Source organism: Corvus hawaiiensis, chromosome 5, assembly GCF_020740725.1.
Source record: "Corvus hawaiiensis isolate bCorHaw1 chromosome 5, bCorHaw1.pri.cur, whole genome shotgun sequence".
Lineage (NCBI taxonomy): Eukaryota > Metazoa > Chordata > Aves > Passeriformes > Corvidae > Corvus > Corvus hawaiiensis.
In genome coordinates, this window is record NC_063217.1 from 15,948,406 (window position 1) to 16,002,268 (window position 53,863).

Below are 53,863 nucleotides of genomic sequence, written 5' to 3' on the forward strand. Positions count from 1 at the left end.
CTTGAGGGGAAATTCTGCTTGGCTGATGAACATCTGAAAGGCTTCAAAAGATTAATTAAATAGTCCTGTCAAAACCAGTTGTTTCTTAATGCTCCCATAATGGATAATACTACTTATGAATATACACTGTACTCAATGTGTGCTTTTGGAATTAATTTGGCAAGTGTGACTTCAGCTGAAAAATCACTGCTTGCCTAGATTTTATTTTTGGTGGGATTTATCAATTGAAGAACTTAATTTATTCATTATTTAACCTCTGATGCTCTTATATATATCACTGTTAAGACAGAAGGTATTTGAGAAAACCTGAATGAACAGCTGTATCTATGGATGAGAAATTTGGTGTTGCTGGTTTTATTTGTTTGGGGGTTTGTTGCCCCTCAGCCACCTATAGAGTTCTGAGAGGACCACCCAGGGTCAGAGAAGCAGCTCTGACCTTTCATTAAAGGTACACTGCTAGATATCCAAGGAATCCCTATAAATCATGAACAAAAAGATGACAATCAGAGAGCCTGCAGCAAGAGGAAAGAACGAAGTGTGATGCCCAGCTGGGCCCCACCAGCCTTTGGGAGTTTAAGGGGAAGTGCTGTGTTTGCAATGCCCTCCACAGCATTCTCACTCCTTGGCGTTACAGTGACCCGAGGGCAATGCAGTCGCACCTCCACAGCAGGCAGGGATGTACCAGCCACACCCCAAAGCCCAGCTGTACTGCTTTAGACCCAGGCACCACAGTTCAAGTGTCAAAACAAAGCCCCAGGAGGATTCAGGCCGGGACTCCTGCCCCAGTGCCGTGAGCCATTACCCTTCCACTGCCACCACTGTGTGCTCAGCGAGGGCTTTGCCTGTGCTGAGCCTGCATTCACAGCTGGCTTTGCTGTGTAGGTCCAAGTCCAGTTGTAGTAACTGACTACATAAATTACAACTCCCCTAAGACACAGTAGTTTTTCATTCACATGGTGTGCGCCCTTAAAAACCAAATTAATAATAGGTTTCCATCAATCTTCCGTCTTCCTACAAGTGGCAATAACCAACTGCTACAGAAATAGATCTGAAGCCATGGATAACCCAGTTCTTATGCTCATTTGTGTCCCACATTTGCAAAGATCCTACTCTATGGAAATCGGAATTTAATACATTAAATACTTTGCAAGATCACCAGCTCTGAATACTAAAAAAGAAATGTCGACGCTGTACTTTTCCTTTTTTAAACAAATATTACAAAATTGAATTTTATTGAGTTTCACACAAGATGCACTTATAAAATTGATACAGAATGTCATTCAACAGAAAAAAAATGAAAGCAATTTCAAGCTTTCTTTAGCAACTGCTAAATAATTATAAGATACACCAAATTGGCAGGTAATCTTAATTTCAACGTGTGAACATCTCCAATTAGTATAAAATACACCAAAAATTAAAGATTTTCAAATTTTTTCACAGCCCAAGTCCTTTTCTTTTTACTTTCATCCCTGAACATAACCACAGATTTCAGCCATTACACCCACTACTCTTATGGGAGAGGAGAGGCTGAATGACTGCGTCAAGGAGTTCCCAGCAGAGCAGAGCACCCTAAACTGTACAGTAGAGTTCTCTCATTATCCAGTCTGCTCAGATAAGTAACTGTCCAACTGCCTCCATCTGCTGTGTTACTGCAGTCCTGCAAGTTTCAGGGATTAGCAGATACATTAAACTTTCACACGTTCATACAGCAAATAAACTTTGGCTTTCCCATTCTGACGAATTATGAAATTAGCGAAGAGCAAATTGTCTTCATTTGTTCAGCACTGAAGTACTTTTATGATACCTTCCCTTGGAAAGTAAAACGGGTGCTTACTTGAATGTCTGAAAGGCATTTTGGAAGTTAATTCTGTGTTTTAACAACATATGAAGAGTTTATAATTACCTAAGGGATCTCTTTTGATACAACTCTCCAGCATATGTTTTGAGCTCAAATTTAATCCATTCTTGGTCTGAGGATTCCAAAACTTCTTCTGTCGACCCTCCCAACTCTGCATCTCACACCAGAAATTAAGATGCATTGTAATGCTTAAATGCTCTTTATAGATCTAGTCCATCTACTTGACTACGACCAATCAATTACATTAAATGGATAATTATGATTTGATTGTCAGTATGAGCTTTTATAGGCATGTTCTCAGGCAAGTTAATACACAGATGTAATTCTTCTAAGAGTTAAATGCAATATGCAGTGCAATGTTCTTTTCTGCTGTGTTAATGCCATACATACAGTTCCAACACAACCCTTGTTTGCTGCAATAACACTGCTGTTCCTTAACATTAGAAGTGCCCCTTTAATATTTTTTCCTACAGCAACAAAAAATCCTCAGCTTTTAAAAATAATTTTCTAAATAATTTGCCTTGCAGGACACACAACACATGAAATGAATATGCTTCATATTTGCCCAGTTAAGCAGAACCTTCATTATTGTGATCTTTCCCTGGCATTTAGTATTCAGATAAAATACTATGCAGTAAGTCTTTCACTTAAAGGCAAAATTTTATTCTGATTACAAGATTTTCAAGATACATCTTGAAAAGATTTTTGTTGACAGGAATAACTATCTTGACTTACTGTTTTATGTACCAATGCTTTATGCGTTTGTTGATATAAGCACAAGTTTTGAATTCTGCTTGCAGATGTTTAATAAAACACAGTAACTGGATAGGCAAGCTTCCGGTCAAGTCGCCACACATTTCCAGGAATATCCTTACACTGGAGGAACCTTCATGAGAAATAGTGTTCTGGAAGCATGGTTTCATAATGCAGAACAGGGTTATGCTTTTTTCCAGTCTGTTTTCCAGAAAATTGATACTGCAGCTCTGCCACCAGGCTAGAGACTCACGATCCACCACATTTTCCAAGAGGCAAGTTAAAGACCGCTTACTTGACCTGACCAGATACCAAGCCAAGTTACTTGTAGAAAGAAATTAATATTTTTTTGCCATTAATAATTTAAGTTTTTAAATAAATATTTATGTGCCTTTTGGCAACTGTCCATTCTGGTAGCATCTGCTGTCCCAACAGCTCAGTATCCTTAGCATATTGATTTAAAAAAAAATAAATTCTTAGTCAATTCTGTTTCCACAAATAGTAAACCTGTCTATCTCCAACAAGTCTTTCTTTGCAGACCTGTGTTTTAATTCTGAACTGTCTTGGCTTATATCTTTTTCTTCTCCATCAGGAGTTGTCAGAAATTGATCAGAATTGCTTGTTACAAGTAAAGATGGCATATTCTCCTTCTGATGCACCGGTTGACTGGTAACTGATGTAGAACCGTTTTCATCTGTGGAAATTCCTGTTGGAACAGAAGACAATTACAAAGGTAATAATGAGTTTAACACAGACATATTGATACAATGTGCAACATCCAGATTCATCCAAAGCTATCCTGAGAAAGTATGCTGCATGAAATCAGCAGAAGCAACAGAAAAATGCTTTCTGGAAGCCACTACCTCTTCTTAGCTTTACTGTAAGAGAGCTCCTTTTCTGATTTAGAAAACATATAGAAAAAAAATAGACAGAAAAAACAAATTCTCCAGAAGCTTAACTAATCAGCAGGAGCATAAGCAGCAGAAGTTAGGACATACATGCTCATTTTTGTTGGCTTAAGCAAAAAGATTTTTGACAGTCTTTGTGTGAATCACACAAATGTCTTCTACAGAAATGAACAAAAGGAATCTCCGTGGCAGGAACTAGATGTGCCTAATCCTCTACATAAGTACAATAAACCTGCCTTCTCCAGGGATAGCTAATAAATGACTCATGCACTGCTACGCACTTTAATAGCCCTGGGCCCTAAAGCAGTGCTATTAAAGATGTCTATTTTTATTCCTGTCTCTTACTTCAGTGGAACTGAACACTGGCTTCATTAACCTAGGATATTGGTAAGTAATATCCATGTGTTTTTTCCATATTTTGTTAAAACATTTAAAGAATTAAAATGCACAAGCAAATGACAAGGAGATAGTAAATAAGAAAAAAAATTATTTCCTCCTCAGTAATGATTGAGTTATTGTTTCTAAAGGAATCTGAAAAAATATTGACTGATGTGGAGAATACTGCAGACAGCCCAAGGAAATGTTATCTGTCAGAAATGTAGCACTATCCAAATTACTACAAACACTTGTTTCTGCAGAGCATCTGTCCACAGTATGCTATCTACTACTTGAAGGTACATGGGTTACCCTCTACCATCTATGCAAGTTAAAGGTACTGAACTTGCATTGAGAAAGGAGACAAGTAACTTTAATTCTAGAACTTGGTTACAAATGTAAGTATTTTCTAACCCAGCAGCTTCCAGATGTAGCTGGTCAGCCTGTAAATGATTACTGGTAATTAGAGCTTTCATCCCTCAAGAGCATGTTTAGAATTTTATTCTTCAAAATTTTAACTGTTTTTGTGGACAAAGGTGGAAACTCTTTAGAAAATTAACCGACAAACTATAAGCTGGCACAAAGGAGAACAGACTAATTAATTCCCTTACCCTCATCCTAATAAGGGTTGAGAGCCTCTATTGAAAAAAACTTGATAAATGGGGCACAGAGATTAACTAATATTGGGGAGCCCAGTAGTAATAATACAAAAGCTGAGGAAGGTAAAATCATTCTTTCACATAATCAAGATTTCTAGTAAATAAAGAGCTGTTAAAAAAAATACAAAACCCCAAAAAACTGTAAAATTGAGCTTTTTCCATCACCAATGGAAGCTAGCAATACTCTGAATAAAATCCACAAAAGCTTTTTGGTTGCTGCTTTTTGCTCAAAATCTTTCCATTTGAGAAAATAAGCATCCCTGCTACTTTAGCTCAAAAGAGTCTTCAGGATTTACACACTGTAAGTTTAAGGCTCAATATAAGTAAGTACAACTCACTAAGTCTCATATCCAAGTGTAGTAATAGAATGTTTAATTAAAACGTATCATCACGACAGTTCTCTAATGAAATGCAAAAGACATTCATACCACATTCTTTCATCATGAAAGTAACACAGTTGAATGAATTTAAAAGTGAAAGTCTGCACCAAGTTTCTGCCTGATGTGATTTGACACATGTGAGATGTAGAGGTTTATGACAAACACTGACAGATTCTTAACTCTCCCCTTGCTGGCGAGACACTCTGACGACTAACAAGCACCTTGCATTTCAAGCTGTTCAAGTTGCTGGCAAGCCATGGAGTGAACACAATAAAAGCCTCACTGTTAAGTTCTCTAAGGCTCTCATTGAGCTTTTCCCACAGGAAGATACAATCCAATTCAGTTGACGGGAACAATGAAGGTTTCTGTTTCCTTCTATAATGTGTCACACAAATACAATAATGCCATATTCCCATGATAAATGAACTGCTAATGCTGAGGACCTGTATGCGAAAATTGTGCTACGTAGACTTGAAATGGGGTAAAGACCCACTGAAATTCCTATCTGGATTTCATAAAGCTTTTCATTAATATGTTCATGACAACTACATTTAATTATACCTATGCATAAACCTACCATGTTTTACATTGATTTCCATGAGAAATACAAACTGCTTCCCTACTAAACTTAAGCACTGTCACAGATGATGTGTAAATATTCACTTATTTGTGCAGTGACATGGCAGAGGGGCTTGGACTAGATGGTCTTTAAAGGTTCCTTCCAACCCAAACCAAATCATTCTATGATTATGAATTTAAAACAAAACCATGCTTCTGTTCCAGTGTTTCTATCACCTCTACATATCAGAGTGGGATTTTGTCAGAGATACGAGTATTTATTACCAAAAGAAGATGCTTGAACTAAAAGCAATCAATTCTATTACATTTACAGACTTGTGTTCACAGCTGTGATATGGCACAATTAAGGTCCAGCAACAGGGTTTGTGCAGCAAACATTGTCATGCACCTGGTTTAATATTAAGTTTAGTCTGAAAAAACTTCACTGAAAACAAACCAAGGCAGTTAGCCTTACCTTGGGTAGATTTAAATGTGCTTTGCTGTTTGCCAGCTGGCTTCCCTGGGGTGGCAGTCAGGACAGGATTGAATAATTTCTCCTCCATTTTTGCTTCCTTTACATACTGACATGATTTCCCCAGCAATACAATGCTGTTAAGGACTTTGAGAGATATTAACCTGGAAAAAAAAAATTGTTTACATATTTGCATTAGCGTATTAAAATAATTGCATATTATTCATACTGCAATTATTAATATGAAAATAACTGCATATGGTTAGTGCTGTCTTAGAAAGATTAGCTAACAAATTAAATCCTTTCAATATCAAGATCAAAAGGTAGTTTCCTTTTCCTAACAAATTGTTTCAGATTCAATGCTTAATTTTCTTTTTCCTCCAGAAAGCATCTAGAGAAAAACATCAAGTTTTATTATTTAGCTAAAGGACTACAAGGACAGTTAAGCAGCCATTTAAGACATCAAATATTTAAATGAAGAATTAAAAAGGGCCCTCCACAGTGCAAGTTCAAAATAAATGCATCCAAATTAAGCGCGCCCAGCCAAGGATCTCTAGTAGACTTGGAACCACAGGACAGCAAATATAGAACCAGGGAATCATTAAGGTTGGAAAAGAGTTCCAGGATCATTGAGTCCAACCATTAATCCAGCAATGTCAAGTCCAATATCTAGCTTTTACAAACTACAGGCTAACCATAAGAAGTCCTTTTTCACATCACAGAAGAGAGTCCCTAAAACTCAACAAAACCAAAGAGGCAGCACTGTATTACCTTCATAGCACAGTTCAGTTGATGGCAGATTCTTTTTCTACTATGACTAAATCGCAGCACAAACTTCAGCAAATCACGAAATCCCTTTTACACCTGCCTCCTCATCTGAAGAAAAGGAAGGCCTCAACTACCATCAAGTGCTTTTTTACCATTCAAATGAGTTTTGCAAAATCTAATTTCCATTACTGGCACCACATGACTCACAGACCTTTGTCCACTCCAGGGAGCGAAGGCTCATTGCAGAATGACATGGAAAGAGTGATCTGTTCTCTGCAGGATGAATGAAATATTCTCTATGCAAATAAAGCTATGTAACAAGACTGAACCAAATGCAGACCCTGAATTCATTCTCCACTCTCTGGAAAGTCTGTTTATCGTGTACATCACTAAGAGACTCAAAAGACAACTTGAAGTGAACATTCACAGATCCACATAGTAAGTCTAACTGCTTAATCACGAAGTGATCCAAGCACACTCCAGCAGCAGCTCCCCTATCTCTCACTGTGTAAATGTAATCAGAACTTGTCACACAGAAAAACAAACTACACTGCATTTTTAAGGGAAAAAAATAATTTTATTTATTCCATTTCAACAGAGAAATGGAAGAATACGCAGAGCGCTTTCAGTACTCAGAAGAAAGTGACATTTTAGAATACAAGCAAACAAAGAAGATACCATTTTATACAGGTTGAAAGCTGTGCTTCTCTACAATTTTATTAGATTATTAGGACAGATTTTATTTCAGAGAGTTGAGCAGCTCTTCTTCATTTTTAATGTTTTAGAGGTGTTTTTCTTATGCTTCTTATGTAACATGTTTTCGTTCTGAGAGAGTAGGTTTCTACAGAATAGTTTGACTCTGATTTAATGAGATCAGAAGTTGAAAAGGCCATAAATCACCACGTCACTGTATCAGTTCCAGCTTCTCATGGAAAATTACGCAAGTATTTCTAGCAATTCTCCTTTATTCTTTTCTGCCAGCCTACCCGTTTTTGGCAAGACTCTAACTACAATTAAAGCTTAACTACAGTTGTTAATTATCAATACAAAATTAGTTCACCTGTAGTATAGACTCAATTCTTTGCCCAGTTAACGGTTTCAGATTTTATCATGTCATTTCTCACATATCTATGCTATTACGTATGTATTCTATAGATATTCTCACATCTGATAAAAAACTTGAAATTTATGTTCAGAACACAAATTACTTGAAAGATGCAAGAGGTGAACTAGCTCCAAGTCTGAGATCACAGCAGAAATGTGACAGACACAGAAGAAAAATCTGCTCTCACTTTTCAATAAGGACAAAATAGACCAAAATGTATTTACTTTTGTGACCTATGCCTTTAAAGAGCAGCATTTAATACTTCATGTTAATCACACTACTTTTTTCTGCCTTCCATTCTCCAAGCCACAGAGACAGTGAAAAATCCAGGGCTGGGGTGCAGCAGTGGAATGGTAGAGGTAGGAAAATATTACATATATTGGGAAAAAGGAAAAACCATTGAGCAGGATTAAAGTATGACCTTGGTATACCACAGCTTGAATGTGATGATCAGGGGATAGTGCTTTGAATTATACAAAGCTGGCTTTAGGAAGAACATGGGCACAGCATGTAGTATGCTGGGGAAGAAATCAAAGTATGGTGCAGAGGAATGTGGCTAACATTTTAGTATTTGGCCTATATGCAGTATCTCAAAGCCTCAGTTATCTGACACTAAACAGATGTGTCCCTACACTGATGTAGACAAAAACACATCTGATCAAGCTCTATTTTTTGCAGATTAGGGTCAGATTAGAGATAAGAGTCTACCTATTAATAAAGAATGTGTAGTAATCCTGTTCTTTTCATAAGCTATTGTAGAACAGTAGTCTCCTCTCTTCTTGCTGAACCACTGCCCCTGACTTAGAAGTCTTACGCTTCCCAAGCCTCGCTGCCTTCACTTAAAACACAGTGGTAGGGCACTGGAAGAGATACTCCCACAATACTGCAGGCAGGTTCTTTTTCTGTCAGCAACTTGAAATACTTAATTGTTTATGATCCATTTTGGGATGATTCCAAAATGAATCAGTACTGAAAGACAACAAACAATGACAGTGCAGTATACAGCTCTCGTAGAAAGTGGCCATCCCCAGATAGTACCCAGCAAGCGCCCCAAGACAGGCAAACTAAATTGGATGTAAAGTACAGTTATGCATGTCTCAGAAGTACCTATCAACTGGTGAGAAGTTAAAGGTAACACAAGCATGAACTGACTTGGCAGTGAAGGGATACTGAAGGGATACTTGCACATCACTGATTATGGAAAACAAATTGCCATAGAACATTGTATTTCTTAACTAAAATCACTTACTGACCACACCCTTTCCAGGAAAGGTGAGCCTTGCATTTACTTTTTTTTTAACAGCACTTTCCTAAAGCAAAGTAAACTTTGCATTTAACTATCTGAGAGAAAAATTCATGAGCTGCTCAGAGCACTTCAGCTGCTTATTTTTGTTGGCTTATTGAATCTTTTGGTCTTTTTACAGAAGACTTAATTCCTTAGAATTCAATTTCCCTTTTTACACAGAAGTATGGTGCTTGTCTCTCAGATTCTGTCTTTTTGCAATGAGTTATTTCCATTACTGAAGTTACTTATTGAGGGCTATAATCCCCCAATGTAGTCACAGTATTTAGGGACAAATCTACACTCTCAATTTCAGATTATGAGCATAAGGGTTTTACATTTATGTTCTTCTGAATATAAACTGTGTTTATACTTATATCTGGAAGTATCAACAGAAACTTCTTTCACATATGTAATCAAATAATGGTGAATACTTTTCAGTTGCACGGATTTACTTACCCACAGTAGAACAGCACAACGCAAACATAAGCTAAGACTCCTTGTACTTTTATTGAGCTTGTTACAACTCTGATGAGCTGTTTTAAGAATAAAAGTTAAAACTTAGCACACAATTATTAATAGAACATTGTAACAAGACATTTCTTATTTGGTAAATCCAAGAAAAAGTAGAAACATTTACATTAACAGAAATTTAGTCTAATATTCCCCTTGGTAGTACTAACTATTCCAGATTTTGATTTGAACAAATATTATACTAGCACTTAGTTGCAACTTTGCCAAAACCAGAGTCTGACAATGTTTCCTTAACACTGACTTTCAAGTAAAATAAGAAGTGGAAAAAACTTCCAAAACTCAAGGGCTAGAAAGAGAGTTAACAAATTTTGAGGAAAATGTCAAGAGATACAACACAAAACAGAATCAGTATTATACACTACGCTAATCTTATGATCACAAAATTTTTTTGTGGACAAGGCATATGACTCCCAAGTTTCACTAACAAATGGAACCTGAAATTTCAGTTTTACTTCACTAGTTTACGCAAATCCTGTGAATAGTATTTTTCCCCATCTTTATGGGAGAACATTACATTTAAGTTAATTCACACTGATGTGAAGAATTTTTCTTCCAGGAAAATTGTGAATTAGCATATTTGCTGACAAAGCAAGTACAGATTCCCAGCATTATGATAACTACTGCTTGTCTGCACATGTGTATGGGGAAAGTCAGAGCAGTTATTTAGAGAAAACATTCTGCAATAGTTAATTCAGGACAGCATCTGGACACAGTTCCATTAATTAATTAATTCATTTTATAGCAGCATGTATGTGTAACAAAGTCAACTATTTCAGAGTGATGTACTCAACAACAGCTCAGGAGCTCGTGCCCCATATAAAAGAATATTGAGTCATTAAGCGTGCCATTACAGGGACAGCCACAAGGACTCGTATGAAAAAGCTAAATAAACTGCTACACTACTGCTAACCTTCTGGCAACCAGCTGCTTTGACTATTCCAAATGAATGAATAGGATAACTGCCAAAAGGAATATGCTTAGTAAACACAGATGTAGTTTAATTCCACTGGTACAATTCAAGTTGTTACAAATTCTACAAAATTAATATATATTCAATTTTTTACGAAAGGCTGAGAAACAGTAATGCATTTGTGAAGTCACAAGTAGTATGTGATACAGGTTATACTGAGTGCTAGCTCAACCTTTCAGCATCATTTCAGTTACTTCAGATGATAACTTCATCCTCAAAACATCCAGCCAGCTATCTCAGAGGGACACATTCTCAAAGTGAGATCTTACTGACAGAAAACTGATAGGAAAGATACAACTTACTAAAACAGCCAGTGGAAGAGGAATGAAACCCATTCTTCTGGAAACTGAATCACTATAATCTGTATATGCCTAGAAGAAGAAGAGGAAGAAGAATGAACTACTTATGCAAAGAAATGAGCTTATTTCAGCTTGGCACACCCTCCAGATAAGAATAAAGCTCTGTTAACAAACACTGTACTGGTATGAAGTGTACCTATTCACATTTTGGAATTCAAATGGAGATAGCTGCACTCTCAGACAAAAATGTAATACTACCATGACCAGTAAGATTAGCTTCAATGCTCTAAATCAAGAGCAACTGGAGTATAATACAAATCTCTAAATCGAGAGCAATTAGGACACTGAATCCAAAGGCACTATGATATTTCGTCTGTACGTTATTACCAGCTTCGAGACCTTCTTGTATTAATTTGACTGATCCTCAAATACTCTACAGAAAAAACTGTTACAGGGATGAAAGAACAATTACCCACCACACTAGCAATTTTAAATCATTCTACAAACATCTATAATTAGCCTTAAGGTAACTTTGTTAAAATTATTTTGAAAATGTTTTTACATTTGAACTCAAACTCAAAACACAACTATTTTGCATGACAGTTTGTCTGCCGAATTGAAGATCACACCAAAGTTAGTCCCTAAATGATGCTCCTTTATTTCCCACAGAGGATCCTTAGGAAAAGTAATGGAGTTTTCAAAACTAATAAACTGGGGTTTTTATTATTAGAAATTATTATTAATTATTTGTAAGTGAAGGTGTCTAGCTTCTTTATGAGGTTTAACTACTGCATTCTTCACAACAGCCAAAGAAACACACCCAAGAAAACTACAGAAATCATTGTAATAAAGTTCATTTAATAGTTCAAGCACACATCTGAAGTACTGATGAGTGGAATGCTAACAAGCGAACCCTAATGAGTCCTCATCCATGAAAGGTGTGCTGTAAACAGCTTTCCAAAAAATGGTACTAATTAAAAACACAAGTGGTCTGTGTGTTCTATAAATACCTATGCCATGACAGTAACATGCATAGTGCAAACTCATCTATACATCTGTGCACCCTGTTTGTAAAGAAATATAAATTCCTAATGAATACTATGTTTTAAGCCAACACAGTTAAAATACCATGGAAAGAACAGTAATCTACAATTACCTTGTTAAGCTTACTAACTTCCCATGTATCTCAAAAATGTTACAACTATTCCCTTACTGTAAGGGTATTTGGAAGAGACTTCTCAGCAGTATATTAAATAAAGCTCAAACTGACCTGAAGAACTGGATCAAAAATAATATAAATCACAAAGACATATTCCTGTTCTCTCTTACTAAAAAAAGCAGAGTAGAGTTTCAGCACTGCAGGAGTGTAAAACCACTGTATGTATTTCTTTAAGCGTTTGTTCCAATATTCCCCCCATAACAATTGTGCTAGTTAATACAGGAAAGTGCATTTCATTTTCAGGCTTACATTTTTCTGTCGACTGCTAACAAGGTCAAATGCAAGACTGGCTCTGTATTCACTGTAGACCTGGAAAAAATCCAGCACATCAGATGTGTGAATAATTTGTTATTACACTTTAAAAAAGCAACATTTTATTTTATTCATAAAATATTTCCATAAAATATTATAAACTTATGCATTTTCTGAAAGAGTCAAAGACAGTTTTTCTGAGGTCTAACTGCACCTTTCAAGAGATGAGCCTCTATTTCTGCAATAAAGTAATTTGCATATATGTACAACAAACGAACAACACTATGCTATGTTTTAGGAATTGAATGTGAATTATTAAGTTACTGAATTTCAGGATCATCAGAAACACAAAATAACAGAAATCACATTAATCACATTTAGTTTTTTCCCCCCCAGTTCATAACTGGTTTTAAGCTACATGAAAGCTATCCCTGGGATCAAACTAAACAAATGAGGGAGCTTTCTTATATACTAAGCAAGTGATCCTATGAAAAAAGCAAATTGCATTTGAACATGAATATCAAGTTTTTCCTTCTCTTTAAAACAGTTCAGCATATTAAGAAAGAAAAGCATCTATTTTAAGGATAAGTGACAGGACAACCTGCTCTGCAGGTGTTAAAAATTCTGGGAAAACTCTGACATAGCAGCCATAAATCTTTAGAACTTCTTCATACACAAACCCCATAAAGTTTATTAAATAAACCTTGCAAAATTGTCAGTCACTACCTCCATCCTCCAGCTGTTTCAGCACTCTGAAGCATGCTACATTTTTGGCTACCATGACTTCATTACTGCTCTTTTCCACACTCTCTATGCAAAAGTAGGGCATGCATAAATGCCTCTGGCATAAGGGAGCTTATTAAGTGCATCTATTACACTTGTTTCTACACCACACAATGTAGTTACTTTAGAGATGCTGAAAAGGACAGCACTTCACAAGTTCTGATCTCATTTCCTGAAAAGTGGTTTTAATTGTGAAAAGACACTAACTCGTATCTTCACGAATCTATCAAGTGTGCTTGAATTCACACAGTGTGGAACACAAACGGCCAATGTATCATGCTGCAACACACAAGAAGCAACCTCATCTACTGCTTCAAAAAAGGAGGACTGGGTAATATATGCGACCCAAGAAATTTCAGGAGTGGAAACTAACATAACCTACTTCATATTAGTGCTCCAGGGACAGTGGGAAAAAACTTATCTGAGATTTCAGATTCCACTTTTAATACACATGCAAGAATAGAGTTAAAGCAGCCTAACAAGATGTTTTTCCAAAAGCCTGAACTTTAACCTACAATCCATTTTGTTAGGAAAGGGTACAAGCTCTGTCTTGACTGCAAAACAAGTAACCTTCTATCAATTTAACAAATGATCACTTCACAAAATGATCTGCCAGCAATGTGAATTTTAGCTATTCCATAAGCTGTTATACAACACTTGCAATAATTTATGGATCTGGAACTACTAATTTAGAAGCAGGTGTTAGTTCCACATTAAAAAGATCCTCAGAAGTACACTGTATCAGGAAATTAGCAAGCTTTCCCAAGTGATTTTGTATATATGAAAATAACAATTTTCACGTTTTCTGCACTGGAATAAATTTTAGTATTTAAAAAATATTAGCAAAATTAAATACAATTTAAAATAGCACCCAGCATTCCAAACAGGATACCTACATCTGCCGTGATGTCATTGAATTTTGTTATAAAGGCGTGTTTCACAATATCCACTGCAATTTCTGAAGCAACCACCATGCAAACATCCGGAAATAACACCCAAAGATGATCTGAAGGTTGTGAAGAAAAAAGGTAGGCCATTTAATTTAATGCCAGTATACAAAAAAAATTGTAACACTTCTGTTCAACAGTGAAAAATCCTCACGAGTCTGAAGAATCTGTAAGTTTACATCATCACTGAGCATACGAGTGTGTTAGTTTTTCCATTGCTGTCCTAAAAATTTATCAGTTCTGTACAATCAGACCACAGTTGGGATCAGGTTCTTAACTCTTCACTTTGTAAACCTTTACCTCTGGTAGGAAGACAACTGCTGCAAGTACTGCATACTACGTGTTCAGGATGTGTAAGACATAGACAAAGCATCTGCAGTTTTAGATGCTTAAGGTAAAATTTAGGCAGAGTGGTAAGATTCAGGCAAAATACATCACACAGATCAGGGGTCAAAATTATTAAAACAATGTTTTAATAAAATTGGTATTTTACACAGTATTTATTAAACATGTCATTAAAATCTTACGTATAATCAATATTAGATTAAGAATTGTATTTTTAACATAATCTTTATCACACTCCAATCTCGCTAGCCTCCCAAAATAATATTTTCTAGGGGATCCTTCATTCACAGTGTACTTCAAGGAAAGGAAAGGGCTGGGAAGAACACTGATTGAAATTCCAGACACTGCTTGAAATATAACTATACATGTTTATAGCATAACAATATGTATTTCTAGCAGAAAGGACACAGTCATTCTTAAAAGAATACCAGAAATAGAAAAATGAGAATCTAAGGTATTTGACAAAATTAAGATTTTTTAATTAAATGTCTTGATTACCCTTATCTTTCAGATTGAGGGAAGAAGCAAGAGATACAGCTCTTAATAGCACAGGAACTTTCTTTTAGTTTACTGACCTGGATTCCATGAGAACTGTTCCATATTTCTCAGACATACAATTAGTAGCAGCACGTAATTGGTGAACCTCTCCTTTATATCTGGATTAAAAAAACCAGAACCTGTCAGCTCCAAAGAAACATTTATTTGCATACACAATTCTTGGATTAGGTAACATTTTCCACAAACTATTTAACTGGATTTAAGGGGTGGGGGAAATGCTGAGAACCCACCATGGACTGGATTTCTGCAGTAGGTTGTGACCTGGGTCTGACCGATGCTGCCTCAGCTTGGGGTTCCCAGCAGCAGAAGGGACTTAAGTTGTGACTTACTATCACCTCTTCTAATACATTAATAAAATAATCATCCTTCTTGATAAAGTCTGTGCATTCCTTCTGTGAGTCACAAAGAACCAGCCCCTCCTGTTACTAAAATGTTGAGTATATACCTATCTGTCCTTTCAAGCTATTAACAAGGTAAATTTCATTTTCTACAGATCATGGATATCCAAATTGCTGTATACTGGGTTCAGCAGAAGGAAGAAAAAATGTTTGAAGACAACTGTTACACCTTAGCTAGAAGGTTCCTACCAGTCATTCACACTGCCTCCTTAAAAGGGAACAGCAGGATGTGTCAGCACAGTTATCAAAACTGTAAGCACTGTAACACAAAAGCAGTCTGATCAGGGACAAAGTCCTATGACTTGCCTCCCAGACAACGCAGTCTTTTTTTCTACTTTGGTGTCCTGTCTCCAGGAATGATACATACAGCTTACTTCAGGAAGCATCACATTTTTTAGCTTATTAAAAAAACCCTTCCTGAAACTGTATTATTGAAAAACAGGGTAAAGCCTAAAAGATAATGTCATCACAATTTAGGAAGTCCAAAGAAGTCTTTTTAGAAGATAGGGCTATTAAGAAAATCTGTGTAGACACCGTTTTTGCTTGTTACACCTGTCAGTAACCACAAAAATAATTTCTTTGTGGGCCCTCCAAATCCAAAGGGTTCATTTTCTTAAACAGCTCCAATATTGTGTGGGATTCTACCTACTGGTTTTGGGAAACAAGAAATAGAAATGTTCAGAAGTACACACAAGGATTAAGCTGGCTAAAATAATATTTGACTTTGTGTCAATAGTTTCCATCATCTCTGACTGACTACAGGCCAACAAGGCTTGTGACTGCAGTTACTACAGTACAATATCTGTCATTTTAGAACAGCAGTTTGGAAATGCTGGCAAGTCTGAAAAAATGGAGCAAAAAGAAAAGAAGAAATCCTCCAGGAGAAGGAAAGAAAAACAGGATTCAAGAAGAATGAGATTTCATGCACAATATAAAAAGGCACATCTTGGGCTACATAAATTCATCTGTCAGTATGGGCTGGGGATGGCACAGAGGAAGCACAAGCTTTCAAAACAGAACGAATGGCATATATATTGGGGGGGGAGAAAAAGGAAATCTTTTAGTACAATAAATTTAAAGCAGAAAAAAGGACATAAGTAAAACCTAACCATAATTTCTTGATTTCCTGCTAATAACACTCCAACAAGTGAAGTACATCCTTCTATGCTTCTGAATTCATAAAATACTGCTCAAATGACCAGAACACAGTATTGTCTGAAAATACAAGATATCACTTGATGCTGTCAGAAATGAATGAAAATGCAGTAAAGCACTCAATGATTTATATTCTTTATCATGCCCATTAGAGACTTGGAAATAATCACTGAGTTTTCAGACTTTTGCCTAGAATCTCAAAATGGTTTTATCTTCTATTTCCCACATCACATACTTCCACACTGCTATGATACATCATTGGTCAGCAATGCAGAAGAAACACAGATCTCATCTTCAGTTCTTCAGGCCCCAGGGAGGCCTGTACAGATAGATATTTTCAAGTGGGAAGTAAGGACCTTAATTCAGGCCTAACATTAAAGCATGTCTCAAGCTAATCCTCCAAACATTTATTACCAGCTTGGTGTATGTTAGCTCACCAGTCGACAGGATTAAATTGGGAAGGCACATTTTGGGCTTTAAATTTCCTCTTACAATGCTGTAATAATACCAATTTTTTCTTCCACTTATTTCTGAGACTGGGTGACAGGCTGAAACCTGTTTTTCCCCTCTGCTTATTTTCCCTGTTCTCAGTGGCCTCCCTTCTAATCTGTTATCTCTGCTGCCACAGCTGTTCAAGGCTGTTAGGAGTGAGAGGAGTAACTGTGGCTGCTGCTCTTCATCCTCATCCCTCCCATCAACTGTCAGAGATGCAAGCAAGGGAGACAGGGTACTTTACAGGAGCTTCAACAGGAAACTCAAACAATGCAAAAATTCATTTCATTTCTCACCCTCATGGACAAGGACAAAAAAGGCTTCAGGATATCCAAAACAACCACTGGTAATCAGTCCTAAATACGAATTAAAATTTCAGAATACAAAATATGTACCTATAATGTTTCATCATTTATTACGAACTTATCTGATGTTGTATATGTACATTTGTTTTTTTTAAACCGGTGAGGGGAGTTTCCTGTACCATGCCACTTCTTAGATGATGTGGTGAGCTACAGAACAAGCAAAGCTACATCCCTGGATTCACAGTTGCTCATGCTCTTAAGAACAACAAAGGCAAAGTATATCACTGTATTTGGGAATTTGGCAGAACAGTTTTGACAAACCACCAGTGTTAGTGTTCAGTTGCAGAGAGCACAGGTACTAGCAGGAGGAAATCATTCTAAGCTGCTTCAGCATAACGAAGAGTAAAGTGGAAAGAAAGTGATCTCTTTTCTTTCTCCATTGTGACAATCCTTAATAACACTGATATAAGCCATTTCAACTCAGCTTTATGTGTATTCCACCAAGTACAGATGATAAGCACATCACTGTTTTTCTGTTAGGATACAATAAAGCTTCAATAACCCTTGCCATTATAAGACAGGTTTAAATGAGAGCCAAAATGACAGACCAATGACATTTTAAATGGTCTTCAGCTACCTCCACAAGCATGTGATTAAGAAGCTTACTTTCTCAGTGTTTATGATCTTAAGTGTTAAAAACCTGACGTATAGCACTAATTCAGATATATTTATTCCCTTGACCAGTCTCTTGTCAGCACATACCATGCATAGTGCTGATGACATATTGTGCGTGAAGTCTGGATAGACATCAGTGACAGGTGCTACCCCTCAGGGGGTCCATACTGGGACCAGTGTTATTTGATATCGTCATTAATGACATAGATGAAGGAATTGAGTGCACCCTCAGCAAATTTGCAGATGACTGAGTGCTGAGGCTGCCACACCAGAAGGGTGACATGTCATCCAGAAGGACCTGGACAAGCTCAAGAAGCAGACCCATGGGAAGCTCAAGAGGTGTAATAAGACCAAGTACAAGGTGCTTCACCTGCGTTGGGGCAACCCCAGGTATCCACACAGGCTGGGGATGAACGGATCAAAAGCAGCCCTGTTGAGAAGGACTTGGGGATTCAGCGCGATGAGAGGCTGGGCAAGAGCCGGCAACGTGCGCTCACAGCCCAGAAGGCCAAAGGTGTCCTGGGCTGCATCCAGCGCACTGCGGGCACCAGGGCGAGGGAGCGCATTCTGCCGCTCTGCTCCGCTCCGCTGGGACCCCGCCCGCAGTGCTGCATCCAGCTCTGGGCTCCCAGCACAGGAAGGACAGGGGCCTGCTGGGGTGAGCCCAGAGGAGGCCACCAAGATGATCAGAAGGATGGAACACCTTTCCTATAAGAAAAGGCTGAGAGAATTGGGATGACCTAATTGTCGACTTCCAGTATCTGAAGGGAGCCTACAGAAAAGATGGAGAGGGGCTTTTTACAAGGACATGTAGTAACAGGACAAGGGGGACAAGCTTCGAACAGGACAGGACAAGCTTCAAACTGAAAGAGAGTAGGTTTAGATTAGATATTAGGAAAAAATTCTTTACTGTGAGGGAGGCTGCCCAGAAAAGCTGTGGATGCCCCATCCCTGGAAGTGTTCAAGGCCGGGCTGGATAGAGCTCTGAGCAACCTGGTCTAGCGAAAGGTCACTTCTGGCCACGGCAGAAGTGTTGGAACTGTAGATGAATTTTCAGGTCCCTTCCAACCCAGGCCATCCTATGACTGAAACACTGCATTCTCATGCCATGCTGAAGCTGCACTCGAACCAGGGCTGGCCCTGAAGCCTGCCACACATCGTAGTACATACTGCCCATACACAGTTCAATTATTTTGAAAGATGACACTGTATTTGCTTGTGCTTCTATGCATCCTCTAGTGGTGCAAGTAACTAGATGTGATTAAATCTTTTCAACTGCCTTTAAGTATGTATTTCAGTATTTTGAGAAGGGGAAAGGAAGAATCAGACATTCCAAGACCTAGTACATCAGATCTTAGTGGTCACAAGTCAAAAAAACCCCACAATACACCCTTTTCCATTAAGGTAAGTCACATGTGCCTATAAGGGTTGCCATATGAATAGAAGTGGTAAACATTTATTTCAAAGACATGTGATGCACATATTGCCATAAATGCAATAAAGGGAAAAAACCCAAGATATACCTTTCTTCCTCTAAGTTGTATAAAATAAAGCCCAAAAAAGGATTGCACATAGCCAAATCAGATTTTAAATACTTTTGCTCCACTTGCATGAACTCTGCCATTCCAATTTTAATAGAATTCTATCCCCATATTAATAACACATTCTGCCCTTCCATAAATCCTCCTGAAAAATAGCAACACATACCCAGCAATTAATTTCCAGTGTGTCAGAGGGTATCATTGCTTTTAGAAAGCATGTAAAAGACATGAAACAAATGTTACTGGAAATAAAGATTCCTGGCACAGCACTGCATCTAGTATGGACTAATGTAATTAATTAGCCAATATCTCAAACTACCAACTACTGAACCCTGAAGATCTTGGGTACTTTTGCAGTGGTAACTAAAAGAGGCAGTGAGATCACAGGGAACAGATCCAGAGGTGGGGTAAATAGTCTTTTAGTGCTAGCTATTTCCTTCCAGATTCCCTGACACATTATGTAGAAATCCTGAATCAGGAAAGAAAAAAAAAAATTTTATCATGTTAATCCCACTGTTTATACATTTAGATCAAAAGCTAATTATAAATCATAGCATGTAAGAAGTGAAACAAGATCTTTTAGTTTACATCTCACCAACTCCTAAACAGCTGTAGTGCCAACTACCTCTTAACAACTGACCAGAGCACAAGAAAGGATCAAAGACTGAACAAGGAATTACCAAGGATGCACCAATTTTAAACACCGTCCTGCCCCTAAATCCCTCATCCTTAAAATGATTAGAATAATGGTATTAAAAAAACCTAAAGTCACATGAGAAAGCAGGTTGAATTTCAAAGACCAAAGGTAACAATAAAGTCTATTCAATATTGTGATCAAAGAGACTGATAAATTTGGAACCAAGAAGAAAGAACAGAGAAGCAAAAAAGTACGTATCTATAAAGAAGAAAACTGAAGTTTGTCAAAGTTCAGAATAAGTACGTTAAATTTTTGAGACAAGAGATCTAAAAAACAAGGAAGAGTCACGCCTAACATCCAACTGAAGGAAATAACCTAATGCACTACATCTAATGTACTTCTCTGTATGAGGTAAAATTGAATTTCGTGAAAAAACTTAATTTAGACCACAGCTTGAAATTAAAATAAGACATTTAAAAGCATAAAGGAAGGCAGCATGCTGGGCTTTCAGCAGTGATGGAAGAGCTTCTCTTCATAATTTGGTCCCCTTGTTCTCTAATCCTGACCCTAAAAAATTAGTTTACAGATAACTATTTCAAAAAGAGAATATACTATTTAAATTTAGGGAAATATTTCTTCCTGAAACAACAAATAAAAGGTTTTCTTGCCTTCTGTAGAGAAGTGTTTTCAAATGGCCACAGTGTTTAGATTGCCTGGGTGTACATAAATTTCCTTGTAAAAGTCAGGGTGACAATGCAAAAGTAGTTTTGCTGCAGCTGAAAAATCAAAGCTGCGGGAGCAGCAAGGCTGAAATCACAGACTCTGTAGCTGCAGTCTCAAGCAGCTATACAAGCCCCAAGGTCTTTGCTGACCTGCCCCTAAAAGATAACAGGTTTAGTTTCATTAGGTAGCAATTAACCAATGTATATGTCATGTCCTATTCAATTAATTTTTATGTAGATGATTCACAGTTATTTTAGTCTTGAAGGTTTACTGAATTGGCTGTTGAAGCAGAATTTTAAACAGTCATACCAAGGTGAGAAAGATCACTGACTCCATCGACACTAAGTCCAGAAATGTAAACACTGGGAAAAATAGTACAGCCACACATCAGCTTGCTATCCACCGACTGGGGCTGAGCACGATGCCAAGTAAAAATGATTTCACAATTTCCAGATCTAAACTGGTAGCTCGGTGGCTCTTCCTATCCTGATGTCTTCCTACATAAAAGCTTGAGCCAGGCAGGGCTCAGCAAGGTATTCCAACGTGTGATACAGGACGTGTCTTAGAAAGTACTGGACAGTTCATTTCTGTTTTCACACACAACTTGCTTTTGAATTCTAGTTGTAGTAACTTCCCTTGAACACAGTATCTACTCTTGTGGTCATTGCTTATCTTTTCTCCTACATCATATTTTTCTTTTGATTAACTTGTTAAATGAGAAGGGAGTTTCACCTGCTCATGGGAAATTCCTCAGATGCCCCTGTGAGATTCGTATTGTTCCCCTCAAGAATAACTATATTTAGCTACTGTGTATTAATCAGTACCTTTACATTGAATTGAAAACACATTTGACAACAGTAATATTTTGAGCTGAGTCCCAGAAAACGTGGGGCACGGAATCCATTCACTGTGTCCAAGCTTAATCAGCTACTGCTGCCATCACTGCCCTACAGCCAACTGCAGACCTCAGAAAACTACTAGAAGAAGCAGAGAAAGGTGGGAAATATATGGGAGTGCTTAGATTTAGTGTTTCCTTTCAGAAGTTTAGTTCAGTCCAGGCATGCAGTTTAACCACACTGTGTTCTAGGACACACAAGACACTCCAAAGGGTAACTGGAAGCTCAGCTGACAGGACCATAGCCTCAGTTCCAGGGTAGGATAAAGTATTGGTATAGCATGCCAACACAAGATGCACCATCATTTCAGCTGCATCAAATGAAACATTTAAAGGATACCAAAGTGATCAGAATACATGAATTGAAACAATATTGTTCTATCCTTACTGAAGCTGTGATGCAGTAAACCTGTTCAAGTTCAAAAGAGGTGAAAATTTCTACTAAAAACCTGCCTGTTATTTATCTCTGTGAAGAAAAACACTGCTATTTATAACCATACTGAAAAGTGTTTCAGGAAAAGTTATCTGCTTGAAAGGAATAAATTAGCTTGTTTTGTGCACTCTTCTATGTATGTACTCACTGCTTCCATCCCCACACTGCCTAATGAATGGCAATACTTCTATCAACTGATAAAGGGCGACCTGATACTGCTATTATGGGCCTTCAATACTAATGTCCAGCAATAAAATATTGATATCCTTTTCTTTTTATGGAGGAAAATTACTAACAATTTCTAATATCAGTCCTTTCTTTATTTCAACATAAAAGAGGCCTCACCTTTAGGTAGGAGAGCTAGATCCATAGCTGTAACTACTTCCTGCATTAATAAGAAACCTTATCTAGGTTTTCTGTCAATACTTAAGTAAATTTCACTTTTAGCATTCTCACTGTAAAGTTAAATACCTCTGATTTGAAAAATGCAAGTAATTAAATCTTGGAACCAAAAATAATACTATTATCACAGAATAAACAGATTATCAACACAGCCAGGAAGATCTTTTTGGTGGGGTTTAACAGCATCTATGAGGTAGCTTAAAATTTCTGTTCTATAATTTCTGTGATATATTTAAGGTTTTATGTAAATAGCCTTTCATCCAAAGAACTACAAAACATTTGCAATGTAATATTGCAGTTTGCAGATGAATTAAGACAAAAGTCACATCAATATTCAGAACTCAACACCTGATGTAAGCCTGTTGAAAATTTAACTCATGATACAAAAATATGAATCACCTGTTTTTAAGTAAGTAGCTATTTTTTTTTAACCTATTGCACATTTGAGTTATCTGGTTTAAAATCTGTAAGCTGGAATGAAAAAAAAATATTCTATTTTCTTTGCTCATATGTATAAATGAAAGTGGGGAAATTCAAATCAGATATATTGAAGAAATTCTTCAATGTGAGGGTGGTGAGGCACTGGAACAGGCTGCCCAGAGAAACTGTGGATGCCCCATCCCTGGAATGCTCAAGGCCAGGGTGGATGGGAGCCTGAGCAACCTGGTCTAGCAGAAGGCGTCCCTGCCCATGGCAGGGGGAGGTTGGAACGAGATGATCTTTGAGGTCGCTTCCAGTTCAGGCCATTCTAAGATTCTACAAAACTACTACAAGCAAAGAAGCTCTAGCACAACATTAAAGTGCAATCGCTCCTACTGGCTTTGAAATCACAAATTCAATAAATATTTCAAATGGCTGATACCAGTATGACAAAGAATCTCCATCAAAGGGTACCTGAACAGCTTTTCCTCATGAGACACACTGAGTACGAGTTCCCAGTGCCAGAAGCATGTTTCCTAAGTACCCTCTACTATTACCTTGAGAGCATATTAAAAAATTAGACTAATCTCTGGTATTTCCATCACATGCCAGCTACTTTGTTACATTGGTTTTTGTTTGGTTGGGGTTTTATTTGATTGGGATTTTTTTTTTGCTTGTTTGTTTAGGGTTAGGTGAGAGGTATTTCAAGATCCACCCTCACAGCCACGCAACAACATGCATTCTGAGATCACTGTCAATATAGCACACTATGAAGTTAACTTTTCGAAAACAGAAGACTTGATCACTTGGAAGCATGGGTACTTCAGCACAAAGCCACTAGGCTGTTTTAGCACCTCAAATAAAAACTTGCCATAAAAGGAGCAACAGTGTTCCTTGAAGTGGATCTCCGTTTCATCCCACTGAACCAAAGAGTAAAAGGGGTGATGAGGAATGCAAGTCAGAACATTCAAATTCATCAAGGTAAAGTAATTATAGTAAGAATAATATTAAACACATTGAATACATTAAATACATTAATGAATTAAATAAACAGCTTTTCTTTACATTTTCTCCTGATCAGCACTGCTATACATACCACTATTTGACATTTGAAAAAGATTGTTCTTCTCAAACTTCTTGAAAACACTTCCTTTTATTTCGACAAACTGCAATTTTTAGAAACAGTTAATTAGTTTTTACTGATAAAAAACTGATATAAACAAATAATGTTATCAAAAATATGTTAAAATATTAATATTTAAGACATTTGATACACAAAGACAAGGGATTCTGAAACAAATTAGGGTAGCTATATAATAAAGCTACACACTTACATTATTGGACATCATGATGGTAAGCAGTGATTTATTGTGGGAGTTGAAGGCCACATTAAGGGTTGTTGCTTGAACCATTATAAGAATAGCATGCAGGACTGCATAGCAGGGTTAAGGAAGCATATTTGAAATAATTTTTCTGCACAACAGTACTGAAGAGCATTGAACCTCAAATTTCCTATTTTGCTTTCAAAGTTTAACAGGAAAGTTTCCATATCCCTGTAAACCAGACTTACAGCAAGACAATGCTTACATGTATGTAATATACCCACAGTGTTTTGTAGCATGTAATAATGATGCTAATTTTTCTTGTTCTAAAAGAACCCAATGACATAAGTCATGAGAAACATCAATACAACCTGAAGAAAAAAATCTGAGATAAAGATACAGAATTAGCCTAAAGATTTCAGAGAAAATAGGGAAAAATTGTAAGAATTCCAAATTCATCACCAAAACTATTGGACTACGGTATCTCTTTAGATTCATCAATTCATTGTAAGGTTACTTCATACTAAGAACATTTGCATCCCACATATGTATGAGTTTATCCCTTCAAGAAAATATGTTCAAGCTAGATGCATTTAACATTCCACTAAATAACAAAATCCCACTATCTTCAGGGCCCTGTGGCCCAAAATACTCAAATACAAATCAGAAACAAAAAATTTTCCATGAACTACCCAATTATGGTTTGTCATTTTACTATAGGTACACCATTCACCATTCTGAAGGGATTTTTTTTAAAGCAGGTGGTACTGGCAGTCTTACTTTTCAAGTAAAGGAACACTGATTTAGGAATACTATCAATTTTTCAAATGTATTAAAGTAAAATAATGCAGAGCAATTACTCAGTAATTTAGCTTAGGAAAATTTTGTGATTTATCAAAGAAAAAGGATACAGACATATAGCACTGCCATGAAGAAGTGAGGAATCACACCTATGTGAGCTCTTTTTCTTTCCTTAGGTTCTGTAGCTGTCCAATAAAGAGCATCCAAAATATCTTGTCCAAATGAAGAAATCAGACGATCAGCCACCTAAACAAGAACAACTTTACTGCCTTTTACTGCCTACCTTTCTCTCCAACACTTGAGTATGCGCAGTTCAAGAACAATTCAATCTAGAAGTACAGCTCAATCTAAAAAAAGTTTCACATATCTATCACTTTTGATTTCTTACTTATTCCATTTTCACTCTGGATTTCACAGCAACCCTGTTCCTTTTGTATATTCATCAGTTTACTTTCCCTTTCAAACTTACTATTCCCTTTGCAACAGTATTTGTAATAAATAATCATAATATTGTTATCTTAGATGCTTTCTTGAAAGACATTCAAGTACAGTTCAAACCTCAGCCTTTGATCAAGCAGTATGTATCTTGTGTTAAACTACCTTAAATGTTTTTCCCCATCCCTCTGGGCTTAATAGGAAAAAACCCCCAACAATGAAAAGTGAATTCCAGATGACAGGTAACATTTGCTTACAGGTACAAAAAAGACTGAATTAGACTTGGCTCAACTGCTTTCTATATACTGAAGTATATACTTAATGTAAATGTCCGCATAAAGCAGAACTCAAAACTAAAAGTACTATAACACAAAAACAAGCGATTAAGAGGGACTTGAAAGTCTGCCAAAAAGGGAAAATACGTTGAAAAAACAGACACCTGAAGCGTAATCCAAAGAACATAGGCACAAATAGAAAAAAGACCCTCTGGCAGTAATTCTAAATATAGAAAACATATGGACAGCATTTTGAACTTGTAATTTAATACCACAGCAAGAAAGGTCACAGGGAGCTCCACCAGTTCCCAACATTTCATCAGCAGCAAACATATGAAACTAAAAATCATTACATGGAAGAACGTTTTTTCTGCCTATACACTGCATTTCAGTCATTTTAAAACCAAGCTGCACAGGCCAACAAAACCAGAACTTCAAAAATTAAACTTGGTATATGTCTGGCTTAAAAAAAGAGCTATCTCTCACTGCTCACTAATTCAACCAAATGGAAACAGTTATAGATGAAAAACTGATTATCTCTACTTAAGAAAGGCAAGTAGTATTTTCTCTTAGTGTCTTTCTGTAAAACAACAATTTTGGAAATGTTAAGTCAACGTAGCAGCAATGCAGAACCAGGTGCACAATGTACCTGCAGATATTGATCCTACTAAATAGAAAGTAAGTTCCTGGGACAACACAAATAAACCTAGACTTAGGATCATTTCCTGACTTTTTAAATTAAGTGCTCTCAAGGTAAAGATACTGAAGTGAGAGAAGTCATATTTATTCAAGACACTACTACTGAATGAAGTTTCCTAAAATATTAAAATTGAATTAAAACGAAATTTTACAGGATGCCTCAAGTAAATATACAATGTGCTGCACTCTAGTAATCACCTATGAAATAAAATGAACAAAACCATGAGCTGATGAATTATCATAAATCTGAATCCCAACCCCATCAGTTTGAGAGATATTTACAGTGGCACTGTTTTCGGCTTTTAGATTTTGTAAATTGAGATTGTCTGCATTATTTGCTTCCTGCTCATTGTGATGACCCATTGAGTAATTACAGCTGGTGTAGTAACATCAGCTACAGAATGCTTAAGAGTTTGGTAAGTTTTTGTTCACAATATTGTGAGGGTTTTAATAGATAAAATAGTGGCTTTGCTTTCCTTTCTATTTAAGCAGTCCTTGGTTCTTTGCTGAAAGGATAGAAAATATTAAAACCCACCACACAATATTGTTGCTTGCTTTTCCAAATATGACTTACCTAAACCCTACATGCCGGCTCCAGACTCCAGCAGAATTCCATGGTGAGTGCTGTCACCAGCATAACGCACACTGGGGCTTCACAAGGAGCAGGAGCCGGTGGGTCTGAATCTAAAAAAGAAAAGTGTCATTTAAGCCAAATGTGCTGAATGCTCCCCTTAGCCTGTCAGTTGGGAGCATTTAGCACATAATTTGAAGATTTTGCATTCCTCATATCTCTCCAGGACACTACTCCCTGGACTTGCCGACAGCCGAAAACATTAGGACATTGTAAACATCTCTGCTGCTCAGTGATTTAATTAAACTAAAAAGATCTTCCTTATTTTGAAAACTTGTGAAAAAATGTAAAGTGCATTGCTTAAAAAAAAGCATATTAACAGTTCCTTAAAAAGCACTGCTTGCATCACTAGCAAAGACTTTTAATAAAAATCACCAGAGTAGTCTAAGCAAGCCAATAGTCAAACTGTTGAAAGCTGACTATCAACCAAGTCTTTCAGTGGGATCCCACGAACATTTTCTGATAATATTGCTGCAACCCGTCATGGTAAAAAAAGCCCCTTAAAAACATGCACTCTGCTTGGCATGTTGGGTTTCATGAGACACCATGGAAGTTAAATACTGTTTCCAAATTCAAAGACTAATATCATTTTTCTAATAACCATGAGTAGTAACAGACTTCCCCCTTTCCTAAAAGGAACAAACTCATGCAGCACTTTCTTTAGTCAAAACACACGATTTCTGTTCTGCCAAACACCGCAAAGTAATTCAATTCCTCATTCCAGAATGGCACATGGCTTCCAATTCATAGGAAACACTGCAGTATTGCTTCAAATTATGTAGTAAGCACATAAAGCTGAGAAAGTACAAGCATGATTTGAAGTAGTCTTGAAATAGAGAGAAATTACTATTTTGAGCACATGGATTTATTTAGTAAGTGATAATCTCTCATCAATTATGAAACTATATATGGATATTTCCCCACACAACTAAAATCCAGATAGTAACTCAGTGCCAATTTATATTTGTACATGTTTTCCAGCAAATGTAAAATCAAAGACAACAAAAAACCTATGAATAAACAACAGAGGTGGCTTGTAAGATATTTATTTCACTTAGTATAACAAAGTGTGTTCCTTATGCAATATTTTCACATTTTATGAGGAAAGAACAAATGCCTTCTGACAAAATATTCATATTTTGCAGAGTGTAACCCTGTTTCAGCAGTCTTCAAACAAACGTACAACAGATGTTCAAACAAAGATTAATATGTCATTCAGAAATCCCGGAATCCTAGTAGAGTAACTTTTGTGTACAAAGCTCTGATTGAGTCCTTTTAAGAGGTTGTATTCCTACTATGTCCTATATTTACAGGATGGAGGTAAGATTGCAGCTATGTAAACATTTACTTTGTGAACCATTGATCATAGAAATACAATAAAAATCTTATACTTTACATAAACAGCAAAACAGAAACTGGGGTTTTTTTTGCCAGAATTTCTCGTATCTCCCAAAACAGAATTTCCTTCTCTTGTGTCACTACATTCATTCACCGTATTGCTTACATACTCAGGTTTTCGTCTGCTAGCCAGGACTGAGGTTAAGCAGTAATAGGTGTCCTTGCATACAATGAAAGCTGTATTTCCATAATGATGAATTAAAACCCAAATTCCATGTTTTCTATTATCCTCCTTCTTTGCTCTCTCTTGGGATCTTATAATTATTTCAAATCAACAGTTTCTACTTTTCTTGGCAAGTTCAAAATCTCATTCACTCCCTGACATTTCATAAGACACTTCTTCTGTTTCCATTTCTCAAGTTTCTTGCTATGAAATTACTAAGCTCCATAAATCAGGCATTATGAAGCAGTATCTAAAAACTTATTGTTCACAAACCTGACTGTTTCATGGCATCTAGGCTTATTATCATAGGTGTGTGCAGATTTGTGAGAATACCACCTGTGCCACATGCTAAGTACAACTACTGTAATACAAAATATTTTAGATAGTCTGAAAAAAGCATGCTTCATATTCTGATGCCAACATTCTTACCTCAAGCATGTTATAGATGATGTAGAGCTTTATGACAGACTGTCCCCTTATCAGATGATACATCATAGAGTAGTCAACATAGTGCATCATGAAGTAGCAGATGACCAGTATAACTCCTTTGAGAATGTCACATACCTGAGCAGGTTGTAGCAAACGTCTGTCACTGAAATACAAAGGGCAAAAAGCTCCACTAAATGTCATATACCCACAAAATACAGATGTTACTAAGTCGATATGAATTCACAGAAGCTGTTCATCATGGATATATTTTAATGTCATTTATTATGCCCCTTCCCCTGCCCTTCACTCCAACACCATGACCATGATACACATTTATAGATCACACTCATGAACAGGATCACAGTCTCTTACTCACCACATCCCTGTAATTAAAACACTGTATTTGTTGAGAGCTCCCACTTATTAATAACCTTCTGCATGCGTGCCCTTTGGTTTCTAATTGACCTTCCCTCTTCCAGCCAATTCTATGATTTTGACTTTCTCAGGTACAGAAATTGTATTCACTATGATCAAAAAGAAATGAAGCCGTCATCTTCAATTTCAGTATAATGAACCAGATGCTGAGGAACAGGTAGTAAATTCTGTATCTTCATTTAGCTCTAAGCTCTGCAGCAGTAAACGCAAACAATTTGACATCAGAGCTTGAGGCTGATTGTGAACCAAATGCAGAACTTTTCTATCTATAGACCTATGAGTAACCCAGGAGACTAAAGGAATCATTACACAATTTCTTCCTATAAAGTAAAACTACAGGAAGAAAATAGCTTTATCTCAATTCCCACAACAGTAGCCATAAGCATAAAAAAATTGCAAGGCAGTATTCACTTGTCTATTTATTTAGTTTAGTATTAATAGGATGCAAAGCAGTTAAAAAGCCTTTGAATTACATCAAAAGGTTGAGAATCAAACACAAAAAGAAGGAGGAATAATTTCTATTACATATACTACTTTTTAAATACATTGAAATGCTTTTACAGAAATTAATGTTTCAAAGAAGTTGGAAGCAATTAGCAGAACTTAAGATATTAATTTTCAATTTCTGTATTCTTAAATCAGTAGGCCATCCAGTGGTTAGGCAATATTCCCATGAACTGATAACACATTTAGAAAAAATTAAGAGTTATCTTGTAAAAAAAAAATCCAAACAGTTACTTATGACCTCTGGAGTCATTCTACAGACCTGCAGAGAAGTCAAAAATCCCTGCTACCTCACTCATTCTATTTAAGCCACAGCTGGAGTGCTGTACTTTGGGTTTCTTTGTTGTTTTCCATTTGAAAGAAAAACGCCCTGAAAACGGCATTCATGCATTATATCACTCCTGGAACCACACAGTGACATTCCAGGCAAATAGGTTGTGCTCTTGCTGGGAGTATGAGCAAGAAAGTTTCCAGAACTCCCCGATTTACAGTATTCCGCTTTCTACAGAGAGCAACTGCTACTTTTATTATATACTTTTTACTTCATTAACTGCATTAAAATTAATTACATTCTGAATAAAAGAATTCAACCTAGTCCAGCATACCAGAACTGCTTACAGTGGTTTCCTCTCCCCTAAGAGATATTTTCTTGCTTTCAGAAGTCATCCAGTAACAAACAATATCCACACTACATCTTATTTCAGCCTAAGTTCTCGACAAAATGCCTCAGTGAATTTGCTTCCTTTCTTCAGCCCACAAACTGAGTTTTAACTGCAAACACCAATAAAAAAAATTAAACTGAACACGCACCTTTTGCCCACTGCTTAAGAAGCCTATGACTGTCTTTGCATGACACAGAAAAAAATGCACCCTCCCCAACCTGCAAAATCACACTTTGAAAGTTTACTGCCTTATTTAACTACATCTGACTTAAATGATTATACTTATTAAAATATAATAGTATATACTGAAATGTTCACAGGACTTAAACAAGCCCATGATTATGATTACTGCTCATATGCTGAGTAACAGCATATTCTTTTTTCTCCAATGTGCTTCCATTTTGGAATATATTCAGTCATTTCTGTACAAGTCTCCCAGCCAACACAAACTCTGACATACAGACAGGGATACAGTGGTAAAGGACGTGCTATTATTCCACAATAGTAATGCCAGGCCTTAGCACGTGAAAAAGAGAATCAGAATTCATTACTCAGAAAATTAGCATCTTCATTCTTCCAGCCAACAACTACTTTACGATTAGAGAAGTAGTGAGTACCTGGCAGACAAAACCTGATGAACAAAACAGACACCTGCTTCAAAAGTTTGTCTTTTAAAAGTTTGGTAAGGTACCAATTTTAACGACAGAATGGTCTCTTACTGATATGCACTAGTGAGTAGAATCTGTTTATGAAGCTTCTGAAGCAGTCAAGAAAGATTCTCACAGGAAAATGCTTTGATGTCCACAAATCAATACAGACTGAAAATATCACGTCAAAGGTTTTCTGGCTTACAAGTAACATCAAAGATGCTCAACCACCAGTACAGTCACAAGTTGCAGATGTTCTGAGCTGTTAACTCTATCACTCTTCTGCTTGTGCTGATTTTCATCCATATGACTACACTCAAGTAGAACCAACTCAGGAGAAGCCAACATAAATGCAGACAGCAACCATCACAGGGGAATACAAAAACTCTGAGAAGAGGCTACATACAATCAGGAGCACAACTGTTCTTCTAAAGGTGGTGTCAACTCTGAAAACTATCTCAGGAGACTAACACTGTGTGAAGTTGCATACAAACTTGCACACAGTATCCTATACACTGGAAAGATTAAAAGATTTTCAGAATGTGCTGTGTACAGAACAAACTTGATTATCACTGTGATTCAATTCAAAAGCTGCCTTAAAGAGTCAGATCAACTGCTCTTGATTGCTGTGCTTTACAGGAATTAAACTTTTACAGAACAGATCCCATTCAAATAATGTTTTTAGAGAATTTTAGAATCATTTAGGTTGGAAAAGACCTTTCAGATAATCGAGTCCACCTGTTAACCTATCACAGCCAAGTCCATTACTAAACCACAGTCTATGCATCTTTTAAATAACTCCAGAGATGGTGACTCCACCACTCCCTGAGCAGCAGCCTGTTCCACTGCTTTACAATCATTTTAGCGAAGAAATTTTTCCTAATATCCCATCTAAACCTCCCCTGGCACAACTTGAAGTCCTCTTGCCCTACTTCTCAAGGTGACTTGGATTTAGCTTCTCAGTAATCTGTCTGTATGTCTAGGAAAAAAAAACTGCAATAAACAATATTTTTTCTGACATTTTAATTAAAAATACAATATATTAATGTTCTATTCGAAGTTCTACATAACTCCTTATCCACATGAGAAGCAGAAAACAGCAGTAATGCTGTGACAACTGCAGAACAAGAGTTCTGGTTTGGGCTGGGACAGAGTGCCTTGTCTTTTTAGTAGCTGGGTTTTTTTGGATTTAGTATGAGAGTGCGTATAACAGACTGAATGGTTTGGTTGTTGCTAAGAAATGTTTACCATGAGTCAAGGGTTTTTCAGTGTCTCATGCTCTGCTACTGAGGAGCTTCACAGAAAGCTGGCACAGAGTGTACCCAGGACAGGATGTCCCAAACTGGCCAAAGGGATATTCCACACCACAGAGCATCACACACAGTATATAAACTGGGGGAGTTACCCAGAACAGGGTCTATCACTATTTAGGGACTGGCTGGGTACCAGGCAGTGGCTGATGAGCAACTCTGTCACTTGTTTCTCTTGGGTTCTGTTAGACTCTCTCCTTCTGCTTATCATTATTATTATTAGCATATTTAATATTATTATTATTAGCGTATTTTGTTTCAATTATTAAATTGTTCTTATTTCAGCCCATGAGGTTTACCTTAACTTTCCAATTCTGTTCCCCATGGGTGGGAGATGGAGGGAGTGAGTGGCTGCATGGTACTTAGTTGCTGCCTGAGATTAAACCACAACATCTTAGTCACAAAAATATCCCCACGGTTTCAATTCCTCAGTTTGATGACAGCAGAGCTGCCAGCATCTCAACCCCCTACTCAGTAAAAGGGATTACTGCAAAGATTAACTACAGAAAACTACTTTCCAGAACGTAAGAAGAGTAAGATGATCCCGGCATTTAAAATATATTCCAGTTTTCTTTCATTGTACACTTAGGAAAGACCCCTTCATATTGACTAAACAAGTAATCTACAGCGTACCACTAACATGTTTCCAATTGAGAGAGATTAACCATGCCTACTGCATAAATCCATAGAAGCATTTTTATTGTAGCAGAATCATCTTCCGCTCTGGTTAATAACATTTACAAAAGGATTTTGAGGTGTGGTTCTGAATATAAAATGGAAAAGGGACAATTATTTCCTACAAAGACAAGGAAATCAAATAAATGGATTAAGTCTAATGCTTTGTCACCTCTTGGCAAATACACAGAACTGACTGCAAAGCCTGCAGTAATGGAAGGATGTAGTCAGGGTTCAGTGAGAGCTGACCATTGCAGTTTTAGTGTATGATCAGGCTCACACTGGTTCAAGCTGTATTTATCAGAAATCATTCCTATCCCTTGCATTAAGCTGTTTAATACATATAAACACACACAGGCCGATGTGATTTCATGCCTGTCATAGCATCCTAGCATTCTGCATTCATTTTTCTCAATGCATGTTTTTACTTATTGTCTCCAGTAACTACTCAATGCCAACACTAAAAAGTACTGTCAGGACATCATCTTAAGCACTAACTAATCAGACCTCGTGATTAATGTCCCATACAAACTCATACTGCTGTAGTCATGCACATCATGAGTACTACAGAATCTCAAAGAAACAAATAAAAAAGCTCATATTGTCCAAGCTATGACAACTACAAAAAGGTCAAGAAGCAAACAAGGAAAACATAGCTTAGTGCTGGTAATCTCAATACCTCACTTGAAAGTAGGGACCCAAGTTTTAAGAAGTAACATTACTGAGCCGATGTGATAACTCAGAGTGTGATATTGTACAACTTTAGAAACCATTGAACAGAGGTATGAGAAGCTGAAACAGCTTAACTCACTTCCAAACAACTCCCATTTTTACAGCTGTGTATGAAGTATGACACAGAGAGAAAGATTTCACATGAAAATTACATATGGGTCTTTTTTCCTCATGAGTGACAAAATGAGAACAATAATTAAAGAACACTACAACTACACAACTTTAATCATTCTGGTAGCAAGGTAACCAAACAGTGAGCAGTAGAATCGCTCTGCAGATAGCAGTTAGTCTTTTCCTTCAAAGCTATCCCAGGCATACAGTGATGCTGCACAACTGAGTGAAATATTAACACTTGCCTGGCTTTAATGAACTCTGCTCTTAGAAGATAGTATCATGAGAGCCTTTGTCCAAGATGTAGTTCCTCTAATATCCTACTAGATTCCAGAAATAATGTTACATGGTTTCAAAATTTGGCTGAATATAATTTACATTACAATTTTCACACCTCAAACCAGTAAATAAAAGGATTCAGGGCATCCGGACTGTCCTTTAAATGAACCTTATTACAATACATGATTTATATCTTTTCACCTTATTATTTTCTGCCATTATTTGAGCAACCTGGCTTAGTGGAAGGTATCCCTCCCCATGTCAGGGAACTGATAATCCTTAAGGTCCCTTCAAACTCAAACCATTCAATGATTCTATGATTATTCCATTACTACTTCAAAGACTTACTGCTTTAAGTCATACTCTTTAAGATGCTCTTTACCGAATTTTAAAAGTGGTTTCATTATGCTAAGTCTCAAGTTCCCACATCAGCTGTACAGCCTAGACTATCAAGGAATCAAATTTTAAAACTTCTTCAAACAGCAAAGTACTTTTAAACTAAAGAGTAAGGCTTATCCATTCTTTCTACTATCCACTATGTACAATCTTATCTTGCTTTACTAACACTGAATACACCAAAATGTTTAAACATGAGATGATCCTTCAATCTGCATGAATTCAGTGAAAATCCAAGCATTCCTCTACAGAGACTCTCTCGAACTGTAATGTTAACCAGCAAATTTTGACAATACAGAAAAAAACCACACAGAGACTTCAACATTCTACAGCATGTACTTAACAAGATGTTCAACCTCCTCAGCCTTTGGGTGTACTTATCATTACATCTACAAATTGACAGAAAATCTCCACTGAAACAAAGCCTTACTTCTCAAAATAATATAAACACAGAAATGCATACTTAAGGGGATATACAAGCTTATTATTAATTTTAACATAAAGTGATGTGCAAGCCATACTACTATACCTTCCTATTCCACACCATGCTTCTGCTTCAGCCCAGTCAATTGTTAAGAAAGGAAGCATGCCAAGCTCAATGCTTATCCCACAGTATTTAAAACAGCTGAAAGTCAAACTATGGCATAATTTCTACAATGCACTGACTGAAATAACCAAGAACTAGGAACTGGGCATATCAGTCTGTTACAGAAAAAACCAACTTTTTACAACACAATAAAAATCTAGGTTTAATACTCGTGCTTCAAACTTTCCAATTTATGGTTTGTCCATCATGAGACAAACTTAGAAAGTATAAATACAAATCTTTCCTCTGTTTAGAAAACCACTGGATCTGTGTATGCCTTCTCCCTTCGGAAAGCTAAAAGCAAACAGCTTTGATGAATTTTAGGAAAAACAACAACAACAATTTTTTTTTCCCAAGATTACTTGTAACACTTGCAAAAAAATCCCATGTTACAAAATCGTGTTACATTACAATCCAAAAAAAGAAGAAAAATCTAGTGTGGAAAACCAGTGCTCATCATAAGCAAACTCCTTAAGTAAGTGAAAGTTTAAGGAACTAGTTACCCGTCTGTAATTTTCAAGGTATTCCTATTTAACATCATACTCAAAATGCCATGATCCACATTTTATACTGTAATAAGAATTCTGTCTCCATCTACTGGTTGAAAAGCATTAGTTTTAATCATCCATACAGGCCATGACTACACAGATGGTCATTCTACTGATCCTTAATGTTTGCTACTCAACAGCATGATGGATTTCATAGTATTTTCCCTTTAGTTGATTGAAGAAGCAAACCAGCTCAAGGCTTTCCAAGTATTGGTATCTACACCACCAAACTCTTCAGCTGTACAACTGAAGTTACTCAGCATCAAGCAGAGCGCTATTAAAAATAAATCACAGTTTACCTACATTACTCTTTAATACGATCAAAATCACAAGTAGCTAATGCTTAAGCAAGTAATTTCCAAAAAAAACACCAAGACTGTGTGTTAGGTATTTTAATAAGCCTTGCTTATTGAATTTAAAGTCATTAAACTATTTGGAACATGAAATGCAACCTGGACAAAAAGAAATTTGTTCTTGCTGTATAAAAAAGTCTAAAAAAAGTCTCACTACAGCTGTTTCTGGTATGTTTTTCAGCAACTGTCACTACAAAATGAACAGTGCTTTCACTACATTGTGTAACCTGCAGACAAGTACACTTGTACTTAGTTACTTTGGCATCCAACCCATATGCACTCTGAATATATTATTTTAAACTTAACTGCACAGACTGTCATATGATTTCTTTATTTTTGTCTTCCAGGCCTCCTGGTGCTCCTCAGTTCTTCACTAGTCTGATTACATATGGTTTTCCAGTCACCTTTTAGAGTTGTTTGGGTTTTGATTGTTTTGCTAGTTTTTTAAAAATCAACAGGCATTCAAGATTTTTTTCTTGTTTATCTATACAATTTCTGCATTTTAATTGGTTCCTTTAGTTTAGACTATTTAGCCTCATCCAAATAATTCAGATTACTCTAAACAATTACTCCTTTGAAGTCAACACATATAAAATTTCCAATACTGATGTCATATATACATTAAAGATATGAATACACTATCACTGCAAAAATGTTTTAGACTGATATTTTCATCTTAATAACATACATACATATAAAATTTAAAGCTTTTGTAAGAGTAATGTTTCTATAAATGTAGACACTTAAAAACCCTTTTTATATAGGTTTATTGTTCAGCTAATAATGCACTGAAAAAGTCTTCCGGCATGTTACAAGTTTAACCATGTATTTTACAGCAAACCCTTCCTAACTACATTATTCAATTGTAACACTTTCAAACAGTTAGGCAGCCATTGAGGTTTACAATATATTTCAGTTATTGATATGATGGTCTAGTTAAAGTTTTGCTTAGGTATCTTTTCTTTCTCCATTTTACATCACAGACACTTGCACAGAAACTGAACAACAGGGTTTTGTTATGCATGTAGTCTTTATCAAACTGTCAATTCTTCAATGTATCCTTCCTTAATGAACTGTGGTGTCGCAAATCTCTAATCTTACATAAAGGACTAACAAAAATTATTACATTAACACATAAGGGGATGTTTTCCTGTTAGCATAAGTAAAGATGTCAGGGAAAATAAAATCCAAGCAAGGCTGCCTGAAGGATACACTTGCCCACATAACTACACACTAAAATTTTTTTAAATGGACAATGTGATCTATTGGAAATATTTTCCTACAATTATGCTCAAGTTTGGCTTCAGGAAAAAAGCTATTTTGATCAAATCCAATTTCCAGTTTGAGATTTTTAAAAAGAGGTGCACCTTATAATATGCAGGACTTCACTGTTTTAAAATTGTGATTATAAGAAAAATATGTCCCAAATGAAGAATTCTAAGAAACTGAGAGCTGAGCTTGCCAAGATTAGGTGGCATTGCATTTCTCACACAATAAAAAGCCTCTACATGCACACAATATAGCACGAGACCATGCTAAGAATGAAATGAAACCAACCTTGCTGTTAGGCCCCGATGAGAGCTGTCTCAAAAAAAAAATAAAAACAAAACGAGGTTTCAAATAAGTGACAACTAGAATAAGCTTTCATTAAGCTTTTATTTTTTAAATAACAGAATCAAATATAACTCAAGTCAGTAAACAAACATATGCTAAAGTGCTATATTTTATTATGCAGGGAAACACCTGTAAGTCTAATACTAAGATGAACTTTCAGAACTCCCTGAGATTTAGCTTAAGCATTACAAAAAACCTGCTTTAAGTACACACAGAAATATAGCTATGAACCTGACTGAAGCAGTACTTAGAAGACATGTCAAAAAGCTTAAGGCACTATAAACTGAAGTACAGCAGGGGCTATAGTTTTTCCAAGATACCCTTTTTTAAACTGGGCCAAATTGGTCCTCAGGCAGTCTATGTGAAAAATGCTTTAAATCTAAGATCACAAATTAGATCCTATTTCCACAATGATCTAAAGTTACATAAGAAAATATACCTACCACAAATAGCACTGAATCAGTTTCCTGTGTTCATTATTAAAACTCTTCGTTTCTCCTTTGAGGTATGTTTGTTAATTTAGCTATACTATTCATTTGTAACCAGTCTTTTTACTGATTACATGTAGATGTGTGAATTTGGCTGACAGCACAGAAGGAAAAAGAAAATCAGGACTTACTCACCAAGGAGGAATCCCTGTGACACCACATTCCATCCTATAAAGGAAGTGAAAGTGCTCTTCCCTTCGGTCTGATTTACAAGAAAGAAAGAAAGAGAAGGTTGTAATGTTGCTACACTATGCACTGTTATGGAAAGGAGAAAGGAGTACTTGATCTGAGAGTATACTACAAAAAATAATGAATGCATCTTCCTTTTTTTGGTTGGTAGAAAGCTAACATTTTGGTGGGCAGATGCACAACTTCCTCAATGAACTTCAGATGACAATAGGAAGTTTATGGATTTCATAGCTAAATTCCTTAGCAAAAAAAAAAAAAATTAGGCTTGGGAATAAGTGTGCAACAGAGGTTCAAATTTATTTGCTAGCCTGATATTATGAACAAAAAAATAATGTCCATAAGAATGCCAGTGTACTTGTTTGTTTTATTCTTCCTGATACGCTTTCTTCCTACAGTTTCTTTCTTGAATTAATGATGTTCTATTTATTTCCTACTGAAAAACATGAACCTGAATTCACAGGAAGTCAATGGGAATTTTAAGAGGTACATAGAATACAGCTGAAGTTATTGATGTTATTGCTGACAGGACCTAAATTTACTTATTTCAGAGAACAGAGTAAAATAAAAATGCAGAACATGTATTTATAACCTATATCTACTTCCACATGAAAGAATTCACAGATTCACAGAATATTCAGAGTTGGAAGGGACCCACAAGGATTGTGAAGTCCAACTCTTAAGTAAATGGCCTGCACAGGGATTGAACCCACAAACTTGGTGTCATCAGCACCATGTTCTAGTTCCCGGTGGGATTCAGCACCAGTGTGAGGCACTGGAGGTGCTGGGGCATGTGCTCACACAAAGCAGGATCTTGTTTGGCTTCCACCATCCTTGTGCTGCCCTCATCTCTTGGGAAGAGCCCAAAGGGTCCTGGACCACTCCCAGCAGTGTGGGGTGGGGAACCCCCCAAGATGAGGTGTGGGGGGTGTGTGTGGGGGGGTCCTCTGGTAAAGGTTTTGTCAATCAATCTTTATGTATAAGAAAATTCATAATCTTCTACTGTATTTTCTTGAGAAAACTAGAATTTGGAGGAAAAAAAAAATTCACTTTCCATAACAAATCCTTTCTTGCTTGTGGAGATGATGTAAAATGCCTTTAAACATAATTAAACTGGGAGTCCCATCAGAGTTTCACTAACATAGAATTTTAGCTTTCATGTCATGGTGTTTTACAAATAATACAAAAGAGCTTTTCCACATTCCCACATCACCTTTTATTGGTATGCAACATATTTTCAAGAAAAATAATAAGTTAGCTCTATGAAAGAGTTTCAAAACATGCAGCAATATTAATCTACTCAGAATCTCTTGGTCTGAGGTATTGATAAAAAAATTGTCTGAATTGTAAAATGAAACTGTACTTTTCAACCACAAATAGAGGCAGTTTTAGGAACCTGTCACCAAGGACTGTAATTCCAAGCAGAACTGACTCTACCAGGTCTACTTCTCTGTCTACCTTGGCACATACTTTGCTGGAACAACAAACCTTTTATGCTGTCAAAGAAAATTTTAATAAAGTGAGAGTAGCCTACAAGATCCAGAGAGAATAATTTAGGAAAGTTCTTTTCTTGACTCAAAAGAAAATACAGTAGAGCTGACTTTTCGCAATTTCAGAGGATGTAATCTAATTTTGTGAAGTTTGTTAATTTTTTTTTAAAAGCAACCTGCCACTTACAGAGCACAGAAGTAATGAAGTTGCACCTGCCAAAACTACCACGTGTTGATTCAGCTTTTGTCAGTTTGATCACAGTAATTAAACCAGCAGTTTAGTTCACTCAGTGATAGAACCTTGGATTCTTCTGACTGAAGTTCTTGAAGTTTAAAAAAAAATTGCTTTGTGAGCACCAATATAGCTCTGACAAAAACACAGAACTATATTTGCTCAAAATGAAAGATCAAGTGATGAGGAAGGATGAATTAGAAGTCAAACTGAAGTGTTTACACTGTCTAGGCAGAAAAAGGAAACTATTTTCTTTAAGATACATTACTCTTTGTTTCCTTCTAGAACTCTGTAAAATGAAATATTACAACATGTGGAAGAGGCTTTAAACCACTTCCCCTATATTTAAGCACTTCACATAATATACCATAGATAGTAATTAGCCCATTTATATAGAATGTGGTTTTACTGTTTTAAAGAAATAATGGGTAATATAATCTTTCTCTACACTGAAAAGAGAAGACAGAATTATGAGGAAATAAATAAACTAAAGAGTAACCTGGAAGGGAAACAGAACACTCACTGCTCAATTACTTCACTGAGATGTTAAGAAAAAAGTCAAGATGAAGGGAGGAGCACTTTTATTTACTACACAGAATGGAATATGATGTGGCAGGTTCAAATAACAACTAGTCAACACTTATTTGATATCTGCAAGGAAGAGCAAGCTAAAAGATAAACAGCCACCTGCTTTGTAAGTACCTTTTGTAATTACAAATGCGCTTTACCTATTCAACTCTATTTTGTTACAAACACATAAAAATGTATTTCCTGAGCTGGAAGAAAATCACAAATATCTTTTGCTGTAAAAAATAAAATCAGCATAACTACAAAAAACAACAAGAAAACCCCTATTCAGGCTCCAAATATTTGGAAATAAGAATCATTTAGATCTGAAGAAGTTCCATTACATACTATAGACATAAAACATGAATGAATTAGACAAAGCCTCAGATACTGAACAAGAAGAGACTCTAGCAAACTAAATTCCAAACACATTGGAGGGAACTGTGACGAAAGAAATTGCTTTAGGAGTTGTTACAAAAACAAAGCCTTCTTCACTCAAGATAATCTCAGCTTCACTGCATCTTATTTGGTAACAGTTTAAAGTTAACACAATCATGTTCAATAGATGAAACCAGCTTCTATTGTGCCCTACACACAAAATACTCTCAAGCAAGCAGACTAAATATTAGCATTGCAGGTGCATGTATGTATATATACACATATCACATACATGTGAGTGCATATGGTGTTTCAAATGTCACTTTCTTCAGCATATAACAACATATAACAATATATTGAACAATAACCAAAACCAGCAACTGGTCTTTGAAATCTTTAATTGTAACTTCAGAAGAGCAGAAAATTTCTTTGCCAAAAGCAAAGCTGAGTTTATAAACCAGGAAGAACACTCTTAAACAGAACAGCAGTAACACTGAAATGATACTTTGAAATCCATTACATTTACCTGAATTTAGTAACAGCATATATATAGATGTCTACAAATAGGCACATAATTTGCCTTGACATTAGTCTAAAACCAAATAGCTGTCATTTTTATACAGCTAAGAAAACTCTCTCGACCTAATAAAAGTCTGAGGTTCAGTTCAAAAATAACAGCACAATAAAACATTAGGCTGCCATCTAGCGCCTATGTTAAACATCACCAAATACAAACATTTCAACTTTAGCTTGTATTTTAAAATATTACTTTTTTTGCAACTAGCCTAGCACTTGCTGTAATCAGAACATACATTTCTAAACTATGCATCTAAAAGACCTTCACATACACAAGACAATACTGATAATGCAAATACAAGCAACTTGATTAAGAAAAACAACTTAAAAAAAAAATCAGTAACCATAAATCAACTTCAAGTTTTAGAAAATACAGAAAAAAATCCCCAAAACATGAATACAAATGCTCCTTTTATTTTAGGCTACACTTAAGGCTTACGCAATCATCTTTACTGTGAAGTAGCAAATTTTATGAAAGAAATTAATTCTATCCAATTTTTGAAGTCTGTGCCAGAAAGGTAAACTAAAAATTTTATGTATTAGCAACTTCTTAGTATTGATGTGACCAGAAAAGCAAGGCTGAGAAGCAAGATGTAAAATTTCTTAATATTCTGGTTGGTTTTCCTCTCCATGTTTTACTCCCTAAGATTCTTCAGAGGAAAGAAAAGAACACACTTTATTCAGGGATCTTTTCAGCAAAGTTTTCCATGAAAATAAGGAAAACTTTTATTGTTAAAAAACAAACAACTTCTGTTTCAATATCAAAGAGCCTATCAAAAGACATAAGCCAAATCCAAAATTTTAAAACAATGTTCAAGTAGATGTTAGATAAAAGAACACAACTATAAGGTAAGGTTACATCTCTGTCCTTTACTAACCTGAATATGCCTAAGTGGTGCTGTTATCAAACTGTTGTGTCTGAAGGAAGCAACAATGACAGTTAGTGACTGCTGGTAAAGCTTAAAGGTCCTACACACACCTTTACTTTGGCTAGTTTAGATAGAGACTTCTATTTTACAGTGGAAGAAGTCATTAGTAGTTCAAACAGCACTGAAAGGCCATAAAATGAAGCACACACATAAACGGTAAAACATTATTTAAGGGTATCAACACCTTTCTCTTGAATCGACTTACCGTAAGCCATAGCAAGGCAAAGTGATGAACCGGAACATTGCCAGAAAAACTCTCAAAGGAAGCAGGGTGAACACATACAGAAAAGCATCCAGGCACAAAAAGATTCCAAAAAACATCAACTAAATTACAAAAATAAAACAGAAGTATGTTAGTAGTTTGTAAAATTTACAAAAAGTTTATAAAGAATTGTTACGAAAAATACATTTACATAAGACTAATTAACCAAATAAGCAAAATATTCTCACTTGTTCAATAGCTGAACTGTAGAAAAATTAACATGCTATGCATTTGAAGACTATTCAGCACAAATTCTGCACAAGGTCCAAGCAGGGAAGGCTTCTGTAGACTTTCACAGCTCACTGAACTTAGTCTATTTAATATATAAACTGCACTTGAACGTAACTGTAGCTCATTTTCCAGTAGTGATTTTTGTCTACAGTTACAAAAGTTCATGTTTTAACCTTAGGGGGAAAAATCCACAGAGCTGTGTGTAAATGTGCAAAGCCATTTTCTGCCTACCTCCTTTTTCAATCTTATTTCCTCCCCCTAAAAATTTTTCTATTACCTTGTAAATTTTCTATTGCACAACTCATTACAGCTGTGGTAAATCTCCTTCAGAGAATAACCACCTTTTTCATACAAAGAATATAAAATATGAAGAGGTAAACTTCCAGTTGCCCTCAGTTTGAATGTTTTATCCTTAATTTACAGAAACATTAAAGCCATTCATTATGGCTACAAGCTAAGCAACTTTATGATAATTTAACTAGACGTAAACTCTACAGTTCAAAAGCTCCTACATAGCAGACTCTCGCCACATGACATTTCTTCTTTATCTGCTCTTTAAATGATTCTGTGGTTCTACCTGAATGCAAGTCTAGACATATGCTCTTATGCTTCTGTCAGACCATGAGCTAGTATTTTTTTCTCCAAGGATAATCCCATAGAAGCCATCTTAACTGCCTACACAACTAAGACTAGCAACATCTAAGCAGACCTAGATATCCATGACGGATATGCATTTACATATGAAAGTTGTATGTACTGCTGATGGGAAAGGAAGATACTGGGGTGGGGGTGTAAACCAAAGTACAAGTAAATTACTTTTATCTCTTAACAATCCCTTTGCCTTTCAAAGTACCTTCTTTGTTAGCTTGTGCAATGGCCAGTTCCATGTCCCTTGAACACTCTTACACCTCATGCATCCTTGTAAGTTTGAAAGCAATCCTACAGACTGCACTCCAGAACATCAATCCACAAGCCACATAAGATGACTGATTCAGGCACAACAGCACTGCCATCATCCCTGAGTTTTTACTTTCCCTTATAATATTATTTCAACCAATTCTGCAGTGGTAGAATACTTCAATACCATCATGATGTTAAGGTCTCTCTCATGATATTCGCTCATTCATCTCTAGTACAATTTCCTAAAATTTAAGCATTTTGAGTTGTTATTCAAAATTATTAGGAGCAGTGGTTACATGAACTGTGGATAAATTTCTGCACCGCATTAATATGCCATTAAGCTACCTATTTCTTTTAAAATAACTTTTGAACTAGCTGTCGAATATTCAAGCACTGAAGATGACTGGAACTGAACACTTACTATTTTTAAACTCCTTAACCCAAACAAAACAGAAAGCCTGTCATTTTGCATGTGTTCTTTGAGGACATCTTTACAATCTCGAAAACAACACTACTTTTTCTTTTAGATTTAGACGGACTTCTCTGTCTGAGTGTAATGAAGTTTTTTCACATTCTATAAGCTTGCACTAGTATTTGCAATTATTGTTTAGTGTACTCATTTTCCCAATGTTTTTACGACATGCACACAATGAAATATAATCAGCGCTGAACCTTCTACTCCTTTCTGTAAACATTGTTTTTGCTGCTCCATTCCAGATATTGAGGAACTAACAGAAAAGCCTACAGTGCTTTTCCATCATCATAACTATAATTTAACAAAGGAGCACAAAGTTTAATTTTGAGATCAACTGGAAAGTGTTACCTTAAGATGGCAGGAATAGAGACCACCTTCTCATTTAGTGTAAGTAACCTACTACAACAAAAAGTTTCCACTGAAAAAGCATAAAATGCTTGAGTGGAAGTAGCGCTTACATTGTAAATTATCTAGTTTCTCTAAATAAAAAAGGAGTACTCAGAACAACAACAACAAAAATACTACCCTTTGAACATTACATCCCTCTCTAAAATTATGGATGTTAAATAAGTGCCTATTCAGTAATACCTCCCGAGATTAGGCTTTGATAAATTTACTCCAATTTATTCTCACTCTACCTGATTATAGTTTTCATTCTTATTCTGCAATTGATCCTATTAGGCAGTGAACAAAACAAGCCATTAAGAAAATTCTTCCCTTCCTTTACTAGTGTCTCACATGCTTTATTTCAAGTAAGCAGATTTTTGTATCACGTAGCCAAGTGGTTTCTGCAACAGGTGATGATCTGTACAGTATTTAGTAGATTTCTAGGTGCTCAATTTGATATAGTTAGTATATATACTAACATGGACTAAGCCAATGCAAAGAACTAAAAAATTATTTCATAATCTCACAGTAAAAAGATAACCATCGCTTTTTAAATCTCTTTATTATTCAGTGTCATAATATTTCATATTCAAAGTACAAACTGAAGTTCGATTTACATGTATAACCCATCAATTGCACCATTTACAGCATTAGTCTTATTTATAAAAGACTGGTGGATATTACATGTTCTTACACACTGAAAGTTTTATTGAAAAGCTGTGGTGATGATCCCTCAGAATAATTTCTGTGCCTAGGAGACAGCACACAATAATCTACATAATTAAAATGGAGATGATGTAAAAATGCTGTATCATTCAACTGAGTCTCTACCATAAGTAGAATAATCTATCATAAACTGGAATGGGTAAATACTGAGGATGTGAAGACACCATCCCTGGACACATTCAAAGCCTCCCATCCTGAACAACCTGTTGTAGCTGACAGAGCTTTAAGCAAGGGCATGGACTACGGCATCTCCATGGATCCATCCCAATCTCATTCATTCTGTGATTTTCTGCAGTAACTGACTGGCAATTTAATTTGGTAAAGCCAGGCCTCATCATGGCTGAAGGATGAATTTAATGATACTGAAGGGGGAAGATGAGTGCTACTGACCAAGGGAATCCTACCCACCCTTCCTCCCTCCTCCACTGCTCTTTCATCTATAGTTATAAAGCTCCCCTTCTGTCCTTGTGTAGACTCTGCATTCTCAAGAATATTGGCTGAACAAGCCAGCTCACTATCCTACCACTCAGAGTAAAAGTGAAAACACTCACTGCCGAATTAGGAGCTGATTTAAGTCCTGGAATGGTCCAACAAGCAGCACAGCTCATGCAAAACAGGCAGTATACATAAAGCAGGAGACTATAGTGGGAGAAGAGTGAAACAAGCTTCTTCCTTCAGTGTAAGTTAAATTGATTTAGCCCTACGTAACTTCATCCCTAGAGATTTTGGGAATTTTAGCAGTATTAATTTTAATGTTGTCATTACACTGCAGGCTAGCCAAACCTTATTACCAATGTTGCCTTACTCATTATCCTTGAGCATACTGCTGCTGCTGCCACCTCCCAAATCAACATGGTTAAGCCAGAATAAAATTGGCTCACTGCAGGGCCAAAATGAGATCGAAGCTGACATAAAGGAGGTAACAAGAATCCCTCATGAAGGGCCATAACACTGGGACAGAGAGGGAAGATGTGGTAAACAGTGGCAAGAAGCAAAATAAAAGACTATGAAAACCTTAGAAAAACTCATCTGTCACCATATTTTTATACGACTGGAACTTTCCCACCCTCAGAGAATTTTACGCTGGAAAAAAATCTTTGGAACAATTTTTTTTGATGTAAAATTACATTTTGCTGTAAAAACGTTTCTTTTGACTATTCCTTTAAGTATCAGTGACATCTTTATATTTGAATTAATTTGTCATCATCTGCACTTGTTTGTCTCTGCTAATAACATGAGCTGCCAGTAGCAACAGGTAAACAGGCAAAAAAACCCTGAAACAAAAATGTTTAAGTTAGTAACGTTGAAAAATAATCATTATACAGGTTTACATCTTGTTTTTGTAGCAAAAATGTTTTAAAAATAAATAGTTCTTTAAATAATTCAACAGATTTCATCTCTAAATTGAATCAAATGTTAAAGCATACTTCACCTTTTCCAGTTCTTTTGGTATCCGCATGCAAGTGTACACTCTCTCTCTCCGCTCTGTGTATTTTGCTTCATTGTGTTCAAGGAAATAACCTCTTGTCAGCTCAGCACTGATGAATCTCAGCAATGAAAGATCTATTCAGAAAAACACACAGGAAGAAAACACTTCAGGCATGACCTCCAGAGGGTGAGAAGCTGCTATACTTCTGTTTCTTATTACTTTCTACATGTTTCACTTATATGGCCTCTAACACAAAAGGTTTCTGCTGATGTTTAAACAACTTTGTATGGAAGGAGTTATAGGAGATGCAAGTCCGGTGCTCTCCCATTCATTTCCCTGCTGCCTCCCAACAAACAAGCTACTTTTCCCAGGCAGACATCCCACTTATACAAAACATTACTCAAAGTCGCTATACAAAATGCAATATGCTGAGTGAATCTAATCCTCAATGCATTAACAGTCCTCCTAAATTTACTAAACTCTTATTTTTGACCTCTTATAAGCTATTTTCTCTCCTAGTAACATTAGCAACTTGTTCTTTATTTTAAAGAACAGCTTTCTGCAAGAGCAAAACGCTCACAGATACCTGATCCCAAGCGATTCAGTGCACAAACAGTACAAGCACACTGAACCTTTGGGGATCAGGTCTTTCACAACCAAAAAGCCATCAAGCACGTACAGGTCTCCTGGGTTTTAACGGCTGTAGGTAAATAACCTGAAGGCTGACTGACCTGTGTTTAAGCTGCTCATATGGCTTCTGAAAAAGACTTTGTACAGAGTAGTCTTGCAAAATTAATAACATATGAAATTATAATTAGGAAATTCAGGCTGTCAGCACAGGAAGGTTGAACTTAAGTTTCAACATTCACTGACAAGGTCTGACATTACCACCTCCTTGTAACACTTAAGTGACAGAATACTACAATGAAGTCCAACATCTCTGGTAATTGGCATTTAAAAACAGAAACTTTTCAGTGCTCACACAACACCTAGAAGATGAAAATCACTCATCTAGACAAACAGATGAAAAGCTACAGACACTTACTGTGATACAAGCACATGTTAGAAATAATAAATTCCAATTTTAGCCAAAGTCTTAGGGACTAGAGGAGGGGGAAGTAACCTTGCATGGTAGAATGCTCTACATTTTTCAGGACAGGAAGAGGCTGTATATCCTTAGTAAAACGGCTTAGGTAACAGCTGTTAAAAGGGGAATGCAAGTACTGACACTGTGTGAAGAATTCACCCAAAACTGTCTGAGGCAATGCCTTCTCAATATCCACCATGTCGAAGATGAAGACTTTAACAGTAGCCAGAATATTAGGAAGAATTTTAAGGCAAAGAAGGAATCAGCTCAAGCAGAAGTATAAAAGAAGCAAAAGAGGGTGTGTTTACAACTTTCATTGCCTTGGGTAGGGGGTATGATTAGAACTCGGGAGGATTACAGGCACTTTGTTGTTTGTGGGGGTGCATTAATATTCTCTGTATGTCCAGAATTGTCATTTATCATGTTGCTGATACTGATCACAGCTCTATAACTCATTAACTACCCGTTAATTATGTATTGTTAATAAATCATGATTTCCTTTAAACTATGAGAACTGAACCATTTTCCCATGTATGAGCTTGTCACTGGATAGTGATTTTGACTGATCCACTTCTACTAAGTATGCCAAAACCACTTGAAGCCTTAAAGGCATTTATTTTAAAACAACGAAAACAACATGTTGCTTAACGAGTAGTAAAAAACTAATATTTATGTATAAAGTTTCAATCAAAGTTCATTCCCTGAAATAATTGCTCAGACCTCTAGCAAACTTGTTTTCTGGAATCTTCCTTTGTAACACTATCAGTTGTAACTTTTTTGGTTATGACAATTCTTCCTTGTTTAAAAACTTGAAAGTAAAAAGAGATATGTATAAGCACACCAAGTAACTACTCTTAACTGCCCAGGTGTATTTTCTTCCACCTCAAATAAACAACCTTCTCTAGCTTAGAGATAAAGCAATCTCAAACAACTGAAGTTTCCTGCACAGTAAATACATGCATATGGGCGACCGCCATGGAGTAACTTATGGGTCCCTGCCAACTTCAGATATTCTAAGATTTTAGCTAATGAGCTATTTGTTCCCACCCCTTCTTACCTCACACAAACTATTTTACAGGGCTGTAGCTGAAAACCAAATGATTTTAAGTTTTCAACACCTTAGGCTTTCATGTCCTAGATATTGAGGGATAATCAATCCTCATGACTGAGGCTGATCAATACACAGGCTCCAGACTGTGACTGCAAAATCATCTCTCCAGTGACAGAGGATGCACTGGAGAGGGCAGTCATTCAGCCACCTCCCTTCTGAGCACTTAATGCCACCCAGCACCAGCCTCAGCTCTGCCAGCTGTGAAACAGATTAGTGGCTGACCCTGTAGGAAAAACACAGTAACCAAAAGAACAGCATGAGACATCAAGGCAGAACAAAGTAATAAATCATTTCAAAAACAGCTTAATTCTACTATCAAAGCATCAAGCAACATTTTCTTTTAAAAGTAAACTCTACCTCCCACTTCAAATTCCTTCCCTACTTCAAATACCCCTCTTTTGCAGTCAGAAAGTTTTAGACTGTGGCCCAACCTTAATCTGTTCAAATAGCATACTCTTAATGCTTACAGCATGCTCATTTATCTCCACACCTCAGGACAGGAAAGCATAAGCATCTTCGAAAAACATAAAAGGACAAAAATTCCTTCAAGGTAAGAAGATAATGATTTAACTAAGTTATAGTTCAATGCATAGCTGCATGAAGGATAACCATTAACCAGAAAGGAGAGGAAAAGTTGTGGAAACATGAAATGCAATGCACTTCAGTAAGTTTCTATGATAAAATCATAAATTTAATCCTAAACACAACAATTCCAGGCACTCACTTCACTCCTGTCAATCCTAAATACATCCTTCTTCCACAAGCACGCCAATCAATCAATCAAGAAAATATATCTTTAAAAAAGTATTCTCTTCTCCTCTAATCAACTTCTCTTTACAGTACCAGTCCTGCTTCATCAATGTGAAGAAAACCCTACTTCTATTATTTAATACATTGCTACCCTTAGGTGAGTTAGAATTTTTAGTTACTCAGTCAAGAAGCCCATTCTTATGTTTTCTTGCCATGAAGTGTCAGAGAGCACCAAAGATTTTTAACTATTTAGAAATTTCAAATCAACTACATGAACATAGTTAAGTATTCTCCACCATCTCCAATAACAATCCCCTTTTCATAAAGTTATTTGTTCAGTTGTTTTTCAGGCACATCAGTATGTAACTTGATCATTCTTTTTTTTCACCTCAAAGTAATTCATACTACTACAATCAGGCCAATTCCTTTATAACTATGGAAATTACATCAACTTTATGTTCTGCAGTGTTCATCAACACCCCAGAACTTCAATCAATGATAATGCATGTCCGACGAGGTAACACATAAGAAACAGATAGCGCACCCATCAAACTCAGAAGGAAAGCATTCAATTGTTGGCACATAATTAAAGTTAAATCCTAATTCCCTTTTTCTTTTTTTTTTTTTGATAAAGACTTGGGTTATCACATTCAAGCGAAGACTGAGGGAGAAAGCCTTGAAAGTTTAACACTTCAGGCACTTTCCAAATTTTCAGCGAGCTAATCAATTAAGAATACAGTGCTAATAAAATTATTTATAACCTTACCAACATTAAATCAGTCCTGACAGACTGACAGTTTTTACAAAAATGGCAGGGCTATTTACAAAAATTACTTGGTAGATATCTGAAATAACCAGTTGAAGTGTGAATGGAAACATAGCTGCAGATTGATAGCAAAGGCATGACATTTTCCCTTATTTTTCCTTATAAATACCCAATTGGTAAGTTTCATTTACCTTAAATGACTTTTAATAACCCGCATACAACTTCAAAGCTCTAACGGCACCGTTACTACCAGCAGCAGAGACAAAGCCCCCTGTACTCACAGCTGTGAGCGTGTAGCAAGAACTGCTAAGACGATGAAACATTTCTAGCACTTCAGTAAGAAAGGTGAGCGAACCCGCAGCCTCCCGGCCCGCGAGGCTCGGGAAACGCGGCCCCTCTCCACTCCTGTCACCCAGCGCGCCCGCTGGAACCGGGCAGGTATCGAGCCAGACAGCCCGAGTCCCCCTCCAGGGCACAACACACCTCCACGGATGATGCCCGTGCTGCTTACAAACCTCCTGACCAGCAGGAGTTGACAAACTGCGTGACAGGGCACGGGGACCCGTCCGCCCGCGCTCCCGTTCCCCAGCCGACTCGTGCGGAGAGCCGGGACACAGCCGGCCACGCCGAAGGGCTCCACCGCACCGACCCTGCCACTGCACGGACCAAACCCACGGGCAGGGGGTGAGGGAAGGCTCCCTGCAGGCCGCCCGGCGCTCCCGGGGCCCGCTCGGTCCCGGCGCACTTTCTGAAGTCGCTCGTCCAAGTTCGCACGGGCGGGCGGTGGCGCTGCCAAGAGCCGCCCGCCCCGGGCAACACCGCCACGGCCACCCCGGTCCCCCGTGGGGGCCACCCTATCCCGGGGCCCCTGCTGCCGCGAGGAGGAGGCCGCTCGCCCCTCACCCGGGAGGCTCCGCTTCTTCTTCCTGCCCCGGTCGCTCTCGTAGAAGCCCAACGTCTCCGTTCGCTGATGCGGGGACGGCTGCCCCGGGCCGGCAGCGGGCGGCCGCGGCTCGCTACTCCCCCAGAGAGTTTTCGGCTCCCCGCGGCCGCTGTCCTGCCGCCCGTCGCGGCCGCTGTCCTGCCGCCCGTCCCCGCCGCTGCCTGGCGCGGCGGCGGCGGCGGCGTCGGCCACGCCGGCCATGTTCGCCGCCCGCTGCGCGCCCGCCGCCCCCGCGCCGCGCGCCTGCCGGTGACTCATCACCGCGCGACAGCCGCGGGCCCGGCCGCGCGCCACTGCCCCGCGCGCGGGGGGCGGAGGCGGGGGGGGCCGGCGCGCCGCCATCTTGCCGCCGTTAACTCCTCCGGCGCCGGGCTCCTTTCCCAGCGCGTCCTGCTGCTCCGCCCCGAAGCTCCCCCTGGCTCTGTGGACCCTGCAGGCACAAGGCACCAGGTTTGCGTAGGGGGACAGACCTAGCGGGCCCCGTAACGTTGTTCTCAAAACGCGTGTGATGGTCACGGTTTCACTCCCCTCCCCCTTACCCACGGGCAATGGGACAGCAGCTCAAAGCAGTTGCAAACAGCGTGACTAAACCTTGAGCCACGCAAATAAAGACCTTGTTCAAAAATGGAAAGCGACTGGTCAATTATTAACTTTAAAGCCAGCAAGGTTTCAGTGAACTGCGGAGCACTAGGTGGCCTGGGCCGAGCCCTTGAGGTCACAGCCCGGCGCTGCCCCGGCTGGGGCGGCCCTGGAGGGAGCCGCGGCTGCCGAGCCCGCCCCGCCCGCCTCGCACGGAGCTCAGCGGGCCCCGCGAGGCTTGAGGAGCCTGCAGAGCTCGGCGAGCCCCACCATCCCGAAAAACAGGGCCCGAAATCGCGTGGCTCATGAAGTGCTGGAAATGCTGTTTGTTCTGGCAGCGTGGTACTGGCAGTGATGAGGCTTGCCAAAGACCATACTAGTGAAAAATAATTGTTCCTGCCACGGACTGCTTGTAATTTGTACACAAACATGATTATAAGAAGCAGGCAGCTCAAGGTAGCCGTGAAGCACTTGTTTGCAGGAATTCGCATGGGCACGAGGACAAAATACCTGGCCTGAATTTCAAGTATGAGTTCTCCTTCACATTCAGTTCTCGTGTTCTTATCATACATTCACAGGCCAGTCAGCTTAATATTTAGCCACGCCCTGGGAAAACAAAGAATGCTTTATTCTTTCTTTGGAAGGCCATAGTAGTCTTGGTCTATGACTCTTAAGTTAATTGTACAGTTGTCTCAAAGAGCATTTCAGGCTTTGGATAGACTGGATGTGCCCGTTTCCATTGCCATTAGTAGTGCTAAATGCCCCAAATCAGGAATTTTCAGGCCAAATCTTGTATTTTTAATCCAAATTTTGTATCCAGTCCAATTTTGTATTCAATCCAATTTTTGTATCCAAACCCAAATCCAAATCTCCTATATTCAGGCGGTGGAGTGCTTTTTGCAGACAGTGATACGGTGTAATAAGAGTATCATGCAGGGGGCTAACAGTGATAGCTGCTACACTACACATTATCAGTCTGGAGTTTCATCTTTTCTCTTTAGATGTAAAAAGTAGTTGGAAAAATAGGATGCAGAACAAAAGCTCAAAAAAAGAACTGAAAAATTCTCTCAGCTGGTGCAGTCTATACAAAGTTACATGATGCCTTGAGAGATGTTCTTCTCTCCTTTCAACTCTGTATAAAAGTTTTATCCAACCATAAGAAGCATTGCATGATATTTAAGGACAACAAATTGTCACAACCTCGTTATCAGTCATACTGAAAAGAAGGTTCTTGCAGCATCAAGCATCATCTAACATCTTATTCG

The 53,863-nt window shown here is 37.4% G+C and overlaps 1 protein-coding gene across 3 annotated transcripts; it reads right to left on the reverse strand.

Annotated features, from left to right (window-relative positions):
- Positions 1-2,499: 2,499 nt before the first annotated feature.
- TAPT1 (transmembrane anterior posterior transformation 1) lies at positions 2,500-52,240 on the reverse strand. 3 transcript variants are annotated; one of them, XM_048303864.1, is made up of 15 exons: positions 51,980-52,240; positions 47,366-47,496; positions 43,158-43,276; positions 38,050-38,073; positions 29,255-29,417; positions 25,335-25,470; positions 24,436-24,533; positions 24,198-24,267; positions 15,043-15,123; positions 14,072-14,181; positions 12,390-12,449; positions 10,925-10,993; positions 9,578-9,654; positions 5,967-6,127; positions 2,500-3,317 (listed from the first exon to the last, which is right to left on the reverse strand). In XM_048303864.1, the coding sequence occupies exons 1-15, from the start codon at positions 52,218-52,220 to the stop codon at positions 3,088-3,090; spliced, it is 1,770 nt and encodes a 589-aa protein (XP_048159821.1). In that variant the 5' UTR covers positions 52,221-52,240; the 3' UTR covers positions 2,500-3,087. The 3 variants fall into 3 exon arrangements, with proteins under 3 accessions (XP_048159821.1, XP_048159822.1, XP_048159823.1); XM_048303865.1 differs by lacking the exon at positions 38,050-38,073; XM_048303866.1 differs by lacking the exons at positions 47,366-47,496; positions 51,980-52,240 and adding an exon at positions 38,730-38,796 and having other exon boundaries at positions 43,158-43,244.
- Positions 52,241-53,863: the final 1,623 nt, after the last annotated feature.

Coding starts and splice junctions, on each gene's coding strand:
- TAPT1 (XM_048303864.1), bottom strand. CDS start 52,220: ATGGCCGGCGTGGCCGACGCCGCCGCCGCCGCCGCGCCAGGCAGCGGC. Junction 43,277..47,365: donor TACCAAAAGAACTGGAAAAG/GTGAAGTATGCT, acceptor TTTGTAATTTAG/TTGATGTTTTTTGGAATCTT. Junction 10,994..12,389: donor TTAGCAGTCGACAGAAAAAT/GTAAGCCTGAAA, acceptor TTCTTCTTCTAG/GCATATACAGATTATAGTGA.